Source organism: Labeo rohita, unplaced genomic scaffold, assembly GCF_022985175.1.
Source record: "Labeo rohita strain BAU-BD-2019 unplaced genomic scaffold, IGBB_LRoh.1.0 scaffold_71, whole genome shotgun sequence".
Classification (NCBI taxonomy): Eukaryota; Metazoa; Chordata; class Actinopteri; order Cypriniformes; family Cyprinidae; genus Labeo; species Labeo rohita.
In genome coordinates, this window is record NW_026129645.1 from 438,769 (window position 1) to 510,857 (window position 72,089).

General features: G+C 36.2%; 1 protein-coding gene and 2 long non-coding RNA genes across 4 annotated transcripts; 1 reads left to right on the forward strand and 2 right to left on the reverse strand.

Moving 5' to 3' along the window:
- Positions 1-6,467: 6,467 nt before the first annotated feature.
- LOC127161679 (uncharacterized) lies at positions 6,468-19,138 on the reverse strand. Its single transcript, XR_007827144.1, has 5 exons — positions 19,069-19,138; positions 18,743-18,936; positions 7,698-7,738; positions 7,292-7,615; positions 6,468-6,822 (listed from the first exon to the last, which is right to left on the reverse strand). It is a non-coding gene; the product is annotated as an uncharacterized LOC127161679 (long non-coding RNA).
- Positions 19,139-34,151: 15,013 nt separating this feature from the next.
- LOC127161678 (uncharacterized) lies at positions 34,152-47,407 on the reverse strand. 2 transcript variants are annotated; one of them, XR_007827143.1, is made up of 4 exons: positions 47,198-47,407; positions 35,200-35,240; positions 34,768-35,100; positions 34,152-34,673 (listed from the first exon to the last, which is right to left on the reverse strand). It is a non-coding gene; the product is annotated as an uncharacterized LOC127161678 (long non-coding RNA). The 2 variants fall into 2 exon arrangements; XR_007827142.1 differs by having other exon boundaries at positions 34,768-35,240.
- Positions 40,226-47,001, forward strand: LOC127161677 (CD276 antigen homolog). Its single transcript, XM_051104392.1, has 4 exons — positions 40,226-40,356; positions 41,159-41,199; positions 44,399-44,725; positions 45,304-47,001. Exons 1-4 carry the CDS (start codon positions 40,346-40,348, stop codon positions 45,489-45,491), a joined length of 567 nt encoding a protein of 188 aa, XP_050960349.1. The 5' UTR covers positions 40,226-40,345; the 3' UTR covers positions 45,492-47,001.
- Positions 47,408-72,089: the final 24,682 nt, after the last annotated feature.

Here is a 72,089-nt window from a genome sequence, read left to right on the forward strand (position 1 = left end):
CACAGTGAGAAAGCCAGAATTGTATTTAGCTCTTCCTTTACGTATCAAGGAACCACAACTGAAACAAACTGCTCCCGTCTGGCCCCAACTTGAGCTCTTCTCTATTAGGTGTTTGCTGCGATTCAGAGAACATGCCATAGCTGACAGCAGTGATGTAAAAGGTATGTAAAAGGCTTTGAGTTAAGGCAATGGGCAAGCAGTGTCCCAGAAGTCATAAAGCACCTTACCCCAGAAATACTGTATCAACAGGAAGCAAGCCCCGCAACCACACTGTAAAAAATAATTTCACCATTTAGTTGTTTCAATTATTTTTGTTGACACAACTTGCAGCTACTGAATTTGCTCATTCAACTTAATATCTTAAATTTTACTGTCTCAACTAATTCATAAGTTGACAAAACGGTTTTATTTGCCCCCTCAACTTAAAAAAACATGTGCTGAATCAATTTAATGAGGAAATCACGTTCTTAACGTCACATATTGGAGATCTCGTGAAGACCGTTGCAGAAAGAAGATGTTTGTCAGCCATCATAGTGAGCTTCTCCACAGAGTTGGAAAATGTTCTCAGTCAACAAATTTGGTAAGTAAATATTTGTATTTATTCGTTTAATATATATACATTTATGTATGTTGTCTAAGAAGAGTACAAGTATGGTTTAAGCGTGGTATTTAAACCATGTACTAGTTTCGCGGCACTCAAAATACACACGGTTCCACAGTATTTTCGATATAAATATTATATTCTCTGCTGCGGTACTGAGCTGAATTTATATGGAGAATGATAAATATACAGTTTGGTATGTATTATCTGAGGCCAGTGCTGCATTAGAGAGAAAACCGTTCACACAGAGCGCGAGACGGAGAGGAACGAACAGCTGTGTGGATTTAGAACGGCGGGAATTAAAAAAAAAAATGAATTTATGAGCGATTAAAATTAAGGGGAGAAAAACAATGTTACTACTCTAAGTGTCATTTTAATGGATGTTATAAGAGAAACAAACGAGCAGCTCCCTCAGAGTTCGTTTGAAGCGCGTATATTTGATATTTCTGACACAAACCGGGAACTCTCTCAGTTAACGTGCCTCACTGGAACCCACACCAAAGCTGCATTAATATACGGTCAGTCTTGTAAATATTTGTATTTATTGGTTTACTATATATGTACATTTACATATGTTGTCTAAGAAGAGTACAAAGTAACGCGTCGTATTTTCTCGTTAGTAATATGTATTATTGTCGCGGCACTCTGAAGCTTCAAAATACACGGGGTTCCATAGTATTTTCCATATAAATGTTATACCAAGTATACTCCCATGCGGTACTGGATTTATGTACAAGTTTGGTATGTATTATTAGAGAGAGACTGTTCATGCAGAGCGCGAGATGGAGAGGGACGAACAAATGTATAGATTTATTTTAAAAATAAATAAAAACTTAAAAAATAAAACTTATGAACGATTGAGATGAGAGTTCGTTTGAAGCGCACAAACCGGTACAAACTCTTCTCTCGGTTATTGAAGTGCCTCACCGGACACATACATTATAAAACTATGGGTTTTTGAATAACAATAAAGGCGTATATCTTGTATAAACAGCCCTGCGATAAGGACTGTCACAAATGTGTAAACTTTTGTTCTAATTTCCTGTGTTATGTAGTTTAAAAGCCTTTTCTGTATTGTAAAATGGGGTTTTGGTAATTGAAACGTAAACTTGCAATGACATTTGGCTTTCTCTGTCAAGATTCATTTATTTCTATTTTTAGTGTTGTTTTAACATGTTTATGTATTTTTCATGTTTGTGATGTTCTGGAATGACTGAAGATCAGCACAGAATTCAACGATCCTGTGGTTGGACTACAGCAAGTCCTTTTGCAGTTGTATCCATCAGTGCTATGCAGACAAGGGATGACTATCACATTGGACAGCTTGGACAAAGTTGTAAGTAAATGTATTTATTTAGTGCAAATATTTACTGGAGTTTGTGAATTAATATTATAAGGCATAGTTTAAGGCTTTCCTTTGTTTTTATTAAAGCACACAGGTTCTCGAGGTATTCATCCAGGACATGACTGTTGGCATTATAGTTGTGGGTGACCAAATTGAGCACCATCAATCTGCAGTGATGTGTTCCTGGTAATAGAAGAAGAATTCTTATTAGCGTATCAGCGGCTGTAACATGTACGTTTTCGATATGGTACACAGTAGTTACTGTATGTCATGATACATGGTACATTCACAATACTAAAAAAGCCAAAAAGTATTAAAAGGATTGTTCCAGCCCCAGCAACAAAACTGTACCTTTTTTTGAGAGTGTTGGAGTTTAGACTGGAGTGAGCAGTGCACATGCATGCCATTATGTAGATATTTGCAATGCACTTGGCAAAGGGAGCAACGTAATTTTCTCATTACCTTCAGCTGGCATGTTTCCGTGACAATGCAGCATGGTGTCCGTTTTAATGGCATAAATGTCTTTTTGTTGTTAGCATTACTGTTGCAAATAAACATACAGTTTATATTTTAAAAAGTTTTATATTAGTTTTTAGGGCCCGGTCACTGCAGCGCGAGGACCCTATTGGAATTGCTCCGTTTATTATTATATATTATATATTTAAAACATAAAATGCATGTTTATTTGCAACAGTAACGCTAACAACAATAAAAAGACATTTTCTATGCCATTAAAACAGCGACGTCTGTTGACAGACACGTCGCTCCCTTTGCCAAGTGCATTCCAAACATCTACATAATGGCACGCAGTTGCCCTGCTCACTCTTCAAAGGGCTGTGCATATGGATGACCACTTCCAATTAGAATTTCCCCCGTGAATCGTTCAGTTCTAATACACATACCGTAACACCCCTAGTTGCTATTGTAATTTTTAATGTCATTTTATATTAGATTTAAAAAATGTAAATTCGTTTTTTCAGTCCTCGATGCACGTTCACGAGAGTACCACGACAGGTGTGTGCATTCCTTTGCTCGTAAACAAGGCACAGCGCATGCATGTTCTACATCAGCACCACATACGTGTCGTGATACTCTTGTGAATGTGTGGGCAAGACTGATAATATAAGTAAATATTTATTTACTAAAAATATTTTGTATGTAAAATGTAACATTAAAGTGACAATGCTTTGAATATAGTCTTAAAAACTGTGAAAGCAAAATATGTCAGAATGTGCCAATAAAAAAACTGAATGACTTGTATTTTCAGCATCGACTAGCAGCAGTAGAATTTTGGCGACTAGTTTCATAAATCCCTAATGGCTACAATTTCAGATAAACAATGATAGAACTAAGAGTTCACACCATCCAAATGAACCAAACTCTAACATCAACCGAACCTGGTGCACACCAAAAGTGCTAGTGTTGAAACACCCTTATATTCTGGAAATTAAAGTACTTGTTGTAGTTGGTCTGATACTCCCAGCCATGCTCATGTAACTTACACCTTTTTTTTTTTTACTTTGCCTCTTAATTGCTGTTTGTTGAGGTTGTTGCTGTTATTATTATTTTTAAATATTTTTAACAGAATGTATTACTATAGTTAAAGTAATGTACAGTAGTATTCTATATTGATTAAATTGTTATATTTGCATGTAAAGAATTAATTATTTTTTTTTTTGTTTTTTCAGGCATCTCATAAAATTGAAGAATTAGTGGAGGGCACAAAAATGGACATCTTGATTGTGACTGAGGAGGAGCAATGGGAAATGCTTCCAAAAGAAACCATTGCCGTCATTTTGGAAGAGCGTCTTGACCTCACTGATATCTGTGATGTCCTGAAAGCATTTGTGCTTTGGATAGGTCTTCTTTACATCGTTAACATTGCTTACCCAAACCACATAAAGCACACTTCCGATGTTTTCCAAAAACCTTTCATGAACATTGGTGGGAACAGCTGTTCTTAGTGTGTTTACGGGGTATGCAACATGCTACTTCGCAAGAAATTTAGAATCCCTCATCTGTTCTTTTGATTAAATGTGAATTACTGAAAGGAATGTAAATATGTACTGCAGTTGTTACACAGAAATGAAATGTCAATGTTTATCTATGTTTTTTAAAGTTAGGGTGTTTTAATACTAAACACAGTAATACTAAGTAGGAGATTGTCTATTTTTAATTCAAATAAAATAGCCTTCTGCATGTTTTTCAGTGTCCATGAGGCTGTTTTCTGCAGTACTGTTAGAAAATATAAACTTGAGTTGTGTGGGCAAATTACATAGTTCAGCCAGCTGTCAGTCAGTTGAATGAACTTAACATTACAAGTAAGATGAACTATTCTAGAAAAAGTAACCTGGCTGCCTTAAAAATATAAGTTGATTCAACAAAATGCTTAGTTGAGCCGATTTTTATTCAGTTTGCACAACTTATAATTATGAATTTAAACTTGAGTTGTGTGGGCAAATTGCATAGTTCCATCAGTTGAATGAACTTAACATTACAGGTAAGATGAACTATTCTTGAAGAAGTAACCTGGCTGCCTTAAAAATATAAGTTGATTCAACAAAATGCTTCGTTTATCCAATTTTTATTCAGTCTGCAAAACTTATAATTATAAATGTATTTAACAAAATGGTTAGTTCAAACAACTAAACGTTTGTTGGTCTCACTAAGTTTATGTTGTTTCAACTTGGATTTAGGTTAGCACAACTTTCTTGTCATGTTGGTCTTACTAATTTTATGTTGTTTCAACTTGCATTTAGGTTAGCACAACTTTCTCATCTTGCTGGGCTAACTAAAAACCTAAAAGTTGACTCAGCTTCAACTTTGTTATCCCAACTATTAATTCTAGGTTTAAGGAACTCCAACATATGTTTAAACAACATAAGTTTTTTAGCTTATTTAACACAACATTTTAAGGCAGCCAGGTTACAAATTATTTTAAGTTGAATCAACTTATTTGTTTTTACAGTGCATCTGGAGACTTAGACCACCCCAGTTGTATCAGAGAAGTCCATATCTTCTGCGATGCATCAGAGCGGGCTTGTGGGTGTGTTGAGTACCTGCGTACTGAAGATCCACATGGCAAAGTTGAGGTAGCTTTCATAATGTCCAGTTCACGAGTAGCTCCCAAGAAGCACCTTTCAGTGCCCAGGCTGTTGCAGAGAGAACTGACTGTAAACATTGCCCAAGTTATCGTATGGATAGACTCAACCACAGTCCTCACCTGCATTCGCTCTGATTTCTGCCATTTTAAGGTGTTTGTTGGGACACGAGTCACCAAGATTCTGGAGCTAACTAACAGCACAGACTGGCGCTATGTTGACTCTTTAAATAACCCAGCTGATGACATCACAAAGGGGGAAGCGTCCCAGGTTACGTATGTAAACATGGTTCCCAGAGGGAACGAGACGCTGTGTCGAAATGCTTTGGGGAACGCCATAAGCGAACTGCGCTCTGAAAACAGGTGTGTAATCAGTCCAAATGAGCAATGAGCCATCATGATGGCCTTTATAGTTTTCATGGTAAACTATAAAAATAGTTCAATCCAAAATTGTTTAATGTAAAACATGCTGAAGATTAGCAGATAGGCTGTCAATTTATTAAATGATAAGCTGTTTCCTCTAAAAAGCTGTTTATTCAATTTAGTGAAGCCACAGCCTCTGGTCACCTTTCCCTTGTACTGCCAGACCGGAAGTGTTAGCTTTAGCTGTTACGCTTTTTCAGCTAATGGTTGCAGGCTTGCCATCTAGTGGCTTTGCCTCAAAACACCTGCTGAAAAGTTCCTAGTATATCTAGTAAGAGCTTGATTAGCTGGTTCAGGTGTGTTTAATTGGGGTTGGAGCTAAATTCTGCAAGACACCAGCCCTCCAGGACCAAGTTTGGGCACCACTGCTATAGACTCTCTTTGCCGTCCTAATAGCTCTCTGAAGATCGTATCTGGCCTTCCTATATGCCTCAGTATCATCAGAGTTGTAAGCTAAAGTATGTGCTTTAAGTTTAGGCTTAACATTAGCATTCATCCAGGGTTTCTGGTTTGGAAAAGTTTTAATGCAGATTTTGGGATGATGTGTATTCTTCAATGTCTGTGCCTGCTGCATCCTGAAAGATCTGCTAATCTGTTGTTTGAAAACAGTGTGAGGATGGAATCGGCTTGAATTTGTCTGCTATTCCAAAAACAACCATGTAGCACATCACTATAGATTGCTAGGTAACCTTATAGTGTGCACAGTGTAGCACAAAACACAGAAACACACACATTCACTTTTATGTTCTTTGAACAAATCCTTTGCTCATTCATTTGTTAAGACAGTTAAGACAAAGTATAAGTCAGGTTCATACCAAATTTTACAAATTAGAAGTCAGAGTACAGTATGACAAATCTTATGCTGATTAGCACTCAAATTAAGGTCAGCATCATTATTAAACAAACAAAGATTAGCATATCTAAAGATAACTCTCACATTATCCCAAAATTTACTAATGTGTTAATTATCAAAGAACATGTGCATATACGTCCTCACAATATTTTAATTAGGTGAATGAAAGTGAGAAGGCAGATACTTCATCCTCTGACTCTATATTTAATGCAAAAGCTAATGCAGTTGCTGCAGGAAAGCAAAGCTGTACAGGTCTGTCATTTACAACTGCTTTGTCATGATTATCAGCCTTTACTGGTTCACAACCTCATGAATGCCCGAACCAACGCAATTTACAGCTGCCCTGTGTCTGATTGGGCACCTTTCTCTCCAGAAAACTACAACTACGATGAAAATAATGACCGCTATAAATAATATAATGCAAACCAAAAGTACCAATGATAGCAGCAGACTCTCCTGTTCTGGTTCTCTTTGGTTTCCTTGTTCAGTGGATATTGATTCTAAAAAAAAACAAAGTTTGACAGAAAGCATTACCTCACTGTGATAAAGGCAACAGATCGATCTATAATTTATATAGGCTACAGCAGAATTCAGACTGGAACATTACTAGTAAACTTCAGAATCTCTTGCAGTTTTTGAAGAGTTCAGATGCAAAACCAGCTAAAAGCCATCTTGGTCAAAAATGAGATAATGATACTGAGTGAATGCTCTCAACACATATTAATAGTCCATCAAATACTTTTTCTTCAAACTCGCTAAAATACCAGCCTCAGCCCAATCAGAAGTACCAGTACTTACATAGAAACCTATATATAGATGTATACATCTGAGCCTGATAAAAATGCATTTTTTAAAGAAAGACGTCAGATGGATTTAGCTGGTTTTGCATCTGAACTCTTCATTTACAATTTAAAGCAAACAACTTTAAATTAAAAAAAGTTAATGCACTAACCAAATAGTTTCACATACCATTAATGATCAGCTTTACAGTCTTAAGCTCATTTGAGTTTTTGATGTAGCAGATGTATTGTCCTGAATCAGTGTGTTTAAGATTGTTGAGTTTGATGGAGAAATTTCCTCTCAGATACTCCTGAGGGAAAGTTTCAGCTCTGTTCTTGTACTCTGTGTCCTGTGTCACTGGTGAAGTGCTGTATGGAATTATGTCACATACAATCTTGCTGTCATTGTGTCTCCAGCTCACATCAATGTTTTGGAGTTTAAGAAGTTCAGTTGAAGAACACGGCAGAACAACAGAACTACCAATAACAGCCTCTACTGTGATCTGCAGACACACTGAAATGACAGAAACTTTAAACACAGTCTGCTGTTTAAACGTGGGATAAATTCAAATCTCAAATGTAGTTTTAGTTCTCACCATTTTTTATCAACACAGCAAATACACAGATGAAACAGCAACTGCGGAAACAGAAAAAGTTTCTTAAACTTCCTCAACTTGGATAGCATGATTCAAGCAACGAGACTGATAATACAAAATGCTATTTTTTTTTTTAAATCAACAGGTTTATAACCATTCATGATTTAATGTAAAAATGATGCTTTAAAGATTCTAATTTAAATAAAGCATTTGACAACCCAAACACAACAGACACAAAGATCATACGAGCATGAAAACAACATCAGACATTTCAGAGTTTCTTCAACTACTTGAACAGCATGCTTCAAGCAACACCAACATAATGTGTTTGATTCCCACACAACACACACACACACACACACACATAATAAAGGGAAGATAGTGTGGAGTGTCTCTTCCATGTCAGTAAACGCTATATACGCACGCTCAGCACCGCCGAGAGTTCCCGCGATCGTTAAAACGAAACCGAAAGTAAAACGCGCACACGCATTCAAAAGCAATTACGTTTAGAGAGCGACTACCCAAATGCGCGCAAATTAGGCTACATGACATATCTAGGCTGTTATTATGTAAGCTATAATAGATTGTGTAGTTGTCTATAGCTATCATGCTTTAAAAATGTGGTCTCTATCTGCACGTTGAATACTTGTTGTTTGCACTTAATACGACTAAGTAAGAACTGTGTCTATTTATTTATTTATTTATTACTAACCCCAGAAAACTTTAACAAACACAGTGATCAGAATGTGCATTTGTTTCGAGTGTGTGAGTGAAACCCTGCTTGACATTTGAATATAGAAAAAGCAGTTTACACCTGTTGCACCAGCTAAAACTACGACCAGGCGCAACTACGCCCGGCGTAGGCGATGCGCGTCCACGCAAACACGTTCTCCCGGAGTTTCTGAATGTATCCCAGCACGCAATGTGTGTGAAAAACATTCAAAAATGCACAATTTAGAATCCTCAATTTGTCAGATGTGCATGTCTTTGTATTATGGAAACAATATGAGGTGATAGGACTAACCATTTTGCCGCAAGCACAGTGTTGAAATGAATAGCAATACATGCATTATCAAAATGCTCAATTATTGTTAAATCAGTCGGACAACAATTTTCATTATGGAATGATGCTCACAGGGCCAACCAATACTTAACTAAAAAGCAGACTGTCACTTTGTGAGATGTTCAACATTTTCAGTTTACATCGTTTAAGATGGTCCTTAGCTGGTTTAAGCTGGTCCTTTGCTGGGTTATGCTGGTCATTTGCTGGTCATGTTGCTGGTCGAGGACCAGCACAAACCAGCTAAGGACCATCTTAAACCAGCATCAAAACATACCTAACCAGCATCCCAGCATCAAAACATAGCTACCAGCATATGCTGTTTTTTTTTCACTAGGGATATCTACAACGTTGTAAAAAAGCCCATGTTCCGTTGTGTTCCTTTATTATTAGGGCTGTAGAGCTATTATGTGTTGGAGGCGTGGTTTATTCAGCGATTCTTGAATGTGCGTCATTGGAAAACGTGAGTTTCATTTTAGTGTTTATCACATTGTTATTATTTTGTACACTGTTTATTCGATGTACTGCTACTGCATTGTATTTACGTGATTTCAGTGTGCAGCCACGCGATTAAGAGAGATATTAGCGGCGAGCATGATCGCCCATTATGTTGCTGTAATGACGCAGCAATTGCTGTTGTGTTGCTAGCATTTATCGCACATCTATGCGGATTCCGTTTACTGATTGCGTTTATTTTGTCTATTATTAGAACCATTTTCGAGAGTCGTACAGGATAAACAAGATAACCATTCAGTAACACACTCCATCGACTTATGCACCTGTATTCATCATTTCTACGGATTCATCGTGCATCACAGGACTTAAGACTGTGGCCTAAAGACCAGCTTCATATCGCTATCCTGATACCGGACGTTTGAAAGGGACTGTGGAGACCAACACGGACTATTACAGTAACTGTTTCTCTGCTAATTTTGCAGTAGCTGACATCTGAATCCTTAAAGCCTGCACCTGTTGAAATAATTTATTTTGTTTATTATTTTGCGCAGGCCTACGCCCTTTATATTGATGTTTTCTTTACAATGCGGTGATTTCCTTGTCGCTGAATATGTACAACGTGTATGTGATTTCTATTCAACAAGAGTAAATTAGTAAACTAGTACAACTGACTGTGCTTCTTTTGTCTTACAGCCATTGGACATCAGCTGCGGTAATCGACCTTCTGAGACGGTTGGCACCGTAATAGTAACCAGTGCAAAATCGGTTCCTTTCAGACAAACGTCCCGCAGTCATAGCTTGTAATATCTATGCTATTAAATATAGTCTATAGTCTATAGACAAATTTTGTAACGTGCGTGCAATTATGGCAGTATTTTTAAATAAGTATTACAGTGGACAAAGGATTAACCAGCTTTGTAACACTGAAGGGCCAAATACATAAAATGCCATGGTGCTTCTAAAGGAAAGATTTTATTTGTTAAAATACAAAAGGGTGCTTATTGGTCATGTCAATATAACTGCACAAGTATGCACAACAAACATGTATGCATACCAAGACCTGTTCTTTAAGTATATTTTATTGATATTGTCTGAAAACATAGTACTAACTAACCGTATGTCTTGCCCTAAACCTAATTTAACCTATAATAAGTGAAATTACCATTTGACAAATTAATTAAATGTACCAGCCTACAAATGCTTTAAGTTACTACTTAACGAAATAAAACAAATCAAAAACGCTTTCATTATGTAGCTAATCTGTAAAGATGCATTTATCTCTAAGCCTCGAACAATGAGATGGCGAGTAAGAATCGTTAACTTCATCCTTAAAACACTGACTCAGAAACACTAGTTTATTAATTAAATAATTCAAAATCTCCTTACTGTTTTCCCGACACATTCATGTTAATTACTTTTGCCGGTGCTTTGTGGCAAGTTTTAGCCTATTGCGAGCACTTGAACACGGATCTCTAACAGCTGCGCTGAAGGCACTTGCGCTCGCTGCTGCTGCTGACGGTGTTGTGCCCATTTTCGACCCCTGCCAAATTATTACCCCCTGTCGTTGAAATCGCTACCTGATTAGCCTAATCCTAACCCCACCCCTAATCCTAACCCCTCCCCACACCTAAGGCTAAACATTATATTTACTTAACCTGTCGCTTTTATTTTTAGTGTTAGTCTGAAGAAATATGTCACGGGAATGTGCAGGGAGACCTCACATACAAAAACGCGGACATTAGGAAATATTTCGTTAATGAAATTATTTAGCGGTGGCTTCACTTGTTATGATGTCTTGAGCAATTTAGTTAGTATATTAGTTAGAAAATAAGGCCCACCGGCCCTACAGGCATAAAAAAATGAAATGCTGAAATGCAGGGTTCTAATACCTCTTAAAAGTGGAACATGGAAATAGCATGGGTGTACTAAAAAAACGTTTTATATACGCAGTATACTTCATATACCCTCCAACCCTCCCGTACGTACAGCACCCCCCACCGCGCCCCTGACCGCTATTTGCTGTCTCTTAGTGTTGCTTTGAGCGTGATTGGTTAATCTGACCCTCATTCAGGAATCTGGCCAATGACTAGTGAGGGTGCCGTTTTCCCGGTCAAATTTGAACACATACTGCTGCAGTGTGTGCTGTTGATCGGGTTCTGCTGCAGTCTGCATCGATCCGTCCTATAGTAATGGCTTTTGGATTGTTTTAGTCTGTTTAATTTATATTTTAAGCGAGTTTAGGTTGTAGAATAAGATTGAGAAAGAACAAACGCGAATATGGATACATGCAAACTCCAAAAGGTAAGTAGATGCTGGTCTTACCTGTGTGTGTTATTGTGTTTTGTTAATATGAGCTAATACTGTTAGCTAGGGCGGTGGTGGCTAGAAGGGATACAGCTCCGACCGGTGTTGTGCCCATTTTCGACCCCTGCCAAATTATTACCCTCTCCTTAAAAAAATCGCAACCTGATTCCCTAATCCTAACCCCACCCCTAATCCTAACCCCTCCCCTGCACCTAACCCTACCAATACTGGAATTGGTATTCGACATAACACAGGAAACTAACAATGAAATGAATTGCTCTACCTATTGGATTGTGTTTTTTAATAACACATACCCCAACCGTAAACTTAGCCCTTTCTATAATACAAAAACAGTTTTATTGTTGTACAGTGTGACAAAAATAACATTAGATTGATGTTTGATGCCCAAAGCTGTATTCCTTCTAGCCTCAACCAGCTAGGGCTTGGCGATATGAGCATGTGGTACCAACTATATGAAGTGACTACCACAATATACGTCCTCGTAGCACAGTAACTTATTGCTTAAATTTATTTACACTTTGATAAATACGCGTGCATGAATGAGGAATAAATAGCAGGACAGGCATGGTGATGAAATTAGTGAAGAACTATAGACACAGAAAGCCGTACCTCATTTAAATACAGACAGTTCTCTCAAAATTCACTTGGCTTAAACACAGTCGATTATTTGAAGTCAAGATAAACATTTAGGTGGAAACCCGGTTACATGTCAGTAGACTGGATCAGTGCATTTTGTTCTTAAAGTGACAGCAGTATAATTTAGCCTAACGTTACCTGCAATCAGTCATAATTTTAATCAAACAACAAAATATTAAAGAGAAAACTACAAAATGTATTTAACTTACATTTCTTCTTAGTCTTATTTTTTGTAATTTGATACTTTGATCTTATGTTTAATTAAAAGGGTCCTATTATGCTCTTTTACAAAGTCCTGATTTTGTTTTCGGGGTGTACTAGAACATGCTTTCGTGCTTGGTCGTTCGAAACATGCTTTTTTTTTAAACATAATTTACATTATTACAAAAGCTTTCTCCCAGCCTGGCACAAATGGTTTGATTAGTTCCGGGTTTAATGAAGGCCCGCCTTTCGAAAAACGAAATGTGTTGTGATTGGTTAGCTGTCCCACTGCGTTGCGATTGGCGAACAGCTTAGACGGTGTTTCAGTACTGCCACGCCCCTTGTCAAAGAAGCAAGTTCCGTGTACAACTGTTAGTGCAAGCTAGATTAAAGGGATTCTTACGTTTTAAATATGGATATTTTTCTTACAAAAACGCATCGATTCGCTACAGGAGGCCTTTATTGACCCCCAGAGCTGTGTGAAGCACTTTTTATTATGGATGGATGCATATTATTGGACTTGCTTTGGACTGATGAGGGGAAACACCCATCTATGCCTTTCTAAAGCTTTGGAGTGCCAGGATAAATTTTAATATAACTCTAATTGCATTCGTCTGAAAGAAGGAAGGATGCTTGGAGGTTGAGTAAATAATATGCTTCAGTAGTGTTGGGTCCTATCGTCAACCTGTGAGATTGTGCTAATTTATTTAATTATTTGCATATTTAGTTTCATTGCCCGAAACCAGCTCCAGCATAAGGCTAAAAGCAGCCTAACATGAACATCATCACTGATACGCCTAGCCTATTCTAGTGCAAGTTTGTGCATTTTAAAAAACACTTGCATTATAAGTGAAGCTATCTACACTGTATGGTGAATAAATCTCTTACCACACACTGCACATTTCTGCGGTGCGTTACGGCTCTGAAGCATCCACTCTTGTCAATGCTTGTGTTTATACCTGCCGCACTGCGGCTCGTTGAAGCGGTTCTCCGCGCTGCATCGCTAAAGTTAATACCAATACAAACAATTCGAATTTCCGTAGGCATGATTTAATTTTATGACATTCTAATGGACCGCGTTATGACATCACTGCATGCGGAAAACAAATGCTGTAGTCCAAAGAAGCCATTCATTGTAGTTCTTGAAAAGGGATTTTTTAAAAAAAACAAAACAAAATATCTCCCTTTGGAGTGGACTGTGAGATTTGTAACTTTGTAGATCTTTTTTATGCCCAAAGATTCACACCACACATTGACTAAAATTCAAAAAGTGAAAAAGCATAATAGCACCCCTTTTAATTAAATAAAATAACTATATTGTGATTGTTATTGTGAAATACATTTCTTATAGTATAATAATAACGGTTATATCACCCACCCATACTGTCAGCTAGTTTTACGATCAAACTTATAAAAAGTGACAGAACTTTGAGTAATCTGAGAATGTTAACTCATTTGACAGAGAGGACATGAAAGTATGATCCTTGGAGAAGAATACTGTATGTAAAGCAGGATTTTGGATCAACTGTGTAGGTTTTGTATGGAGCTGGTGAGTACATTCTTGCAAGCCCATGTCTCTGTCAGTAAGTAGTTTTATTAAACAAAAATAATATTAAATTGTGTGTGTGTGTGCTTCCCCCCTTATGATCCAGAAGTTTGGGAAAGAAAATCTTCTACCACATGATCTTCAGAGGAAGTGAGTATTCATGTCTATAAGACATACTAACATTAATTTTTTTCACATTCACATTCACATTCACATTCCCCCCCAAAATATGCCCAAGCATTTATTTTGCCATTAATTGTAATAATCTGGTGAGATTTTTGTCAATGGCCAGTGCTCCATACAGAGATCTGATCTCATCATCTAAATCCAGACTAAATCCATAAGAACTGTGACAACATCTCCAAGGTGCTTCAAGAAACCTACCTGCAAAGCTATAGTACTGTTAATAGTTTTAGGCATTGTGTAAAAGTTCTGTAAAGTGAGGATGCTGTCAAAAATAATGTTGAAAATACATTTTCTCTATCAGTTAACTTATATTAACTAAATTAAATCAACATTTGGTGTGAGCATCCTTTGCATTTAAAGCATCTTTTGCCCTAGATGCATTTGCGCATAGTTTTTCAGGTAGCTTTGGTTTCTTCAACTGTCTTGGAGATGTTGCAACAGTTCTTCTGGATTTACTGTCTCAATTTGTTCTCTTTCTTCATGTCATTCCAGACAGACCAGATGATGGTGAGATCAGATCTCTGTGTGGAGCACTGGCTGTTGTCAGACTCCTTGTGCAAACAAAAATCTCACTGGATTATTACAATTAATGGCAAAATGAATGTTTGGAAATGTTTTTAGCTGGTGAAAATACTGGTGTTCTAATAATTTTGGACACCACTGTATATGGACCCCACAGGAGTCAGTAGAATATTGTAGATTAATGTAAAACATATGTGGAAAATACAAGATACAAAGCTATCAGCAAACAGCACATTGTTTCTTTCTCCACCCATCTCAAAGGTAAAATCATGACCTCATCATGAGAGTAACCCTTACTAATAAGACAGAAATACAATTTTTAGTTATTCAATTCCTCCTGGGGGCTCTGAAGAACTGTTCATGACAAGGTTCCCACGCTTTTTGAAAGTACTTGAATAACAGACACGCGGATTCAAGGCCTGGAAAGTACTTGAAAACAAAAAGGTACTTGAAAGTGCTTGAAATAAATTTGAAATAAATTTTGTTTAGTACAATGGTGCTATTTCAAAAATGTTCCTATATGCGCAGTCAAAGACTAAATGAAACAGAGTTAATGATTGGGGTAGCGCAAGAAAAAAATCTTAGCATGCGAGCTGATGCGCACTGATTGCGCAGCCCTGCATGAACCTATGGAAAAGCAGTGCATTTGTGATTCCTTAAAAACAACTATGTTTACATGCACAATTTGTGGTTCAATCTGTATGAATTAATTCCTACTGATGAATCTGCATGTAGATTACATGAACGCTAAATAAAGTGATAGGGTTGATATGCGTGTTTGTCACAAGCTTCAAATTGGAATAGATTTTTTTTTTTTCTGACATGCACACACTGTGCAAATATATCATTTCCCATTGTTTGCACATAACCACTTTCCTACACTGTTTATTTATTTTTAACAGCAGAATTAATATTTATCCATTTCTGGATAAATATTACATATAAACTGCAGTGTCGTGCTGCTTATATTAATCATGCAGTAAAAATTCCCTTCCCCACGCCTATAAACAGTCGTCTGTGGATGAGGTGCATTGATTATAATGGAAGATCGCGATGAATGAAGGAGAGAGACAGATTTATTGATTAAGATTATATATTCTGTATATAAATCATTACCTCAACCTCAACATGAAGTTATGAATTTATATATATATATATATATGTATATATATACATACATATATATATACATTTTTTTTTTTTTTTTAATTTGACGAAGATGACATACAGGTGCATCTCAATAAATTAGAATATTGTGGAAAAGTTCATTTATTTCAGTAATTCAACTCAAATTGTGAAACTCATGTATTAAATAAATTCAGTGCACACAGACTGAAGTAGTTTAAGTCTTTGGTTCTTTTAATTGTGATGATTTTGGCTCACATTTAACCAAAACCCACCAATTCACTATCTCAACAAATTAGAATATGGTGACATGCAATCAGCTAATCAACTCAAAACACCTACAAAGGTTTCCTGAGCCTTCAAAATGGTCTCTCAGTTTGGTTCACTAGGCTACACAATCATGGGGAAGACTGCTGATCTGACAGTTGTCCAGAAGACAATCATTGACACTCTTCACAAGGAGGGTAAGCCACAAACATTCATTGCCAAAGAAGCTGGCTGTTCACAGAGTGCTGTATCCAAGCATGTTAACAGAAAGTTGAGTGGAAGGAAAAAGTGAGGAAGAAAAAGATGCACAACCAACCGAGAGAACCGCAAAATTGATTCAAGAATTTGGGTGAACTTCACAAGGAATGGACTGAGGCTGGTGTCAAGACATCAAGAGCCACCACACACAGACCACAGAACCACAGACAACGTCAGAGGCGTCTTACCTGGGCTAAGGAGAAGAAGAAATGGACTGTTGCCCAGTGGTCCAAAGTCCTCTTTTCAGATGAGAGCAAGTTTTGTATTTCATTTGGAAACCAAGGTCCTAGAGTCTGGAGGAAGGGTGGAGAAGCTCATAGCCCAAGTTGCTTGAAGTCCAGTGTTTGGACTTCAAGATGATTTGGGGTGCAGTGTCATCTGCTGGTGTTGGTCTACTGTGTTTTTTGAAAACCAAAGTCACTGCACCCGTTTACCAAGAAATTTTAGAGCACTTCATGCTTCCTTCTTCTGACCAGTACTTAAAGATGCTGATTTCACCTGCCCACACTGCCAAAAGCACCAAAAGTTGGTTAAATGACCATGGTGTTGGTGTGCTTGACTGGCCAGCAAACTCACCAGACCTGAACCCCATAGATTCTCTATTGTCAAAAGGAAAATGAGAAACGAGACCAAAAAATGCAGATGAGCTGAAGGCCACTGTCAAAGAAACCTGGGCTTCCAACCACCTCAGCAGTGCCACAGACTGATCACCTCCATGCCACGCCGAATTGAGGCAGGAATTAAAGCAAAAGGAGCCCCTACCAAGTATTGACTACATATACAGTAAATGAACATACTTTCCAGAAGGCCAACAATTCACTAAAAATGAAGTATTCTAATTTGTTGAGATAGTGAATTGGTGGGTTTTGTTAAATGTGAGTCAAAATCATCACAATTAAAAGAACCAAAGACTTAAACTACTTCAGTCTGTGTGCACTGAATTTATTTAATACACGACACATTTTGAGTTGAATTACTGAAATAAATTAACTTTTCCCCAGCAATCTAATTTACTGAGATTCACCTGTACTTTTAATAAAGTTAGAAAAATGCCATTATAAAGGTAAAAACAAAATTTCCTGTAAATCACTTTAAGGAGTCAAATATCGTCTCGTAATGGAAAGGCTAATATTTGATCAGAATTTGATTATTGATTAAAAGGTGCTCCTGAAATTTTTGACTGTGCTCCTATATTTTTTTTCACAAGTGCTTTTTATTAATTTAAAAATTGAGAAATTCTTTCAAATTTACATATTTTACAAGAATTACAGCAAAAAAAAAAGTTTGATGCAAGAATATATATTTTCAAAATTCCTTTGAACACTGCTCAAAATGGTCTAAATTTATGAAACCTACACATTCAAAACCTCATTACTCTGAAATTTTTAATGTAAATGTTAAGTGTAAGTGAAATGTTAAGTACTGTAAGAGGTCTTTCATGAAGCTACATGTGTTAGCTTGTGAATTTGATAGGTGCTTGATATAAAATAAATGGTGCTTTAAAAAGTGCTGTAAAAGTTAAAAAAAAAATTTTTGTTGTTGTTGTTTTAACAATTAATGTTTAATGCATTAACAATATTTAAAAGTTTTAACCCAGCCCAAACACAGAAGGCTGAACCCAGATACAAGCACGTAAACTACATGAGATATTTACTGGGAAGCAAACGGCATTTGATTCAAAATTCATCAAACCTACCTGTTCATGGTGGTGGCCCAGTATTTTATTCATATAAATAAAATATTATACACAATATATAATTTTGCTATATTTTACATAAATATATCTGAAATGAAAGTGAAAAACAGTTTTTCAACTCTTCCGGTACAGTGGACCATGCGTCGTCCTACACATGACGTCAGACGCAATCGACGGCAACGCTAGGTGAAATGATCAGAAACACGTTCCTCTAAAATCCTCTAAAATACTTCAAATTTACCCATGTAATAAAATTTCATAAACACTGACAACAACAGCAGACAATTTTGGTCTGATGTTATTTTTTATGTGCCCCAAGAAATGTTAATTATAAACTGTCTCAGAAGAAATATTTGATTGATGTTAACTGTCTTTCTTGTTTACTTTTTGTAATTGTTCTTCTGTTTTATGTATTTGTTTATTTTTTTCTATATGCTACTTATATTAATGTGCCTCTTTTAAAGTAATGCATCTCTCTAAGTCTGTAGACTTCTACTAAATTTTCACCATTTGCATGCTTGTTTGCTTGCTTGCTAATGAACATGTTTCTGATCTCAGATGTTGTGTCTTAAATCTTTTGTCTGGTTTTTAGTTCATCAACAAAAGACATGACAAAAGCTTAATATTGTGCCAAGCTCACCGAACAATACTTAATTTGGATATATAATAATAATAAAAATGAGCTCTGAGTCCTTTCCTTATGTCTGATATGCCATTTGATCCTGTAAATTATTAAAGCAGCAAATTATTAAAGTAAATGTACTCACGTGAGTATATGATTAAAGCTTCCTTTTGAAAACTCTTCTGTGAAAATGTTGTATTCTGAATCAAGTAAAATATTTCTCTGAACAATGTCTTATATATTCCCACTGTCATTGTCATTGTGTCACACTGTCAGGTGTTGACTTCATTGTAAGGGCAGGCCGAAATACAGAATTTCCAGAAACATCCATATTCTAACCTACAGAGAAAAAAAGGAAAGGGAGAAAGAGCTGAAGACAGTCTGGATTTTCAGATGTTCAGATTTTGTTTTATCAACACCAACAGACAGAAAACAGTTACTCTCTACTGAAGAAAACAGAGAGACAGATACCTGCATTGAGAGTTTTGGTTGTCATATCTGAGCTCAGTCCATCTGCCTCATTCCTCTCTCTCATCTTCATCCTGACAGACTGAACAAGTACTGTGAAGAGACTGTAATATTATCTAAGTGGTCAGACTTGCTGAGCAAGTAAGTGTTTAATAAGTGGGCAGATCATGTGTTTAGTAAGAAGCAAAACACCCACCCACACACACACACACACACACACACACACACAAAAACAATAATATTTCGCAGAAAGTTTTCTAAATTATGTCTGACACATTCCTGCTGTCATTGTGACTTTATTATTGTCAAAAGAATGGGTAACACTTTATAATAACGTTCAGTTGTAAGTCATTTATAAGTGATTAGTTAATGATGAAATAATCATTTACAAAACATTGACAAATGATTAATAAGTGATATGCTAACAATTTGTGTATGTTTTGTTAATCCATTTACAAGTCAATTACAAGTTAATTTACAAGTGCTTAGTTAATGATGAACAAAACGTGACTATCTGTTTATAAATGATTAATAAGTGAAAGCACAAAAATGCAATTATTCTAAAACTATTTTATTTTTTTAAATAAATAATAAATTATTTGCTGTCAAGTGAATAACCGTGTAAACCCTTTCTCTCATCAGCACAGACGTGTGTTCTGTGTGGAGTGTGTGGGATCTAGTGATAATGTGAACCAGTTTTACCCTCCACTGAAGATCACATTAGGTGCACAGCGCTAAAATACTCCATGTGTTTACCATCTTTACCCCCACCAGTCAGCCCTTACATTGCAGTACACACAACACATATTCAAAACCTGTTGTATAAACACATGAATAAATCATTTACAAATATTTCTGCATCCCCTAATCTAAAGTGTAAACTATTCATCAGTTGTAAATGTTTTACAAACCTGCTAGTTACAGGTTGTGTGTGTATACACACTGGTGGAGAAAGATCTATGAATGATGAGTAAAACATTTACAACTGATGAATTGTTTACACTTTAGAATAGGAGAGGCAGAAAGATTTGTAAATGATTTATTCATTATGTGATCTTTAATGAAGGATAAACATTTCAATGATTGACATTTTAATTATTTATAATTGATTAATAACATATTAACTAGTAACTTATTAACCAGTGACTAAGGATCTGTTTGATTATTTCATGATATTCTGTTTTTTTAAAGATAGCTTACGACAGATTCGTAAATTGTTAGCATATTACTTCATTTGTAAACGTATAGTGATGTTTTGTAAATTATTAGTTCATCATTATCTAATCACTTGTAAATGATTTATAACTTAATCTACAAAGCATAGATAAAAATAGTAACATATTACTTATTAATCGTTTATGAATGCATAATCATTTTTTTTGTAAATTATTAGTTAATTATTAACTAATTACTTGTAAATTACTTGTAAATGAATTAACAAAATATACAGAAATTATTAGCATATCACTTACTAATCTTTTATAAATGTTTTGTAAATGTTTATTTCATCATTAACTAATTGCTTATAAATTACTTACAACTGAACGTTATTATAAAGTGTTACCAAAGAATGACATGAATGCAGCATTTCCAGTGTCACCTTCATTCATGAACCACAGAGAAACTGAAACACACAGAAGAAGAACATATTTCAGCATACTGGTTTGGGAGTCACGTGTTTGTTTTAATTTGCACTCTATGACACAAATAATAATTGTATTTAGTTATTAATAATAGTTATTATTCCAGGAAATATTTTGCTTGCTAAAACAGAGCATTTTGTATGAATTAGGCTACAGCATTGTTGTATTTTATTATCGCATTATATGGATCAAATGTCTACGACGTCTATTCTGATATTCTGTGGACAGCGATATACAGACACATTTACTTTGCTTTTTCTTAATTAGACTGCACATGTGTTTAATCTGATGCAATGCCATGTTATTTAAATTGTACTTGCCCTCTGCTGCCCTCAAGAGGCTTTATTGAGCATTTAATTATTTGTACCATAACCCTAACTCTAACTGTCCATGTGACCAAAGCGCTGTTGACAAACTCTTGGTGGTACACAGACAAAAGCATTAAATGAGAGAGAGAGAGAGAGAGAGAGAGAGAGAGAGAGAGAGAGAGAGTTTCTAAAAAGGGGAAACGTGCGTGATACCAGGCCTCCTTTAAGACCAAGCTGCAATCTCTGCAAAGTTTCTTAAACATTCAGTTTCAAGTAATCTCACATATTATTCATACTCATGCATTTTTTAATTGTTGTATTGTGTTTGTTTATTTTTACAGCCATTATTTTTTTTTTTTTTCCTTTTTTCATGTTGGTAAATTTTCACCTCACCTCTTACAGTAGCAAAATGGTGGCGTTACCACGTCTACCAACAAAGGCACATAAAAGTCACTTAGCAGAAACTGTTAACTCTTATTTGTGTATATATACGTAAGATCATGAGGTGTGTAAGCGGCGAATTACAAATTCGAACCTAAAACGGACCATAATTGTAACAGGAAAAAAAAAAAAGCTGTAAGTGTTTGTACAGTCATATAAAATAAAATAATATATAATATAATATAATATAATATAATATAATATAATATAATATATATATGATTTAGCATCCTGTACAGATTGTTATGAGAGTTGTCATCAGAGGATTTTATATGACAGATAGGTTTCTGTTACTGCAAATATCTGGGAATTTACTGTCATTTTTAGTTAATGAAATGATTATGATGGTGGGTGTTAGATGTTGAAAAAAAAAAAAAAAAACTGTCTACAATGTGGTCAGAGCAAACTTGACTTCCTCTGGTTTCTGCTTGAGAGCTGCAGTAGACTACATTATAAATGTTGTGGGGAGGGAACCAGGTTTCATTAGACTCAACAGTTTTACTCAAGCAAGAAAATGAAGATCATTCAGCTTCAGCTCTGTAAGTCCATTATATGTTATGAATGTATTTACATATGCTTTGTCATAATTGTTTTATGTTAAAGATTTGCAGTGATTTTAAGTGGCTATTGTATTAATTATGATGTTTGTTTGTTTGTTTGTTTGTTTAAATAGATGTATTAATCTGTTGTCAAGTTGCAGTGTCAGATCTACTAACTGATTTGGGATCAAATGTGATCATAAACTGTGATCTTGATGAAAATGAGGTTCATTGGATTTTACTAAAAACAGCAGATCCTCCAACACTGATTCTACGGTCATTCCCAGCACCAAGATCACCTTTTTACTATAATAAAACATTCAAAAAGAAATATTCAGTGCAGTTTAAACATCGTCTGGTTATAAATAATGTGACTGTTGATGAATTAGGAGTTTATTACTGTATGAACACAGGAACACCTCCAAAACTCAGCAACAGCACCAGAATATACATCACTGGTGAGTTCATTTGATTAATTATATTGATGCTCACTATCAATATTTTCTCTTATTTATTTATAAGTATTTTACTTCTTTAGTTTTTGGAACCACATAATAACATAGAACACTTACTGGTTACTCTACACAGAGTTACATTTGTTATAGATATTTATTTTACTTCAACAAAAGTGCAGTCATTGTGCTCCAGATGTCAGCAGCTGTTACAATATCAGATGGACACTTTTTTTTTTACAGAACCAGTTCAACAAAATAAATGTCACAATAATACAGTGGGGAATAATACTGTGCAGCATCAGACACAATGGCAGATTATTATTATCATCATATCTGGTCTGATGAACGGGCTGCTGATCATTGTGGTGATCGGTAAGTTATCAATATGATGCTGGTCTTTTGGCTATAATTTTGGTATTTTAGTTGACTTTTCTAAATAATTTAAAAATAATATTACATCTTATAGTATATACTGAATCTAAATTTACTGTTCCAATTTTAGGACTAGTAAAGTTTTTCGTTGTTGGAAATAAAAGAACTTCAGAAAGAGCACAGCAACTCACCACTGATCTACAGCAGACACAAGTTACAGAACAGCACCAGGACCAATTACAGGTAAAAAAAATCAAAATAAATAAATAAAAATAAAAATAAATAAATGAAATAAAATAATTACTGTGGGTCTTAATAATAATTTAGGATTCCTGCTGACCTTTTACTTAAACAGTATCCTATAGTTTAATTAATTGATACATTAATTTTGATCCAGCTACAGTTTATATTGTTTTCTTCATTTTTCTTTCAGTACGCTGAAGTGGATTTTTCCAAGGTGCGTAGAAATATTCGGCCGAGCCAAGCTAACAGCACCTATGCTGCACTAAAGCCACCAAGACATAACACATGAATATAACTGCTTGTTTTGTTGCTTGTAGTTCATGCAACTCTCAAACCACTTGACCACAAACTGTTTGGCAGTTTTGCTAATAGATTTAACTCACATTAACCAAATTAACATTGTTTAGATCAGGGGGGTTTTAAACGACAAAAGGCCTGCCGGGGGATCCATGGGAAAGGAAAAAAAGAGTAAAAATAAAAGTGTCAGTAAGTGTCATTAGATATCTTTTAATCGGTCGTGTATAAATCAATCTGTGCAAATAGCAAACAGTATCAGCTTAAAAGTTTATGCGCTTGCATTTTTAAAGTGCTTGTATTGAGAAAAAAATTGCATAAATACTTTCTGAGTGGAAAACATTTTATTTTGTATTTTGAATGTACATTGTTTTAAACTCATGTTTAAGAAAATAATATTTAACATTCAAGTCTACAGTAGTTTTTAATATACTGTAAATAGTATATGATTTGTGTAAATTGACATTTGAGTTGAGTTGACTTTTTAACAATTTAACCTTTTAGTTTCAATCTGTATTCTTACTAAGTTGATACTGCATATTGAATAAATATACATTTTTGGTTTGTTTGTTTGTGCTTTTTTGTGAATAATGAATAGCCTGAAAAATCAGCAATGATATTACTACCTGTTTCTCCATAATGGTATTATACTTTTTCATGTAAAGCATGTATTTTCATGTATTGTTTAAGCAATAAAAAAAGTCAATGCAGTTTCAACATTTATGACTGTATGAACACAGACACACATTAAGCATTATTGTCAGATTAATTCATAAATGAATGATAAATAAAAACAGAAAAGAAAATCAAATCCTAAGTTTTGTTAGAAACTTGTGTCGGTCACACCTCAAATGTTTACTTCCATCGCAACATTACTGATGTCATATTTTTATTTTATATATAATATATTAAACAGCTGGCTTTATTTTCAACTGAAGTCAACCAAAGTGCTCAACCAAAACCATAAATATGTTCTGCTGCATTCAGTACGTGACAGCTAGTGAAAAACAGGGTCGCTCACCTTTGTCTAGACTGGAGGTTTAACCATGAACTGAGTGCAGTATTTTTTTTTTTTTCAGTACGTTTATACATTTATCTCAGTTCTCACAGTTGTCTTAACCTCAAATGGAAAAAAAAACAGCATTGCTTTATGACTGCTTTGTTTGTATACTAGGCCTACGGTCTATATTTAGTGCTTGCCAAGTGTTTAATGCATGCAAAGCACCTTCACACTTGATGCTGAAGTTTATTTTGCTGTGAATGTCCAACGGTTAATAATCTGCAAGTGTCAAAGCAGCTTCGTATAAGTCTAGAGTCAATCTCAGAGGCTTCGACAAAATAAATGCTTTTACAAAGTCGTATTTATGCTTAAACTAGGCCTTATGAGAAAAAGCATGCATACCAATTATTATTGTTATTAGTGTTCTCTTTAATTTAGTAAATCTCCTCTGTATATGCTGCTGTAGGTATGTGATTTTAATTTGTATTAGTAAATTCATCTGCTCCTAAAGTCAAGTGCATGTTTGTTAGATTTTCTGTGGCTTGATAGTACATGAAATAATAAATAAAACATGTTTGTTAAGGCATGAAATCAGAAGAAAACTCAACCAATGACTGAACAAATCGAATCTTTTCAATTCTGTTGTGAGAAACTGGCATCACACTGTATGGCTCTTCATTCTGTAACCCAGATTTGTTTCCTCTATGCAGTTACCCAGCAAACATCTCTTTCTGACTGGAAACACCACAGAGCTTTAGATGACACCTTAACCACACAGAAAAGAGTTGAACGCACACTTGCAGCACTCTTATATATTCATTCTATTGTTGATTTAAATCAACCTTGTACGTGTTTATGCAAATGTAGAGTAGAAAAACAATTAAGTCATTCTTCTTTCATTACACGACAGATCGTAATGCTTCTGTTATGACAGTTAACGTTATATTTTGGACATTTGGTGGTAGTCTTTTCTTTTTAATTATCTGTATCAGAGCTCTTCTGCTGCCCTCTGCAGGTCATTCGTGATAGTTCAGAGTATATCACAAACAGTGAAAAATGTGATTTATGTGATGTGCATTAAAAAATGTAAAGACATGTTTAAGCAGTTTTTTTTTAATGTAAGGTTTTAAGTGAAGGAATGTGGATGTTTTTGTGACTGAAATTACACTTTTTCTGACAAAATGAGTAACTCAAGAAAATGCAGAGGAAATACAGTACATATTCTTTTATATTTTGTTCGTGTGTTTGATTTCATAACGTAGATGGTGTATCTGAGATGCACGGCAGATATTAACAGGTCAAATAATCACAATGGACAAGGTCGGGTGGGGGCACAATAATAAAATAAAACTTATTTGATTAGGGAAAATTATCAACCGATCTCCTTTCGTTAATCATTGGGTAGTTTGCAGAGTCATGATGCCATTGTTCAATATTTTATATGTGTGATCCTGGACCACAAAACCTGTCTTAAGTCGCATGGTTATATTTGTAGCAATATCCAACAATACATCAAAACTTAATTTTTGATTAGTAATATGTATTGCTAAGAATTTGGACAACTTTAATGGCGAAATTCTTAATATTTTTTATTGCTTGCTTACTTACTTACTTACTTACTTACTTATTTATTTTCAGATTTTCAAATAGTTGTATGTCGGCCAAATATTTGCATATCCTTGTAAAGCATACATCAGTGGAAAGCTTATTTATTTAACTTTCAGATGTATATCTCAATTTCGAAAAAAAAAATACCCTTATGACTGGTTTTGTGGTACTTACCACATCCTCCACTAATTTTCTACATGAGGTCTTCCCTGAATATTACTCGCCCTGGAGTACACGCCCCCTTGACTCCACCCCCATGTCAAAACAATGCCAGAAAGTGAGATGCGCAGAATAAATTAGTAGATATGGCCAAGGAAAATATGTGCAAAATCATGCTTTTACTCTGTTTCATTTATATTTTGCGATTCTTTATTTTTGTTTGCAAAACTTATTTTCTTCTTGCAATATTTATTTATTTATTTATTTATTTATTTATTGCAGTTCTTTATTTTTGTTTGCAAATTTATTTTGCACATTTATGTTTTCTCAATACTTTCATTTTAGTTTTCAAAATCAAATTTCCTTTTGCAATACTTCACCGTGGATCGTTTGCCCCATTTTGAGGGGGCCATCTTTAACTTACACTGTAAAATCTAATTAGTTGGGCTTACTTAAAAAAAGCATGCAAACCGATTGCCTTAAAAAAACTAAGTAAAGTGAAATAGGAATAGTATGTTGTAGTGACAAATGCTTAGTTATAGTTTACTTACACGAGAGTTCTAGTAACTAAAAAAGAACTGTAGGGGTGCTTAATCATTTACTTTAGGCTTACACTTGACTTAGTATAGCTACTCACTGACTCCCAGAGTGCATTGCGGCATGAATAAATTATGCAATTGGTTTGTTTTACTGTTGTTGTTTTTATTTGCTAATTTTATTTACTGACTTGTGTCAGTAGTAACACAACAAAAAGAGAAAATAAAATAATATAATGGTTATTGTCACAATTAATAAAAATAAATAAAATTGAATTGTTACCATTGTTGTGATTCACGTGCTGAATGTTGAAGTCTGTGACTTGAGCACGTTACCACACCTATTAAAGGACTGTCTCAACCCAGTAAAGTTTTGCAAGGTGTTTATGAAGAACAATAAAATTGTGAAAGATCATTAATAAATATAAAATATACATTCGTTAAAGAATTAAAAGATTTAGCTAATCAAAATATCAGAATTAGAGGGTTACCTTCTAAAAGCAACCAACTTATTACCTTTCTTCCCTTGAAATCAAAAAATGATGACTTCATGTTGCATTGCTGCATCAATAGGAAAAAAATTATAATAAGAAAAGCAAAGTTCCAAATCCCCAACCAAACGGAACATTAATCACTATAATGGTAAGTAAAAAATAAATAAATAAAATAAGATACACAAACAACATTTTACGAAAATCAACATCAATTTATGAAGTCAGCTTGTGATGTTCTCTCAAATATATAGTTGTATTGAAACAACATTCAAGATGACTTTGGGAAATGAGTGAAGGTAACTAGTGAAAAATAACCGCAGATTAACAATTGCCACCTCAAAAAAAAATTATTTTCTTCTTCTGTTGTTATTTTGCAAATTAGCAACATATTAGTGCACTGCTGCCTCTCACTGGTTTATTAATGTCATTGGTTCCTTTGTGGCTACTTGAATATTTTAAGTAAGCGTCACTCAAAGTAGTAAGTAAACTGTTTTACTCGCTTGAAAGTAGCTGTAACTTAATAAAACCTAGTAAGTATAGCAACTAAGTAGCAACTAAGTAAAGATAACTAATTATATCTAAGTAAGGTAAACTATTGGATTTTACAGTGTAACAGTTCATAAAAAAATTAAATAAAATACCTTCCCCCATCTTACCCTACATATGAGATTCAGTTGATTGGACATGATTTGGAAAGACACACACCTGTCTGTATAAGGTCCCACATTTAACAGTGCACGTCAAAGCACAAACAAAGCCATAAAGTCTAAGAAATTGTCTGTAGACCTCTGAAACAGGATTGTAGTTAAAGGCACATGACAGCCCACCTGGAGTTTGCCAAAAGGCACCTGAAAGACTCCCAGACAATGAGAAACAAAATTCTCTAGTCTGATGAACCAAAGATTTAACTCTTTGGCCTGAATACCAAGTGTCATATCTGGAAGAAAACAGGCACTGCTCATCACCTGTCCAATACCATCCCTACAGTGAAGCGTGGTGGTGACAGCATGATGATTCAGGGATGTTTTTCAATGGCATGAACTGGAAGATTATAGTCAGGATCGAGGGAAAGATGAATGCAGCAATGTACAGAGACATCCTTGATGAAAACCTGTTTAATAATCAGTGTTGGGCAGTAACACATTACTTTGTAATGCGTTACTGTAATTTGATTATTTTTTTAGTAACAGAGTAATTTAACACGTTAAAATTTCCAAATTAGTAATTAGAGTATAGTTACACGCATGTGTTACCGCTGCGTTACATAATTGCTGACAGAATGTGATTTATCATGTAGATTATAAAAAGGGTGTTGGCTAGCACACACAACGTCCTTTACCTGAGAACTACTTTGACTGGAAAGCACCTGTGAGGCGGATTCTACCAATGAAAACATAGTCAGCATGGAGAGAGGAAAGCACGCGTTCTGTAGCTGGAAATACAATCATTATTTTTAGTTTATTTCTGTCAAAGGCAAAAACATTATTGTGCACTAAAAATAAAAATGCAATTACAATTCCCAACTGCTAGACTGCAATTGTAGCCCTATGGAGACATGACTACTAGCAACGTGAGACTTAAAAGTTAGTAGAGATCACTCAAAGCCACTATCCACCTTATTTTTCCCATAAGAGTGGGTGCAGCCATTTTTAAATTTTTTGTGTCTGGCTTCCGGTCTCATCCACTTCCAGCTATTTTTAAATGCACAAAAAGCTTGTTTTGCTGCTTGATATTGCAAACTGGTGTGTCTCACCATATTATTTTAATGTATTCTCTTATGAACACACTATTTTGTAGTGCAAACTGTTTTACTGTTTACTGCACTTCGATATTGTTCTCGTTATTTCCCTATGGCGGATTATGAACCGGACGTCTAACACATTACCAGAAAACAGCTTACTTCCACATTGAAAAGATAAGGTAGATATGGCAGGCCTGCAACCATTAGCCAAAAAGCGCAATGGCTAAAGCTAACGCTTCCGATCTGGCAGTATGTGGGAAAGGAGACCAGAGGCCGTTTTTTGTTTTGAATGGATGTCAGTGGAGGAGAGGCTGTACTACGCTGAAACAAACAACTTTTTAGAGGAAACTGAAATCATTTAATGAATCGACCGCCTATCTGCTGATCTTCAACATGTTTTACACTAAACAACACTTTCAGATTGAACTATTTTTAGAGTTTAACACAAAAAAAATGTTGTTTTATAAGAGAAGCCGCTGACTTTTTGCGACAGGTGGGATTCAGCTTATGGCACTTCTCATTCATTCCTATGATATCCATAAACGGCGATTGGGTGTCACACAACTCTGAATGAAATTCAATGACGTTAAGGATGTAATGTGATTGGTTATTAAGGGACATGTGATCCAAGTTGACCGTTATCAAAAGAATGTGATAATGCAATTAAATCTCGAAATAAAGCTTTTGAAGTGTTAAAAAAGAATCATAGTTTTTATAACTTTATTGAATATAAAAGGAAGCAAGTCAATGTTATGAGAATCATTAAAAATACAAAAAAAAGAAAAAAAAAAAAAAAGAAAAGTTTTGTAACACAGTGGAAAGGGAAACAGAAATCAGTCAAGTATGGGGAATGATAAAAAGAATGAATGGGATAAAAAGAGAATTTGGGTATCCAAAATTAAGGGATGGCGTTAGAACAGCTGTAAAAGATGAAGAGAAAGCAGAAATGCTGATGAAAATTTTTGTGCATATTAGTGAAGAGGGAAAAAGAGGAAGGGAAAGGATGTCGGAGCAGGATAAAGAGCTAATACAGAATGAGGAATATAATGATGACCAACTAAATATGACATTTACGAAGGCAGAGTTAAATCGATCTCTTAGGAAAACCAAGAAATCAGCTCCAGGTATGGATCAGAATTGCTATTTAATGATAAGTCATCTCAGTGAATTATCCAAGGATGTTTTGTTAAAAATGTACAATAAAATTTGGGAGGAAGGAAAATTACCACAAAGTTGGAAGGAGGCGCTGATAGTACCAATATGTATACCAAGATTGTACAAATCCAGGCAATTATAGACCTTTTGCTTTGACGTCTAACATTCATAAAATAATGGAAAAAATGGTGAATGAAAGGTTAATGTATTATGTGGAAAGTTTTTTTTTTTTTTTTTTTTTTTCAAATATCAGAGTAGTTTTAGGAGAGGGTGGAATACTATGGATCCGGCTGTGTGTTTAGAACACGAAATGAAAAGCTCAAATAAATAGAGAAAGTGTAGAGAGCGTCTCCTTTGATATAGAGAAAGTGTTCGATATGATGTGGAGAGAAGGGCTGTTAATCAAATTATGTAAATTAGGTATCAAAGGTCAAATGTATAGATGGATCATGAATTTTTTTTTTCTTTATCAGGGAGAGCAACAGAAGTGAGAGTAGGAAACAGTTATTCATAAAAGTTTGTGATTGAAAATGGTACTCCACAAGGAAGTATAGTGAGTCCTTTATTATTTTCCATTATGATAAATGATGTATTTTAGGATTTGGATAATGGGCTGGGATTCTCGCTCTTTGCTGATGATGGTGCAGTTTGAAGTTGAAGTTGAAGAATGGTCTTATAAATGGGGTTTTAAATTTTCAGTAGAAAAAACAAACATATATATATATTTTTTTTTTACAAGGAAAAAAATTGCAAATAAGGTAAAACTAAAATTATATAATCAAGAACTGGAAAGAGTGAAACATTTTAAGTTTTTAGGGATATGGTTTGATGAAAGAGTTACTTGGGCAGTACATATTCAGAATATAGTGAACAAATATAAGAAAATAATAAATACAATGAGATGTTTAGTTGGTAGTGAATGGGGGGCAGATAGGATGGCATTAAAGCTCATGTACTGTGGATTGGTTAGGTGTGTTAGATTATGGTTGCGTGGTGTATGGATCAGCATAAGAGATATGGAGACATCTCTTAGAAAGCTAGATCATATACAGTATCAGGTATTGAGATTATGCTCAGGAGCTATAAAAACTACACCAATTACAGCATTACAGGTTGAAATGGGGGAAATGTCATTAGAAATGAGAAGGGTACAGTTATCAGTAAATTACTGTGTCCCAGAGTCAAGAGCATCCAACACTAGAAACTTTACAGCCCTGTTGGGAAAAGAGAGGAGGAAAAAAAAGTTTTGGTTGGACAGTAATACAGAGAGCAACAGAACTTAAAGTTAATCAATTGAATGTTAGTCCAACTGTTCCACTACCAGTATATGAGTATAAACTGCTGTATCAGTGGACTTGCATGTATCCACACACATGAGGATGAACAGACAAGGAAACAAGACACCCCCCACAAACAGATCTATCACCGAGACATATGTACTGCTGCTGCTTCAAAGAGCCATGTGAACCACATGCATTACTATCTATGTGTGCCTGGGCTACCACGCAGACCGGCTTAACGCTAGTGGGCTATGGCTATGTGTGCCTGGGCTACCACACTAGTGGCCTTTGACCAGTGTTGGGGAAAGTTACTTTTAAAAGTAATGCGTTACAATTTTACTCCCTGAAAAAGTAACTAATTATGTTACTTAGTTACTTTTTATGGAAAGTAATGTGTTACAAGACTTGGATATTTTCTTAGAAATTCAAAAGTAATGTGTTACTTTACAAGTTACTTGAAAAAAGTAATATTATTATGTAACTCGCATTACTTGTAATGTGCTACCCCCAACACTACATACCACGTAATTTCAAAATAGGTGCCCTTGGTTATGAAATACTTACAGTATAAATGCCTTATAATTTTGCAGGTTATTACCTCCTTATTCCCCAAAATGTTGCATATTGTTCCCTTATACCTACGAGTAGATACTGTGGAGGTACTCTAATTACAAACAGGTACACTGTAAATTCTGTTTAATTACGTGGTACATTGCGGGCTGTAATCTAAAGTGTTACCAAATAATTAAATGAACAAATAAATAAATAAATAAATAAAGGTTTAATTTCAAGGCTTCAGTCATTTTTGACCATGAAAAAGCCAGATGTGGCCCCTAAACTAGGCCAGAGGGCTATATACATACACACACATTATATTACAAGGAGTGGTGTTGCTGTGGTGAAATTCAGCAATTCAGCATTTATGTATTTAAACAATTTGACAGTCCTGAAGTTTTTTGTTGTTGTTGTTGTTGTTTTTGTTTGTTTGTTTGTTTTTGTTTTGTGTGTGTATTTGAAAAAAAGTATAAGAAGCCCAAAGTAGTGTGGAAACTTGGAGGATTGAGAGTAAAAAATATTTAAAAGAGATGCCAAACAGTAAAGAGGGATATCTTGCAAATCCAAGTTCTTGTTTTAACTCATGCTTGCAAAGAAAATATTAAACGAAATGAAAACAGAATAGGTTGCTAAACTGTCAAGTCAGTGACAGTCACAAAAATTGCAAGCTAAACTGAACAGAAATGTCCAGGTCAGTGGATTTATTTATATCGTTAATTGAAAGGTCAACTAGACAGCTGGTATCTCACTCTGAATTGGACAGAAACATCTGCAAGACTCTTTTCAGAGGCTTAAATTTTATATTTTTTATACAACTCTGGTGGTTTCCAGTAGCACCAGTCTGAACAAGACAGACTAAAATGAACTTGAAGAAACTGTGAAACAAAAGGGCAAGTTCACTTAAGTGAAATTACAGAAACTCTTTCTTTAAGACTAATGTTATTTTGTTTGATCATTTGTTATATAATGTGTATTATACATCTCAAAGTTTTGATTTAGGTTTTTATCCAGTAGAGGGCACAACATTACAGAGAGACAAACAAAATGGGCTCCTTAGTAAAGAAGTAGTAGACCAAAGTTTTTTTCTCTCTCTCTTCCTTATTTATAATTCTCACAATAAATAAAACAAAATGTATTTAACATTCTCTGAAAACAAGGCTTAATATCTTAAACAAAGTTATTTCTTAATGAAATGTATATTGTTTTAGATATATTTAGACACTTTCAATGACAAAATGGGTAAAAAAAAAAAATAATAATAATAATAATAATAAATTGTTTTACATACAAGTTGGGAAAAAGCACATGTGTGACTTTCCCTGAGGAATGTGTACATTTGTACATTGAGGCAAATGTTCCAACAAGTAAGACAAGTTTTCTATAGATCAGCATCCTTCTTGGTCCTGGATCAACATCCGTATCAACCAATCAGATTTCAGGGTTGGGTTTTATGCTAATATTAGCTTAGTGTTAACATTAAAGTCTAGTACACCATTCTTATAAACCAATAACTGTCTTCTGATCTCAGGGTTGGGTTATGGTTTGAGTTAGTTGTAGGGACTGTTTCTTTGACTGAAATGTCAGAAAACATGTTGATCCAGGAACATGTTTTACAAAAGCTGTTTTATTTGTTTTCCTTAAACCTGGGGGAAATGTCCTGCACATTGGTTCCCTCAGCAACTACCTGTGTGATTTTAATATTTGTGAATAATGAAAAGGTCTGTGGTTAGCATTACCCTATATCTGATGAAACAGTAATGTTTTGATCTATAGTAATACACACAGTCATGCCAAATTTTGAAGTGAATTAGTAATGTAAGTTTACAATTTCTTGTGCTCACACTATAAAAAACTATTTGTTGAGCCATCTTAAAATAATTTGTTTCCTGGCTGCCTTAAAATTTCAACTTGAAATGTTAAGTTGTACTAAGTGACAACTTAGATATTTGAGTTGATTCAACTTAAAATTTTAAGGCAGCTGGGTAACAAGGCCAGCTTTTAAGTTTAACAAGCCAATTTTTTTAGTCAATTCAATTTTTTTAGTCAATTCAAATATCTAAGTTGTCACTTAGCACAACTTAACATTTCAAGTTGACTAAACTTATTTGAGTTGACTGAACCTAAAGTTTTAAGGCAACAGTGTAACAAATTATTTTAAGTTGACTCAACAAATTGTATGTGTAGTGCAGATGACGCAAATTTGTTAAAGGTACAGTATAAAATAAAGACACAATCTACTCATTTTGTGGAGTGTGGTTAGTGTTATAACATCAACTTGTGCTTTTCCAGCATAAGTCTCTAGAGCTGTGCAGTGGATCTCAACCCTGAGCACCATGTTTCAAAAAATAGATGAGTGATGTGTAATGAACGTGAATAACGAATAAAAAAATACATTTATTACTGGCAAACACAACACCTGCGGTACAGAACAGTTATAAAGGCAGCAACATACTGATTAGCTCATTTGGCACTTAGCAAACAATTTTACTGTTTCAAGATCTCATTCTGTTATACAATTATGCAGTGCAAATGAATATAACTGCACAAAAGTATCTTCTGCACTAAACATAAATAATAAATAACAATGAAATTTATTTCATTTCTATCACTGTTACTGGTTCTTTTTTTTTTCTCCAGTAAAATATTACACTGGCTCCTAGCATTAACAATAATAGAGGTACTGCACTGTAAACCCAGAACAGTGATTTCCCTAAATTGTCTCTTCCAGTTTCTTCTCTTTGGTTTTCTTGTTCAGTAGATTTGCCTCCTTGTTCGGCTGTTGATTCTAGAACAAAACAGTAAAAAAACAACAACATCACTCTACTGTGAAGTAGACAACAAGCTTGTTTCTTATTTAAATATTCAGCAGTTTTACATACCACTGATGATCAGCTCTATGGTATTCTGTTTAGAATCAGACTGGTTTGTGAAGTAGCAGGTGTATTTTCCTGCATCAGCGTGTTGAAGATTGTTGAGTTTGATGGAAAAGTTTCCTCTTTTATACACTTCAGGGAAAGTTTCAGCTCTGTTCTTGTACCATGGGTCCTGTGTCTCTAGTGAATCTTTACCTTTAACTGTATCATAAACATATATGCTGCCATTGTGTCTCCAGTGCACATTAATGTTTTGAGGTTTAAGATCCTGCTGAGTTAAAGAACACGGCAGGACAACAGAACCACCAATAACACCCTCTACTGTGACCTGCAGACACACTGAAATCACACAACTTTAGTTGTAAACAAACAGGTTTTTCATATATATACTGCATGAATTTAACTCTCAAATGTAGTTTAGTTTTTTTTTTTTTTCACCTTTATTTATCAGTACTGCAAATACACAGATGAAGCAGCATCTGCAAAACAGAACAGAAAAAAGACTACAGTAAACAGCCAATAATACATAAACAAATGGGCAATAGCACAAATACCACAGAACAATGACAGACTACAAATTAACAGACACTGCTTGTGAAAATAGTATTAAGTAAACATATACAGGTGCATCTAAAAAAATTTTAATATCGTGAAATAGTTCATTTTTTGTTTGTAACTTATTTCAAAAACTAAAGCTTTCATATATTCTAGACTCATGCTGCCTACCCAATTTCTTCCTTCCAGACAACTTTGCATTTAATATGCTTTGATACAGCACTCTGTAAACAGCCACCCCTTTAAGCAGTGACCTTCTGTGAATTATCCTCTTTGTGGAGGGTGTCAATGATTGTCTTCTGGACCACTGCAATGTCAGCAGTCTTCCTTATTATTGTGGTTTCAAAGAACAAGAAATCCCCGCAATGTATACTGAAGGGATGGACATTTAATGAAACTCAAATGTAAATATTCTAATATTTTGAGATACTGGATTTTTGACTTTCATGAGCTGTAAGCTGTAAACATCAAAATTAAAACAACAAAAACTTTAGAAATGTTTTACTTTACATGTAATCAATCTAGAATATATGAACATTTCACTTTTTTGAAATAAGTTACAAACAAAAAATTAACTTTTTAATGATATTCTATTATTTGTTTTTAGATGCACCTGTACAGATACCTATTAAACTAGAATAGTTATTTAGTTTAGATCAGTGAGTGATTTGTTTATCTTGTTGTTTCACATTATAAATATAAGAAACATATAGCATATGAGGCTGCTGTCACTTTATGACTTAAAGGATCTGTTGACACATAATATTGACACTTTTTCTTTGCTGTTTACTACACACAAGACATGACTGACTGACAGACATCATTTGTTTGTGTTTGCTCAAAACGATGCAAATGGAAACTCAATTCAGTACTGCCGTGTTGTCAGAGCTGGCCTTTGTGTGCGCGCTTCAGGTTTATCACAGCATGCGAGTACCACACTTCTTTTTCACAGTCTCACTCTTGATTGGCTTAATGTCAGTCAAACAATTAAAATACCAAGGCTTTAAAATGTGAAAATGATAACCTTTTTTCTGAGGAAGCAGCACTGGTTCGATCATTAGCTTTTGATGTATACATGTACTCAATTATACATGCATAAATTAATACATGTATTTATTTTTTGCCTTTATTGGATGCATCATCATCATCATTGTCATCTGGTACGCTAAACTCATCACTAAATGTTAGGTTTGTTCCCATTCACTCCTAAAAATAAAGGAGCTTTACTGGCATCAATGAAGAACCCTTGAACATCCATGGAAGCTTTCATATGAAGAAAAGTTTCATTATAGTGGAAAAAGGTTCTTTGGATTTTTTAAATGTTCTTCAAAAAGGTTCTTTTAGGAACTGTTCACGGTAAAGTACCTTCTTTACGAAACCAAAAATGGCTCTTCTATGACTCACTGCAAAAACACCCCTTTGGAGCCTTAATTTTAAAGAGTGTTTTTCTGTTGTTTGGTTTCCTTTGTTTAGTTCCTGTTTTTTGTTTCATTTCCTGCATTATCAGATACTACAGTTAATCTCCTTAGCAGTCAATCACTTACACCTGTTTCTTGTTTAGGCTCTTATTACATTATGTATTTAGACTGTAGTGGTTTTGGATGTTATGAGCTTTTATCACAGTTCTGTTTGTTATTCCTAGTATTTTGTTTTCTTCTAGATTCCTGGTGAAGGATCTGACGATCCTCAAATGCAAATTGTGTGTGTTTTGCCTTGAGAGCAACCATACATTTGTGTTGTGTTTTGCTTTCTTTTTAAATATTCTTCATTCATTTATTAATTTATAATCATCGATAATTTAATCATTTTATTATTCCATTTAATCATATAATCATTTATAATAATCATTATAGTCATTTATATATTCATTTTATTGATTCATTAATTGATTAGTCATTTATATTATATTATAGTTGTTTTTTATATTTTTTCTCCATTGTTGTTTAGTCTTATGACTGTGTGGCTTCAAGGGCTGTTTGTCTTCATGAATAAGAGATACAAGGGAATGTTTATAGAAACTCAGGCTTTATGGGATGTTGTAGTGAATCAGTTAGGTACAACAATACTTGTTGGATTTGTGTTCTCCAGACAAAGTCTGAGCATTGAGACATACGCAACTAAGACTATTCAATAAACTCTGCTCCTTTTTACCATCATTACTTCGTCTCCTGCTTCTGCTCTTCACTTTCATTGGCTTTTTCCTCAGTCAACTTCTTGGCTGATAGAAGACTGTTAATAGTGTTTTGGGTATTTTGGGTACCAGACAAGACCTCCTGTTAACATGGTTTGGGTATTAGACTGCTCTGCTGACGAGTTGTTCTGATACTGGACAAACTGATATTTTCTAATGGGATCTGGCGTCCAGGGCTGGATCTTAATTGTCTAGGCATGGAGACAGCGATCTAACAGTGGTATTTTGGATTATGTTTGTATTAAAATCATCTGTATTTGAATCCTCTCACCATTGTCTTTGAGTTCACCAACGTAACACCTTGTATTGCCTTTTAAACTTGTTTTATGAGTGTGAGAATTACAGTATATAATATAATTACAGTATATAATTGCGGGAGCAAAAGTGATATGGAACCAACATCACTTTGCAACATTAATTCAAAAGTAGTAAGCGTTGACACATCAATTTACTTAACTTTGTTTTAATGGTAGCTTGCTATCTGCATGGGTATACTTCATTTTCACATATCTGTCATGTTTTTTTGTTTTTTTTTGAACACATACTGTATACATGTGCGTGTTGTGACTGTTCTTACAAATTCACAATTTCAGAGAAGATCATAATATATATATATATAGTTATCATTTATATATATATTTATAAAAAAATATAAAAAAAAAACTTGCACTTTGAAACCTGTTTGAAATCTCAACTTGCACTTTGAAACCTGTTTGAAATCTCAAGTTTGTTTTCAGGCCCCCAAAATGCTGTTGTCATGTAAGTGTACAGGGTGAGTGCAATGTAAGTTCAAAAATGCTTTACTTTACATGTAGTCAAAAATCCAGTATCTCAAAATATTAGAATATTTACTTTTGAGTTTCATTAAATGACCATCCCTACAGTAAAAATTCTGGGTATCTCTTGTTCTTTGAAACCACAATAATGGGGAAAATTCCAGTGTGAAGTTTCTACAGTCTGTGATGATTTGGGGTGCCGTGACGTCTGCTGGTGTTGGTCCATTGTGTTTTATCAAGTCCAAAGTCAATGCAGCCATCTACCAGGACATTTTGGAGCATCTGCTGACAAGCTTTATGGAGATGCTGATTTCCTTTTCCAGCAAAACTTTACCACCTGCCCACAGTGTAAAAACCACTTCCAAGTGCTAGGAGCAAGTCATTTGCTGTAATTTGTGCTGCTGACCAAATATTGACTGCATAAATGAACATACTTTAAAGAACTTGAACTTTCCTGTTTTGCAAATCGTTTTTTGATTGATCTTAGGAAATATTCTAATATTTTGAGATACTGAATTTTTGACTTTCATGAGCTGTAAGCTCTAATCATCAAAATTAAAGGAAAAAAAAAAAAAACTTTTTAAATGTTTTACTTTACATGTAATGAATCTAGAATATTTGAAAGTTTCACTTTTTGAAATAAGTTACAAATAATAATAATAATAATAATAATAATAGTATAACTTTTTCATGATATTCGAATTTTTTTGAGATGCACCTGTACACATAGAGTGGCATAGAGTCTATGAGAGGTGGCAACATCAAAGCAAGCCTCCGTGCATAGTTTTAGGGGATTTATTGTCTGACATACACAGTTGTATTACTACATATATATTCACAAATATTGCATGACCAGTAAGTTATCATCTATACTGTTAAAATAAAAAAAATAAATAAATAAAAAATTACATTCCAATATCCATCATGGCACAAAGTCAATACACAACATAAAAAATGTCAACAAGTTATAAATGTTTCTGAGCTTGCATCACTAAAGAAGACATGCAGTTCTATTAACATTAAATAAGCTACTTAGATGGTATAAATCACATTTTAGTGCAGGTTTAGGAGCAACAAAACTTTTGAATTTCCTAACATTAAAAAAAAAAAAAAAATACAATATCAAAGCACTTGAGTTTGATTTGATCAGTGTTTGATTTTCTGTTATTGACAGAGGCGGGAATGTCTGTAATCACCCACAACACACTATTAACCATGTACTCTAGCAACACCCCAGCAACTGCATAGCAAGTGCCTAGCAACCACCCAGAATATCTAGCAACACTTTAGCAAACATCTAGAACATCTAACTGACCAAACTGTTTTTTTTTTTTTTTTTTTTTTTTTTTTTTTAATAAAACTTTAAGACAAGCCGGCATTTTTTTTTCAAACTTTTCAGTCTATTCATTACAGGTGCTCTTAAATGCTTACACACAATTCAAATACACATATGACTTTCCTGCGAGTGAACACTCATGAGATCAATAACACCATAACAAAAAACTGCAATACGACTAGATTCTCTTACCTAACTCTGCTATTAGTTTCCGTGATCGGCATCTTCTTATGATTTCATGCTATTGTTTCTTCGGATATATGACAAAAATGCCTATATCTGTGAACAATCTCAAAGGACCTCTGAGTTAGCCGAGAAGCAGTAATTATCTGATGCGTGAACAAATGTAAAAAGTGAATTGGCCGCATTGGTGTTTTTGACTCAAAAAAGAATCAGTTCATAAGAGTCATTTGTTAATGAAGCCTACTACACTGGGCGTGCTGCGCGTGCGTGCAACCATCTTGCACACTTCATTGAAAGACGTGTTTGCCATTATTTTGCGATACGCACATGAAACACTGCTTACATTTATTTTATTCTGTCATAATTCTGGGGTGGCACTGCTTTTTTTTTCAGATCCGCCCCTGCTCTGCTTTGATGGTACACAGCCGACGCCGCGCATGCGCCATACAGAAGATATACTTTCTGTTTGGGAAAATATATATATTTTGGACGTAGTATGTGTTATATTTTAGTACAATATATATTAACACTATTTATATCACCATGGTTATCGGGTAAGTTTAATTATTTTTAATGAAATGCTTCGCGAACAAAAACATGTTGTAGTTTCAGTTTGGCCTTTATTCAGTGCTATTTGCATTTAGCGTGGTGTATTTAAATACTATAAACATTATTTAAACCAGTATTAGCATCGATACATTTTAGACATTCTGGATTGAAATATCAGTCATTAACAGGTTCGCGTGCAGGGAAATAACTCTTGTTTTGATTTGATTAGCATTAGCATTTTGTATCCTTTCTTTTTTCGGTGCATGTACAGCTTTTTCGTTTTCTTTTTTATAGTAATTTGGTTATCTTAGTTTTACTGTTAATTCAGGGCAGTTAATGTTTCAGCCCTTTAAGTACATTTACTGCTAAACTGTAGCAATTATGCTATTATCTAGGGAAATAAACGTACTCCTACTTTTTTGACATTTTAATTAAACAATAACTGGTAAAAGTCAATGAGACTGGATTTTTATATTTTATTGTTCAAAATTATTGTTTTTGTTCTTCAGTTATGTTTGCGCAAAATTAGGTAGTGTGGATGTTATTTCAGCAAATTGCATCTAATTGTCCATCCCTACACATGTATCTCCAGCTAGTGTTAAAACTCACCCCAGTAGTGGGGTGGATTGTAAGACAACAAAACACTTTGTATTTGACATTCAACTCATACAATCTGTAATTATGCAGTACACATCAAAGTGAGTTATAATTCAAGTTCTAATTTGAATCATCTAGCAATAACAGCTATCGAGATATCACAGTAAGTCAAGATTTGTTGTCATAAAGTGTTTTTTTCTTTTTCTCTAGATGCTGCTTCGTCTGTGTTTTTGCAGTGCTGATAAACAAAGGTGAGCTTGAAACAAACTACAGTGGGGATCAAAATTAGAGAACAATTTATAAATTTGTTATATTTTCTAAATTATTGTTAATCTTCTTTGCTCAAAATTTTTGAGCAAAGCTTAGCTGTGAGTACACCTAATGTTCCCTCGAAAGCCCAGTGACGGTCTGCGCACTGTCCCCCTGATGCAATTTTCGTCATCAGAACTGTCTACGAATGTCCACACACACCGTCTGTGTGCAGCCCAATTTTTGTGACTGCACGGATGGTCCACGTACAACAGCGCAGATGTGAAGTGAATTTGAGCATGTGCACTGCGCATGTGTCAAAAAGTCCTTAAAAAAGGTGTCAAAAAGTCAAGAGGTCTTAAATTTGAGGAGGGCAAGAAGAATCACAATATGGCTTAATGTGACAAGCGCTGCACGTTCCAAAGTCAAAACATGGTGTGTTTTTTTTTTTACTGTAAATAATTGTGTCTCTGAAGAGAATGCCATTTTCATTTTATCTTGCCTAATGTCAGATAAACAATGTTGGGTATCGAGAACCAGAACCTCACACACATCTGAATCAGTTTGTTTTCATATTATAATATGATATGTGACCCTGGACCACAAAACTAGGCTTAAGTCGCTGGGGTATATTTGTAGCAATAGCCAAAAATACATTGTATGGGTCAAAATTATTGATTTTTCTTTTATGGCAAAAATTATTAGGATATTAAGTAAATATCATGTTCCATGAAGATATTTAGTAAAATACTTACTGTAAATATATGAGAACTTAATTTTTGATTAGTAATATACATTGTTAAGAACTTTATTTGGACAACTTTAAAGGTGATTTGCTCACTATTTTGATTTGTTTACACCCTCAGATTCCAGGTTTTCAAATAGTTGTATATCGACCAAATATTATCCTATCCTAACAAACCACTCATCAATGGAAAGTTTATTTATTCAGCTTTCAGATGATGTATAAATCTCAATTTTGAAAAATTGACCCTTATGACTGATTTTGTGATCCATGGTCACATATATGAAAACAAATTGAAGCGTCTAAACTGAAATGATATTATTAACATAATAAATTATTTGAAGAGTTTGGTTGCAAAACGCGATAAATGCCATTTTTTGACATTTGGATTTTATTATTGGAAATCACTGTTCAAATGTACCTTAATCTATGTGTGAATTGCTGCCATTAATAAAATTTAAGAATGTACATTTTACACCTACTATAAAATGTATTTTTTCACAAAACGCGATATCCGCCAGACCAGTTTCTTTACAAAGTGCGATATAACCAGGGTTCGAAATTAACACCCGCAGATACTGTACGCTTCGGTTTGCGGGTCCAATCAACGACGACAAGAGCGCGAAAATACAAACAAGAAATAGGAAATATCGGATGAGCAAAGAGGACTGAGCTGGACAGCGAAATAAGCTAAAATCAAAATGCTGCGGTGGTTAGGACAGACATCAGGATCAGGAAGAGGTGAGAAGAGGAAGGAGGCAGAAGATGAAAATGCTGACAGAGCGTGCAAAACAAAGAGAAGGAAGTTTAATTGTAAATGGCAGACAGGTCGTCATTGGCTAGTGTTTGATAGTAAAAATGCGGTCATGTTTTGTCAGATTTGCCGTGAGTACACGAAAGAAAATTTAATTGTTTATACTGTAGGCGAGCTGTCAGTCACGTAGGCTACGTTTATAGCGTTTTGCAAAAAAAAAAAAAAGTTATGTTATGTTGTGTATGTTCTGGCCAAAACTAACTCAGAATCTTCTTATTATTAATCAATCTTTGTATATACTATTCCATATATTTATCATGTATTGTTTTTTTTAACTAATTTAAGATGTTTGACAATGCTAAGATAAATATGTTGCATTTTGGCATGGTTTTTGACTTATTTATGAACTATTTATGGACATAAAATTAAATAAAAAATATCCTGGATTTGAAAAATATTGTGTCCCTGGCCTTCACTGAGCTCAAGTAATAGTTTAATGTACAAAAATTGTGAATGAACTTGACTGTTGATGTCTTAAATAATAATGTCAAATAACCAACATTTCTCAAAATGGATATATCTCGTTTTGCAACGAAACTCTTCATTTATAATTATAAAGAATTGAACAGTTCTGTGTGAGATTTTTTTTTTATTATTAAAGGTATAGGCTGGTACTGTTAACATCTGTTAGCACACATACTTCATTTTGTAACTTATAAAATTATCTGCTTGTTTTCAAAAATATGTTTTACTATCACAAGGGTCAAATCAAATAGAAATAGCACAAAGCTAAAAGTTACAAATGCATTCAGTAACCACGTTTTTGTATGTTTGCTATACAGGTCTGGTATAAAGAATGTTTTCTCACAGGTGGCCAAAATGTCTGCCCAATAGAGAAAAGTTTTGCTTAGTAAGAAAAAAAAATAGAAGGAACATTGGTTACGGCACTCTTCTACTATTGTGTTTTATATATATATAACCAAGGCATTTCAATGAAAACCTTTATTTTGTGGAAAACACAAACAGAATCAGAACAGTAACCACTGCCGAGGCAGATCCCTAACCTGTATAACACTGAACTGGCAAGCAATTCCAGCTGCAGTGTTGAACCAATTCCCCATTGAGAGTATCTGCATTACCCTGTCTTCTCATGCATTTGTCTTAAGCAGACGCCCAATTAGCAATTAGTGACATTGTAAAGCTGCAATATTTGAGAAATCACAGATTTGGAATGACTAACTTCTTTTGCAGTGGCTGAAAGGGTCATCCCTTTAGCCTTCATCTGGACCACCTCCTGTCGCAGCGTTTCCCCTTAGAGTGGCCCGACATCTTACTGTCTCAGTAAAATTAGAGGAATGTCGCCAGTTAAACAGGGTTTGTTGTATAATTAAGAAAATTTGCACTATGTGCCAGACTAATACCATGAACGTGTAGGTATCTGTAGGTGTTCTCTAATTTATCTCTAAGAAGTTATTTTTCAAATATCTAGTTTGAGTTTTTTATACTGTGCTTCAGAATACAGTTAATTCATGAAATATGCTTAAAAAACTGCCCTTCTGCTCCTGTTAGGATAACTTTAAACAGGACTAAGCAGTGAAATTTTTGGAAATTGTAGGTTGTTCTCTAATTCGGATCTCCAGTGTTCATTTGAAGTGTACATTCATGCCATAGATTATGTAATTAAACTTTTCTCTCATTTCAGTGTGTCTGCAGGTCACAGTAGAGGGTGTTATTGGTGGTTCTGTTGTCCTGCCATGTTTTTCCAGGAAAAATGATCTTAAACCTCAAGACATTAATGTGCATTGGAGACACAATTATACTCAGATTGTGTGTGATATAATCCAGGGTAAAGATTCAGTAGAGGGACAAAACCAATGGTACAAAAACAGAACTGAAACTTTCCCTGATGAGTATCTGAAAGGAAATTTTTCCATCAAACTCAACAATCTTCAACATGCTGATGCAGGAGAGTTCAGCTGCTTCATCACATCTGATTCGAAAGAGGAGACTGTACAGCTCTTCATCAGTGGTGTGTAAAACTGCTTGATTAATATATGAAGTTTTTAATTAAAAAAAAAAAAAATGTTAACATAAATAGTTTCAATTGGAATCTGGCATCTGGCTGTTTATACAAGTTTTTGTGTGAGTCTTAAAAGTGTTTTTTTTTTTTTTTTTTTTTTTTTTCTGCCTTTCCACAAATTAAGGCCTGAAAGTCTTTAAAACATGGGTATCTTCCTTAGTTTTTTTTTTTTTTTTTAATACAAATCAAGATATATTTACCTAAGGTTTAAAATGAACATATGCCTTCTTGTTTTGTAAGACCCAGTAGTTTATGCTTAGGACAATAACAAACATCTGTCAATGGGAAGTGAAAACATGTTTTCTCTGCCCATTGGTAGATATTTGTTCTTGTTTTAGCTATGCAAGACATTTACATGTAGAGAACATTTTGATGTATTGTGTTCCATTCAAATTGTTCATTTATTAATTAATTTTCATTACCTCATCTTGATTTACCTTTATAAAGCATGCAGAAATCGTGTGCAAATTAAACATGGACCTGTTGTCTTTATCACAGTGTATTAATGTATTTTTTCCCCACTACAGCTTTTGTTGTAGATTCAACAGCAGACAAAGGAAACAAATCAACTGATCTAGAAACCCCAGGAGAAACAGCACCAGACAATGTGGGGATACCATGGCACTGGGTCATCATAGCAGTTGTATTAGTTATTATCATTATAGTTGTTTTAATCTTAATTTTCAGAAAAAAGAGAGGTCAGTCTCCCTTATAGAAGAAACAGCAACACTTAAACTCTTAATTTTATGCATATTGATAGTAAGTAAAATGCATGTCATTTTTGTTGGTGTTTCATTTTTGGTACTGGGTAGGGTTAATGGATCAAAAATGTGGACATCCATTAATAGGTTCTTTATTATTGCTAGTACTTATGACTCATATTACTGATTATTTTCCTGCCTTATTTTATTACTCCTAAAACTAAAAATGATGTTCTTTCCCTTGACAGCTGGCACCCAATGACAAGTCCAAAAATGTAACACTAGATTTGGCAAAGGATCTTAAATATGTTAAAGGCACTGTTATAAAGGGATACCAGTTTTTATTTATTTATTTTATTATTATTATTTTTATTTTTGGTCAGCGTGGGTACATTTTAATTTAATTTTCTTATGCTGATGTTTATTGATTTATTTAAAAGTAAGAATCATTACAAAATCTGTAATTATGAATCCATTAATTTACTTCTTTTAATTATACCTTTTAAATGAATTTGATTAAACAGCACTCAAGGAATCCCACCACTTTGTAGAATTACTTTCTAAATGATATTTTCTCTAAGATTAGTTTTTACAAGAAAAGTTTTTCACAAGTTTTTTTTATGTTGACTTTGTAAATATGATTTTGGAAGGCATGATTACTGATATGTAAATATTGGTGTTAAACATAAAAGAACATTTTGATTTATTTTTTTATTATTTTTTTTTTTTTAATGGGAATTGGGTAGTGTTAAATGCCTTATTACTAATAAATAGCCGATATGCTAGTAATATCCATGCTAATAAGCAACTAGTTAATCACTGATTCAATGAAATTGCTGATTATATTACTGCTTTATTTTATGACTCCTAAAGCCAAAGAAAAGGTTTTCTGATGACTGATAAAAATTATTTATGTGTTCTCCAAACTGAAGACTTGTTTATTTTGGTTTGTATTGTTTTGTATTTTGAACCTTCTAAAAACCCAAATGTGATTTTCAAAGGCATGGTTACTGTTATAAATCTTGGTGTCAAACATTATTTGCTAAATATTATATGTATCTGTGTGTGTGTGTGTGTGTGTGTGTGTGTGTGTGTGCATGTGCGTGTGCGTGTTTGGTTTATATATCCTGGTGGGGACTTAAACCTGAATACACACAGACTCATGGTGACTCGTGTCACGGTGGGGACCTAAATTGAGGTCCCCATGGGTACAAAAGCGTATAAATCACACAGAATGAGTTTTTTTGAGAAAGTAAAAATGCAGAACGTTTCCTTTGATGTGTTAGTTTATGTGTAGGGTTGGTGTAGGGCGACAGAAAATATGGTTTGTACGGTATAAAAACCATTAGGCCCTTGGAGAGTCCCTACAAGGATAGCTAACTAGACGTGTGTTTGAGGCAGATTTTAAATTGTTCTTGTACTCTGGCTCATGATTTACATCTTTACTATTATTGCTAATTAATTCATACACATTCCTGTTGTCACTGCTCTGTCTGTCATTTCTGGTTTATTAATAAAAGGTATGAAGCAAATGATTCGCTTCAGTTACACCCTAATTCAAGAATCATTTCACAATGGCTGACTTCACAATGACTATTTTTGCACACCTAATTTTCAGCAAATTATAATTTAAAAAAAGAAAGCTAGCTTTTCAACAAGTTTCATGAAATTAGACCCTCAGTAATTAATGAAATTAGTATGAAAATGTATTGAAACTTACGTGAGTATGAGAGGGAGCTTCCTTTAGACTCCTAGGAAACGCAATATTCTGGATCCTGATCTTCAAGTGAGACATTCCTTCAAATGATGTCTGGCATATATCCGCTTACTTTTGTAGAATCACCAGTGACTAACTTTCGTAAGATAATAAATAAAGTAACTAATGCACAGATGACTTTTTTTTTCTCATCATCTGGGCTCAGTCCGGAAAGATCTGCCTTTGTTCCTCTTTCTCACGATCGTGGTGACTGTTCAATTGCTGATTGGAGGAGAAGAGAAGGCACACAAATTTATTCAAAGTAGTCACTCTTGTTAACACATACAGAGGTATTACTTCTGCTTTTTCTTTCAGTTGCCAACAAGCCCCATGTGTTTTAATAGAACCCAAGGACACAGCTGTGATAACAGAATAATAACTGCATAAAATTTTAAATGATAATTATATAATTATTAAAATGTTCTACAGAAAAAGGATTAACAGTGGTATTTTGGGGGCCAAACCAAACTAAAACGTTTGTTCTTTAAATTGCCCTTTACTGCCCTCAAAAGGCTATAAATGAAAATGTTTTATTTTTAAGCACTGCATTATGTGTACACTTAAGCTCAGAAGCATTGATTCACCCTAGTAACAAATTAAATGGTACATCAATGTATAAATAAATATATTATCACAATGCTTTTTTGCAAGTTGTTTAGATTGGTGTAATACAGTGGAACCCAATCCTGCGTCTCAAAATCTACCTTCCTGCAAAGTTCAGCTCCAACCCTGATCAAACACACATGAACCAGCTAATTAAGATCTTGATGATCACATGATAATTACAGACAGGTGTGTTTGATCAGGGTTAGACTTGATATTAGAGTCAAAATTTTGGGTCTCATTTTGTCGTTCATAATTCAGGAAATAAACAACATTTTTTTTTTTTTTTTACTGTTTTTTGGGGAATAATACGTTGTATAAAATCAAGCAAATTACACATGAGCAAATCCCTCTATAAAAACGTTCAGGATATAGACAGGAATAAATATGTAAAGTTTGGTGTGTGTAAGTCCTAAGTGGAGATTTATGGCTCAGTGTAGGAGAAAAAAATCAATGCAATACAATGTATTGTAATTGAAATCTATTGACATAAATAGATAAAGTGCTGTAAAAAAAAAAAAAAAAAAAAAAAAAAAAAAACTTAAAGAAGAAGTCCACTTCCAGAAGAGCAATTTACAGATAATTTACAGATAATTGTCATCCTTTTTTCAGGATTTTTCTCCATATAATGGACTTCAATTGTGCCCCAAGTTTGAACTTCCAAAACACAGTTTAAATGCGTCTTCAAACGATCGTTTACAATCACATTCGTTTGAAGCCGCATTTAAACTGCATTTTGGAAGTTCAAGCTCGGGGCACCATATCAGTCCATTATATGAAGAAAAATCCTGAAATGTTTTTCTCAAAAAACTATTTTTTGCCTGCAGTGTCACCCCTTAATGAAATGTGAACTGCTTTGGATAAAAGTGTCTACCACATCCAAACCAAATGGTTCCAAATAGTTTGGCGATTTTATGTTCTGAAGGCCCATTCACACCAAGAATGATAACTATAACAGTAACTATACTTTCAAACAAATATCTAGCATGCTAAATATCTGGACTGGTCTGCTGACTCCTGTCAGGTGCAATGATAGCCTCAGGGGCAGTGTGCCAACATACACTGCCGTTGCAACCAGATTGGATGTCATTGGATGACAGAGTTGTTAGCTCGTGTATTGTGTGACCCCCTGTTACAGATCATTTAGATAGTGTCATGTAGTGTGAACACCACAGCGACTTGACAGACGGGAAGTTATGTAGTCTGAAAAGCACAGTGATCTGCCGACATGTAAAGTCAATGGTTTTATTGTTCATTAGCTGAAAAAGATCATTCTGAAAGTGATTCCAACAATATCATTTATCTGTGCCTTTATTGTGATAGCTGTGCTGTTGGTGTGGATTCTGCTATTCTTTAATATAGAGAACGAGTTTTAGAATTATATCTTTTGCATTATCCTTATTATGGTGTGAACAGGCCTTAAAGGAGAAGTCCACTCCGTTCAAAACAACAATTTACAAATAATGTACTCACCCCCTTGTCATCCAAGATGTTCATGTCTTTCTGTCTTCAGTCATAAAGAAATTCTGGTTTTTGAGGAAAACATTTCAGGATTTTTCGTCATATAATGGACTTTAATTGTGCCCCGATTTTGAACTTCCGAAATGTAGTTTAAATGCAGCTTCAAAGGGCTCTAAAAATGTAGATACTTTTTAAGCACAAAAGCTCGCGTAGCACAGGCTCTCGGATGCGCGCCCACGGGTCGTTCTTGAATGATTCGTTCATTTTGAACAAATCTTTAAAGTGACTTGCGAAGAACGAGTCGTCTCGGGGAGTGATTCGTTCAGTCGCGCATGCACAACATCCAATTAGGTTCTGTACTGGAATTAGTTCACCTGTTTCGAGTCTTCGGGTTTTTCGAGTCGTTCGTTCATCTTATGGGGCTGTCACGTGATGCTGATTTTGCTAAAATTAACGAAATGACTCAAAAAAAGATTTGTTCATTTTGCTGAACCAGACTCAAAAGTCCGAGTCAGTAAAATGATCCGTACTTCCCATCACTACTACGAATCACGTCTAAGTTTATTGTCTGTGCAGAGTATAGCGAAAAACTCCATCTTATTCTTTCCTACAACTTCAGAATCGACACTTTGTACCTTTCTGTTTGTAAACAGCGTTTGACTTACTTGCACTTTCTTAGTCTTTGCGCGTTCGCTTTGTAAACACTGGGTCTGTAGATCCGCCTACGTTCCGCATGACCTTTCGACATGATTCAGTAGTAGCACATCCCAGAACCTGTGCATGTATACACATTTTAATTTTTCGAAAAAAATGACTGATCGCTTTGCTAGATAAGACCCTTCTTCCTCGGCTGGGATGGTTTAGAGCCCTTTGAAGCTGCATTTAAACTACATTTCGGAAGTTCAAAATCGGGGCACAATTGAAGTCATTTATATGAAGAAAAATCCTGAAATGTTTTCCTCAAAAACCATAATTTCTGAAGACAGAAAGACAGAAAGACATGAACATCTTGGATGACAAGGGGGTGAGTAAATTATTTGTGAATTGTTGTTTTGGAAGTGAAGTTCTTCTTTATGACTCTTATTTTGATGTTTGTTTGTTCCATTGTTCCTGTGTATAGTCCCTGTTTTCCTAAATTTCTAAGTATGCCCTTATTTGTTTCCATGGTTAATGAATTTGCTCATCAGTAGATCTTCAGTTCAGGGTAGGTTATTGTTTTAGTGTTACCAAAGGTATTTTGGTTGTGGGGGTTTTCTTGGACCAGTACTCTTTTGGATTATCTTCTTGCCCCTGTGCCTGTTGTTACCTACTGTTTGGACTGTGTTCGCCACTCCCCTCCTCACCATCTCTCTTGTTCTGTCAGTCATTCCGTTAATAAACCATTAACACTCATTATGCATTTGAGTCCTCCTTCAGATATCGTGACACCCACTTTTGATGCAAGGCCTCATAGGGCATAGGAAACTTGTGAATTAAAAGCTGCTGATATAGACTGCTATATCTTCTCATACAAGCACAGAACACGCATTAGTTTGCAGTGGGCTGTAGTCTGTGCAGTATGTTCAAGTGCAGCTTTTTGTCCAGGCGCTGCCGATGCGAGGCGACAACATTAAACAAGCTTTAAAGTTGGCTTGGTGTGTCCTGGCCTTAAATTACTAGTTTCAAGGTACAAGAAGGTACAAAGGTGTCCCTTTGGGTACTGCCCCAAGCTGTTGTGCTTTTTGTGATAGGGCATCTAACCAGATACATTTTCTTTATCCAGGATCCTAGGCCAGGGGTGTCCAAACACAGTCCTGAAGGACCACTGTTCTGCAGAGTTTAGCTCCAAACCCAAATAAACACACCTGACCCAGCTAATTAAGGTTTTACTAGGCATACTAGAAACTTCCAGGCAAGTGTGTTGAAGCAAGTTGGAGCTGAACTATGCAGGACAGTGGCCCTCCAGGACAGAGTTTGGACACCCCTGATTTAGGCCACCCTCCTATGATGATCCCATTTAGCATGAATGATTGTTTGGCTTTGTGCAGTTCCCAAAGCATAATTCTTTCTCAACTCTCTTGCTCCTCCGGCATGACCACAGTCATCAGGCCAGCCAGTTCAGGATTTGCGTTCTATGTCATTGTGGCTCAACTGTGGTTTGTTAATCCCCTGGCTTCACTGTGGATTTCCGGACCTTTGGCTGTGCCTCTGATTATTTTCCTGTTTTGAATAAAAATGTTGCAATAAAGATCCACATCCACTACGTCTCCTTCATTTCCATCACAGTGTTAAAGAATGTCCCACAAAAAATAGATCTTGCAGCTGTTAAGCTCATGCTCTTCATCCAGGACAATCACTCCCTCAAGTATCACATCAGCATGTTCCTCAGTCTACCTAATTAACCAGGTACATTTTCTTCTGGTTCCACCTGGGTCCTCCATCCCACCAGCTCCACCTTGGTCTTCAACACTGTCAGCTATGCTTCAGGCTTCCAGTTCCTCAGCTCTGCTGTAATATTTTGCCCTGAGACTCCCTGGGTTCACCACTAGATGGTGTAATTTCAGTCCCAGATCACTCTTCCTTTGTTAGAGGCTTGTAGTACTCATACCTGTATTAAATCAATCCTAATGACCAGCCGTACTTAAATGTCACGCACTGCCTGTTGTTCTTGTGCAGTCTTGATATCTGCTTGAGTGTGATGTTGCCAAGGATTTTCCTTGTGGCATATTCCTGTAAAATGCTGCCTAAGGCTGTTGTAATGTTTTGGTTTTGTTTTGCTTTTCTACAGCTTAAGTAATGATCTCTAAGTGTATTAATTAATTTGGATTTAGCTTCTTTCAATAGTGGATTGCTCAGCACCAATGACATACACACGTAGAATGGACGTAGAATTAGGGGGCAAGGGACGCTAGAGACATGTCCCTACCAATAATTAGTGACTGCCAAACAGTCCCTAGAAATAATTGTGATCCTTTAAATATATGTTTTATATATATATATATATATATATATATATATGTGTGTGTTTTTTTGTTTGTTTTTTGTGTGTGTGTGTGTGTGTGTGTGATTTTGGATGCATCTGAAATAGGGTTTATGTCCCCACCAATGTCAAAAGCAAACCTACGACCTTGTTTTTTTTTTTTTTTTTGTGGCCATGGGGGTTCATTGTTTAGTTTAATTAGTTTATTGGTTAGGTTTTATGAAGGGTCTCTTAAAAATTGTGGTTATAAAAACATAAAATAAACATTACGTTTAATAATGAAGTGATAATGATGGTGGGGCAACAAGCACTGAAAAAAATATGTACAGTGTGCTCTGAGCAAACCCGACTTCCTCTGCTTTATGTGGGATTTTTTTTTTTAGAGCTCTGCAGTAGACTTCATCTTCACTGCTGAGTGGGTGGACACATTATATTTGACTGTTTTAATCAAGTCAACATGAAGATCATTCGGCTTCAGCTCTGTGAGTTTATAACATGAATGAATGAATATTCTTACATACGCTTCATAAAACCTTTGGGTGTTATTTATGATGCATGTTTATTTTTTATCTCACAGATTTTTTTGTCTGTTGTCAAGCTGCAGTTGCAAATCAGCTAATTGAGTTGGGGCAAAATGTGAGCATAAACTGTGATCTGGATGAAAATGATGTTTATTGGATTTTACAGAAAACACCCGATCCTCCAACAGTAATTCTACGATCAATGTCAGCTACACCATCACCTTTTTACTTCAATAACACATTCAGAAACAAATATTTACTGCAATTTAAACACCGTCTGGTTATAAATAATGCCACTGTTGATGAATTAGGAGTTTATTACTGTATGAACACAGCAAAACAACCAAAATTCAGCCACAGCACTAGACTAGGTAAGTACATTTGCTTAACCATATTGATGATCCATCATTATTTCTCCTATTATTTAATTTATCATTCACTTCTTAATTTTTTTTAAACATTTATAAAATCTTAAAATCTCACACAGAGATGAGTTTACGATAGATATTAGGTTCTGATGTTTGAAACTGCAGTGATTATGCTTCAGTGGAGACTGACTGTTTTTACTGTAACTTTGTACATTTTCATTACAGTATCAACTCAACTAACTGAGTGTCAAAATCATACAGTTGTGGAGTTTATTGATCAAAATAAGACACAATGGCAGATTGTTAGCATAATATTTGGTCTGCTGTTTGTGGTTTTGTTCCTTGTGCTGATCGGTAAGTTGTTGTTCTGACTTTTGACACTTTGACTTTTTTTTTTTTCTTTTTTTGCCATTAATGTAACTTAACTGTATAGTTACAAAAAAAGTATGACTTTTAGTAAATATTTAATCTGATTGAATCATTATTCCATTTTTAGGACTATTAAAAGCATTTGCTCTTAGAAATAGAAGATCTCCAGAAAGTCCACGGCAACTTCAGATGCAAGTTATAGAACCGCATCAGGAACCAGACCAGTTACAGGTAAATTATGTGAAACCAACAGCATAACAAAATTTTTTTTATTGAGGATTCTGTCTGACCTGTTATTCCAGTATTAACATTGAATAACATTTATTTTGGTTCAGGAACAGCTCAGGCTGAAATGTTCATACTGTTTTCTTCATTGCTCTTTCAGTACGCGGAGGTGGAATTTTCCAAACTGCGAAAAAAAATTCGGTCTAGCCAAGTCAACAGCACCTATGCTGCTCTAAACCTCCCGAAGTCAAGAACGCATGAGTATGACTGATTTTTTACTTGTTTATTGAAGTTTATGCAACCATGGGACTTCTAAAGACAGTACGTTTGGAAACTCGCACAGAGAGATTTAACTAGCAACTCTGAAGAGCTTAAACAAACAAAAAAAAAAAAATGTACTTAATTTGATAATATAATTGTGATTTGTTTTTATTATTGTATTGTTTTGTATTTCTCTTTAGAAAAAGGAACAGCTTTTTTTCTGACAATATGTCAGAAATATTATATACTCAAATATATACTCAACTCATATACTCAATATGTCAGAAAATAAATATGTCCGAAAGTAATATTTTCCTTGCATTCAAAATATTTCGATTTTTCATTAATAAAAATGAAAATCTTGTATGTATATTTCAAAAAATATTATACAATATACAATATTGTACATACATACAGATATATAGCTGCCTTTATATTTGTAGGATAGAAAAATCTTTGTTTTGTCAAGATGCTTTAATTCATGTCTGTATCAATCAGTATGTATAAAAAAGTAAACAGTATGGGTTAAAAAGTCTGTTCATAAAATCTGTTATTGTTAGTCAACAAACTGAAATTCCGTGGCTTGTCAACCTACTTTCACTTAAGGTTTTTTTTTTCTTTGTGTTTTAACATGAACGTGTAAAGAGTCTGTCTGCGGTGTCTGTTCAGGTGTTTAAAATGTGTTTTGTATTAAGAAAGTCTCCATGTATATTCAGGAATCAGAAATAAAATGTGAAAACAAATTAATGGCATTACTATTTTCTGGATGTAAAAATATATAAAACAAATGTAAAAAAACAAAAAACAAAACAAATGTATGCTATTAATGATACTTGCTCATGAAAACAACATTTTGTTATATATAACCTAGAAAAAACACATATATATATAATAATTATTATTTATTTTTATTTATTTATTTTATTTATTTATTCATTTTTATGAGGAAACGGGTAGGTTTTCTTTTCTTTTCTTTTTGTTCAGTGGTGTCAGTGGTGTTGTAAAAAACAAAATAATAATTAAATTTTTAAAAATTTAGAAATTAACTTGTAAGATCTTTGTTATTTTCTGTTACGTTATACCAGAGATGTAACAATTACCAGTCATTGTATAAATTATATAATACTTCCTTGAGTAACAGTACATTTTGCTGTAGTAAAAATAACAATTAGTCTATGAAATTTCAACACATTTTAAAAACACTACTGATAATAGATAGATAGATAGATAGATAGATAGATAGATAGATAGATAGATAGATAGATAGATAGATAGATAGATTTTGTGTTTATATATCTAAAATATTTCAAGCTGCAAAATGTCGGTAAACTTATGTGAAGTGCTAAACTGAAACCAGACACGTTTCGCTGGTTGGCCAATTAACAGCCAATGATAAACAGCGTCTGTCACCTTTGCCTCCAGTAGAGGTTTTCTAAAACCTTTATACTTGTATGTATCTCAGTTCTCATAGTTTTCTTAACCTCAAATGGAAACAGCAGAACACTCCTGTACTTCATGACATTATGCTCTTTGTCTGTATATCTAAACAGGAGATGTGTGTCACTGACTGACTGTTTTTTTTTGTGCTCCAGCCTGGTGCTGCTTCATTGGTAACTTCCTGTTTGGTGGCAATATAAGGAGGCCATTTTCAAACAGGAAGTTGCGAAGTATTGTTTTGCTCATGTGGACTCTACCAAGCGGTTTTCCCTGTTTTTGTCTTTTCACGGTTTTGTTTCATGATCATAGTTTTGTCTTTGTTTTTGCCACAGTTTTGCCATAGTTCTGTCTGGTTTCATTTCCTTGTTTATTTGTTACTTTTCGGACTGCTCTCTTTGGTTTTGGACTCTACCTGTTTATTGGATTTACGCTCTCACCTTGCCCTGGATATTACTGTTTGTTTGGTTATCGACCCTGCCTGTCTTGACTTCGATCTGTTAATAAAAGCTTGCAATTGGATCTTACACGCTTCTTACGAGTCCTCATTACAGAATACTTCGCCTACCAAAGATCCAGCTGCTTTCTCAGACACAGATCAAACCATGGGTCCAGCATCATGCCTCATCAGTCTCCGCCAAGGTAACCTGTCTATAGAAGATTATGTTGTGGTCTTTTGCGAACTGTGTCATAAGGTGGATTTCAATGATGTGGCACTCAAGGACATTTTTCGTAACTGATTAAACAATCCGATTCGTTCTGGCCTACCTGGAGGGAAAATTCACTGGTCGTTAGAACAGTACATTGACTTTGCCCTCTGGTTGGCTGGATCGCCATTTACTGTGGGGGTAGCTGATGAGGAACTGCTATTCCCCAGTATCAGCCAAACCTGTGAATTTTTCAATCATGTCTGGAATTATTCAAGTCACGTCAGAGGCCTATCATGCCAAGCCACAGCCTGTTCACGTCACGTCTGCCAAGCCAAAACCTGCTCACGCCATGCCTGCCGCTCCAGGGCCTGCTCACGCCAACCTGTCATGGCCGCCCATCCAGGGCCTGCACCTGTCATGGCCGCCCGTCCAGGGCCTGCACCTGTCATGGCCGCCCGTCCAGGGCCTGCACCTGTCATGGCCACCCGTCCAGGGCCTGCACCTGTCATGGCCGCCCGTCCAGAGTCTGCACCCGTCATGGCCGCCATCCCTGAGCCAGTCCACAAGATGGCCACCATCCCAGAGCCAGTCCACAAGATGGCCACCATCCCCAAGCCTGTTCACAAGATGGCTGCCCCCGTCTGAGTCCCCGGCCAAGATGGCTGCCACGCCTGAGCTTCATCAAATCAAAATCATCTCACCCAAATCTCATCTCGCCATGTCTGCTGCACCCAAAACAAATCAAGTGATGCCTGATCCTCCAGTGTCAAGTCAGGGCTACACTTTCTGTGCCAAGTCAAGATACAGCTGTTCTCCATGAGCCAAGCCAAGATACAGCTGTTGTTCTCCATGAGTCAAACCAAGATACAGCTGTTCCCCACGTGTCAAGCCAAGACACAGCTGCTGTTCTCCATGAGTCAAGCCAAGACACAGCTGCTGTTCTCCATGAGTCAAGCCAAGATACAGCTGTTGTTCTCCATGAGTCAAGCCAAGATACAGCTGTTGTTCTCCATGAGTCAAGCCAAGTCACAGCTGTTTCCCACGAGTCAAGCCAATTCACAGCTGTTCCCCATGAGTCAAGTCACGTTACAGCTGTTGTCTTTGAGTCAAGCCATGTTGTTCCTGAGTCAAGTCACATTACAGATGTTGTTCCTCAGTCAAGCCATGCTGTTTCTGAGTCAAGTTGCAGCTGTGTTTCCCGAGTCAAGTCAAGTTTCCAAGTCAAGTTACAGCTGCGTTACCTGAGTCAAGTTTCCGAGTCCATTCAGGTCGCGGCTGTTGTTCCAGAGTCAAGTCAAGCTGCAGCTGTTGTTCCAGTGTCAAATCAAGATAAAACTGTTTCCTGTGTCAAGTCCGGTCAGAGCTGCTCTTCTGAAGTCCAATCAAGTTACAGCTATTGCTCCTGTGTCAAATAAAGCTAGAGCTGTAGCCCTCAAGTCAAGCAAAGTCACAGCCATGATTCCTGAGTCAAGTAAAGTCACTACTGAACTTCATGAGCCAAGCCAAGTTACAGCAGATCTTAATGAGCCGAATCAAGTTGCTGCTGTTATTCCCGAGCCAAGTCAAGCCACCACTGACCTTCATGAACCAAGTCAAGCCACAGCTGATCTCCCTGAGTCAAGTCACGGCAGGCCTCCCTGAGTCAAGTCAAGAAACTGCTGTCCTGCCAGAACCTAACCAGGTCCCCTCTGACTTTCCAAAATCACATCACATCTCAGCTGATCCCCTAGAGCCTCTTCATATATCCACACTCCCAAGCCATAAGTCCACAGCATCCACACCCTCAAGGCCAACAGACATCCCACTATCTACAGTGCTGCCGGTAATGGCTGTTGCCATTTTCAGTGTGTGGGCTGCACACTGTGCTCCAGAGGTCTCGTCCGCCCAGAGTCTGCTCCAGAAGCCTCGTCTGCCCACAAGTCTGCTCCAGAGGCCTTGTCTGTCCACGAATCTGCTCCAGAGGCCTCGTCTGACTGCGAGTCTGCTCCTGAGGCTTCCTCTGTCCACGAGTCTGCTCCAGAGGCCTCGTCTGTCCACGAGTCTGCTCCAGAGGCCTCGCCTGACTGCGAGTCTGCTCCTGAGGCTTCATCTGTCCACGAGTTCGCGCCTATACCTCCTGAGGTGTCAGCTCACACTGTAGATCCTCCTAAGGAGGTGGCGTCCATTTCTGAACTCACTGCCACGTCTGCCCAAGAATCTGCGCCCATGCCTCCAGAGGTGTCAGCATATGCTGTGGATCCTCCAATGGAGGCGGCGTCCTCCCATGAACTCTCTGCCTGTCATGTCACAGCCAAGGAAATCGTCCGTGAACACACCACTCTGCTATGGCTGTCACTGATTCCACTGTGGATATCTCTGCTCCTGTCTGCTCTACCTGCTCTGCCTGCCTCGCCATGGCTTCCTGTTCTGCCTGCTCTGCCTGCCTCGCCATGGCTTCCTGTCCTGCCTGCTCTGCCTGCCTCGCCATGGCTCCCTGCTCTACCTGCTCTGCCTGCCCCACCATGGCTTCCTACTCTGCCATTGCTCCACGGCCCAGGTCCTCCAAGGTTACATTGTCTGCCACAGTTCCACGGTCCAGGTCCTCCAGTGCTTCACTGTCTGCCACTGCTCCATGGCCCAGGTCCCCCAGTGCTTCACTGTCTGCCACTGTTCCATGGCCCAGGTCCTCCAGTGCTTCACTGTCTGTCCCTGCTCCACGACCCAGGCCCACCTCCTCTGCACGGACCTGGCCCCCCATCCCACCCCCTGTTTCTGTTTCCCCACCCTCCTGGACTGTTGTTTGAGCGCCAGGGGTCGCTCCTGGGGGGGGGACACCAGCAGAAGGAGCCCTCACCCACTGACTGACTGTTGTTGCTCCCTCTGCTGCTTTATTGGTAACTTCCTGTTTGGTGGCAATATAAGGAGGCCATTTTCAAACAGGAAGTTGTGAAGAATTGTTTTGCTCATGCGGACTCTACCAAGCATTTTTCCCTGTTTCCTTTGCCCTGTTTTTGTCTTTTCACGGTTTTGTTTCATGATCATAGTTTTGTCTTTGTTTTTGCCACAGTTTTGCCATAGTTCTGTCTGGTTTCATTTCCATGTTTATTTGTTACTGTTCGGACTGCTCTCTCTGGTTTTGGACTCTACCTGTTGGTTGGTTGGTTACCTATTGGATTTACGCTCTCGCCTTGCCCTGGATATTACTGTTTGTTTGGTTATCGACCCTGCCTGTCTTGACTACGATCTGTTAATAAAACCTCGCAATTGGATCTTACACGCTTCTTACGAGTCCTCATTACACTGCCAACAGTGGCACAAGCCTTGTGGACTTACAATGGCTACTGCATGTCAATTAGGTCCACAAAACTGTCCCATTTGTCAGTTTAGCTTTCAGTAGTGTGCTCCTAAGCCCCCCTTTTGCGGCTGCTGTGTGTGCCCTCAATGTACTGTTTCATGAGCCCACACTGAGGCAAGCCCTGCAGCATACATCTACCCGATAGTCAAAGCAGCATAACATCACAAAAGTGTAGACTCTGCTGCAAAGGCTTGGGTGCTATTTGGGACAGGGCCAGTATCAAGATCTGGTAATGTGAGACTAGTAAAAGACAGTTGAACACTGAAACCTCCCTTAAATCTAAGCTTTGAAAATTAAAATGAAATATGTATATGTTCCCCAAAATGTTTCCCATGAAAATAAAGTCTTCATGCCTTAAAATGGCTTGAATTTAACTTTACACCCTTACCTCATTCAGTATATGTAGATGTATGAAAATGCAAATCAGCCCCTACCTTCATTTAATCATGCCAGTTCGGATCTGCTCCACTTTCACACAGTTAGCGGAAGTAAACTCTAGCAAACGCTATACACACGGCATTTGGACAAATGCTTATTGCTATGTCATTCATTGCTGTTTTAAGAATGAATCCGTAAGTGAGTTTAAATTCTGAATGGATTATATATAGCCTAGAAAGCATGCTCCATTTATAATCAGTGAAAAGCTTGCACTCATATTAGTTCATTGCAATCTCATTTCATTTTAATCAACGAATATCTACACTGCACAGTTAAGTAATCTCTGATTTACATTGCGTCTACACCTTGTTTGTCCTAAAGAGAGGATTTATAAGCTTGAATATACAGTAACCTTCATGCTATGTCGTAATTACCTAATTCCAAGATGAAGACACGTGACATTCTACTCTGAATTATGTGTTTTTATGGCAACACTATCAATGCCAAAGCCTTCACGTGCTCCAGAATTTGCAGCTTGTAAGCTTGGAATGTTCTGAGAGCTATGACCTGGACCATGTTCAAGTACCTCCCGACAGCCGCCAGATTCATTTAGGTGTACTTTGGTGCTACCTCTGATTCCAAGAATATGGGCTGCTTCTGATCTTGGAATTATGGTAATTGACCCTTCGCAAACAGCTTGACTGACAGGCAATCTGACCAGTCATAACACCAAATTCACCATTCTGTCCGACAAGCAAATCAGACAGTAGATTGACTTCGGTGGACTTAAACTTGAAACTTGAAACTTGTGTGTATTGATGTCTTTCAGCGGTTGAAATAAAATACGTTCTGATATTCATTCATGTGTTTTTCTTTTTTTTTTTTTCTTTTTTTTTCTTTAACCCTTAAATGCATACCTTGGGTCTTTAGCGACCCGGGACGTCATTCACTACCCTCTCCCACCTCCATTTTTTAAAATTAGACATCAGCTTTCTTAGTATTCCTCAATCTATTCATTATTAACAATATAACAAGATAAAAAAATAACAAAATTGAAAAGAATGTCTGTTTTCGGATTTATTTTTTATATATTTTTCTGCGCAAAAAAACCTCGTCTGTCCACGAGTCTGCTCCAGAGGCCTCGTCTGTCCACAAGTCTGCTCCAGAAGTCTTGTTTGACCTCAAGTCTGCTCCAGAGGCCTCACCTGACCATGAGTCTGCACCAGTGCCCCCGGAGGTGGCAGCTCCAGCTGCAGAACCTCCTAAAGGGGCGGCATTTCCTTATGAACTCTCAACCTGTCCCGTCACGACTCAGGAGGCCATCTGCAAACTCCCGCCTGGTTCTGAACGGCCACGGAGGCAGTTTATGAACTTTCGGCCCTGCTTGCCACAGCCAAGGACCTCTGCCTATCCTGTCATGGCCATGAAGGCCATCAACAAACTCTCTGTCTGTCCTGTTCCGGCAATGGAGGCCATGAATGAACTCTCTGCCCATCCTGTCACAGCTATTGAGGCCGTCATAGAACTCTCTGCCCCGTCTGTCTCAGCTAAGGACATCGACTACAAATTGTCTGCCTCTTCAGACCCCACTGAGACTGCTATTAAGCCTACTGCCTTCCCTGCATTTCCTGCCTCTCTCTTTGTTGCTCTCTCTGCCTCTTCTGTCCCCATTTTCCCTAGGTACCAGTCCATGCCGTGGGTGTCTGCTCAGCCCTGGAGAGCATCTGCTCCACCCTGCTGGGCTCCTGCTCTGCCCTGGTGGTCTTCTGCTCCATCTGCTCTGCCCTGGTGGGCTCCTGCTCCGTCTGCTCTGCCCTGGTGGGCTCCTGCTCCGTCTGCTCCACCCTAGTGGACTCCTGCTCCATCTGCTCAGCCTGGTGGCCCTCAGCCTCACCTGTTCTGCCGGCTCTGCTGTGGTACCCTGCCTCAGTCCCCAGGTCCTCCACATGGACCTGGCCCTCCAACCCTCGCCCTGTCTTGCCCCCGCCCCACCGCTCCCCTGGATTGTTGGTCGTTTGGAGCATCTGGAAGCTTCTCTTTGGGGGGGGGGGGGATGTCATGAATCTGGTCCTGTACGCCAGTCTGCTCGCCACCAGAGGTCGCCTTGCCATTTCACATTACATAGACTGTTGCACCACACCCTGGACTACGTTCCCCATCATCCATTGCATTGACTATGCGTTCACAGGTGCAGACAATCATGAGCATACAAGGAGCCTCCGTATGTTTGGGGCCTCCTTGTTAATTCCTAGTCTTGTTCAGTCGTGTTTCTTGTTAGTTTTTCCGACTCTTGTTTTCTAGCCTGGTATATCGTCTTTTCTCCCTTCAGCTTGCCCTGGACCTTTCGCTCGTTGCGGATATTACCCTTTGCCTTGTCGTTCAGACTCTGTTCACCCCTCCTATGAACTTTATCCTGCCTATTTGGATTACCCGTTTGCCTCGGGCCTTGGATAACGTTCGCCCCTGATTGACCCTCGCCTGGCTTACGGTTTACTCTTGTATCTTGCTCTTATATACCTGTTTGCCAGTGTTTGACCCTGCCTGTTTTTACTATGTCTCTGTCTCGTTATAATAAAATTGATCCACATTTGGATCCACCCGCTTCACATCTCTCTCACTACGTTACAAATTACTGTATGACAGAAAATATAAATGAAACTGTCCTTTGATGGTGGATGTGATGAATAAGCTGCCAGTGATCAAACTATTGATTCTGAAGTCAATGAAAATAGTAGTTTTGCGAATATGTTTGAGATCGCAAATATGAACCAGATGCTGAATGTACTGTGGAAGTAGGCTCTAAGGACGACAGCAATGGTAAAATAATCTGCTCAAACTGAACTCTTCTAAGTTTCAAAAGGTAACAAAATATGCTTTATTTTATTCTTCTGTAATTATTCTTAAAATATCAAGAGAGTTTTTTGTTATTGCAGCAGGTAGAGATCCATCCGTGCTGGATATATAGGCCCGTGTTGCTAAAGACCCAAATGTAATAGTGATTGGTGAAGCATTCATGCATTTAAGGGTTAAGTACAGAAGAAAAGACAATCAGTTAATGTGTCGTTGATCTAATTAGGCAATATAGTGATCTTTTCACAACAAAGAGGCCCAAAACAGTATTTATTGTTTGAATTTCTTAAAAAATGACAACATTTTAAAACTAGGACCTTGTTTCATACCAGAAGTAACCTGAAGTAACTGATTGGCTACATTACTCAACACTGCAAAAACTCATTTTAAATAGAAACCGTTGACCAGATATGAAAGTCCCGCCCCACAAGTTGGCCGGATTGGTTGCGTATTTGTGAAATAGGAAGAGGGGCACTTCAAACTGCCTTTTGGTACACAGCAGTTGTAAGGAGATAATATGATGACTGATGAATTTAAACATGGTTTGTCTTTAAGCATATTACACCACAGGGGGTCTTTAACACTATTGGAATGTTACTCAGCTAATCAAAGTCAAGGACTTCTTTAATTGAATTGCTTTTAAATTCTGTTAAATTTAAAACACAAACAAATTTTAGTCAAGTGGAAGAGAAGAAAAAAACCCAAATGATGGTCAATGCAAAACAGTGCAGTGGTTTCACATTGTTACCTCAAGTAACTGACATAGCTGAAAAATTAGCAAACTGAAGACAGATGATGAGAGACAGACATTAGACATGAAGGACAATGTATGTCACATATGTAATGTTATGGATGTATATATGTTAACTATATTAATCTGTTAAAAGTCAGATATTATTTATAACAGTACAAAAATGTTATAGCACAGCATAGCTGCAATTCTGGTTAATTTTTACATAATTTGAAGTACTAACTATTATTAAAAAAGGTTGTGAGGTGATGTTAAAAACAGTGTTTATATGTATTAAATGACCAATTCTCATCTTGACTGGTATTTTGTAAAAAATAACTAAATTGTTTGTGGTTCTTTAGTATTCACACATTAATACACTCTTAAATCATCAAAGGTGGTATATTTGATAAACATACAACAGTTTTCAGTCAGTACATACAGTATATGCAACTTTAAGACTGTAAGATCAACAGTATCTGGTCATTTCAGTTAGTACAGTTCAAAAATTAGTCACTTCAGCTCCTAAAATTACTAATATGTTTGTCTTGATACCACATAAATAGGTCTATGAGAGAAATAAAAACACATATATTAGAGAATAAAAGGAAGAACAACTGATGACTAAATTTAAATAAAGTCTGAAGTGAGAAAATTCTGTAACAGATTCACACCTTCTTTGCTGTGATCAAGCAAACATCACTTGCTCTGAGTGGAAACACCACAGCATTTTAAAAGAAACCTCAACCACACATAGAAGAGGGGAAGTCAGAGCTTAACTCCCTCCCACAGATTTTTAAAATTAATTTGTTTTAGATAAACATTGTAGGTGTCTGTGTTAGAAGTATCCAGTAATCAGTACTATTATGTCCAAATGCTTTAGATGCTTTAGAACTGAATATCAGAATGGCTGTGATTTGGCTGCAGCCACAAGAAGATATTCAGCAAAAAGACTGTTTTCACTTTTGTAATATCGATTAATAAACTCTGCACATAGATGCATGGATGCTTTTTTGTTATATAGACAAAGTGTATGGCTACTGTAACAACAGCTGAACTCATATTTTGGACACTTGCTGGTAAAGTGTTGAGCTCCTCTGCTGCCTTCTGCAGGTCATATTTAAATGCTATTTAATTGTTATGTATTTAAAATGATTTTATTTTATTTTATTTTTTTTAAGTGAAGGTTTGTGGGTGTTATTATGAAAGCCTTTTTTTAATTGAACTTACACAACCTTTTTTTTTTTTCTTTTTTTTACTAGTAAAGGTTGTAGAAGTATAGACAAGAGATTAAAAGAACTAATACAAATAAATGTATGATGTTTTTATTTAGCAGGTGTGATTTGGTCCTCTTTCTGCTCCTTTTGTTTAATATTTTTGGAAAACATTTCATTATATTTTATATCATGTTATAGTTTTTATTTAAATATGGCCCGTGGCATGAATTTTGAATTAAGTGCATCCCAGCAATTGCTTTTAATTCTGCTAGTCCGCACGAGCCCCTCCCCCTTTTTTCCTCACCAGTTACTATACTATACTGTCAACAAGCACCGTCTTTCGGATGACACATTAAACCGAGGTCCTGACTCTCTGTGGTCACTAAAAATCCCATCGCACTTCTCTTAAAGAGTAGGGGTGTATCACTGGTGTCCTGGCCAAATTCCCTCCACTGGCCTTTGTCAATCATGGCCTTCTAATAATCCCCAATCATTGAACTGGTTCTGTCACTCTCTCTCCTTTCTACATGTAGCTGGTGTGTGGTGAGCGCACTGGTGCTGGTGTGCTTTGGCTGCTGTCGCATCATCCAGTTGGATGCTGCACACTGATGAGACCCCGTCATGATTGTAAAGTGCTTTGGGTGTACAGTAATACACAATAAAGGGCTATATACATGCCTCATTAATTAATGTGTTCATTTATTCATTCTGTGCATAACCCTGCTACAAAACAATCCTGCACCCTGTTCAAGCCCTGCTGCATTTTACATACAAATGAAAGTGAAAGTGATGTGCTGTGTAGCACATGCGGTAGACCTCACTGGCCTTTTCAATAGGCCGTGGTAAACATTATCACTCAGGCTAGAGCCCCCTCTATGAGGCTGGCCTACACTCTGAGGGTGAGGTGAGGTTTTTTCCATTGTATGGTTCGCCTCTCACTGCTTGTGATAAAGGCGTGAACAAGTTTCTCCAAGTCTTGACTGGAAACAAAACATCTAATTCTTGCAATGTTTTTTGAGATGATAGTATGCTGATTTAGTTACTGCTTTGACATGACTACTGAAACTTAGGTCTGACTCCAGAATCACACCAAGATTCCTGACTTGGTTTTTAGTTGTTTGACCCCTAGAGTCAAGGTATGCATTCTCCTATTTGCTTCTAAATGCAATGACTTCAGTTTTCTCCTAGTTTAACTGAAGGAAGTTCTGGCACATCCAACTGTTAATTTCATCAATGCATTGGCAGAAGGAGTCAATAGGGCTGTAGTCATTTGGCGATAAGGCTCAGGAAATCTGGGTGTCATCAGTCATCAATAGCTGTGATAGGCAATTTGGTTCTTTCTCATTATTTGACTTAGTGGGAGCATATACAGGCTAAACAAGAGCGGCGCAAGAATTGAGGCTTGAGGGACTCCACATATCATGGACGTCCACTTAGACTTATGCTCACCTATACTCACATAATAACCTCTCCCTTCTAAGTATGATCTGAACCAACTGAGAGCCATCCCAGAAAGCCCGACCCAGTTTTCCAGTCTCTATAGAAGAATGTTATGATCGACAGTGTCAAACGCAGCACTAAGATCTAATAGTACCAGCACTGATATTTTGCCAGAATCAGAATTTAAGCAAATATCATTTATTATCTTAACAAGCGCTGTCTCTGTGATGCGGTCGGAAACCAGATTGAAAATTGTCCAGGTATCCATTTGAGTTTAAGTAGTTGTTCAACTGATTGAAAACTACCTTTTCAATAATCTTGCCTATGAACGGAAGATTTGATATGGTCTGTAGTTGCTCAAAATGGTGTTATCAAGCTCTTTTTCAGAAGGGGCTTAACAACTGCAGTTTTCAGGGAGTTTGGAAAAGTCCCAGAAAGAAGTGAGGTGTTCACCACTTCTAAGAGATCTGCTTCTAAACAGTTAAACACACTTTTGAAAAAAGATGTGGGAAGTGTGTCAAGGTTGCAGGTTGAGGATTTAATGTGCTGTACTATTTCTTCCAAAGTTTTGCTATCAATTGCTTCAAGGGACTTCTTTTTGAAACTGCAGTCGAATCTGTCTGACCTCTGCATAACTTGAGGATGAGCTAATCACCTTTCTGATTATAATGATCTTCTCGGAAAAGAAGGAAGCAAAGTCATTGCATTTGCTGTCTGAGAACATTTCACTGGAAATCTGACTTGGGGGGTTTGTTGGTCTCTCAACAGTAGCAAAAAGAGTGAGAGTGTTGTTTAGGTTACTGTTTAGAAGGTTTGAGAAGAACTTCTGTCTTGCTGTGGCTAGTTCCACATTGAAAGCATGAAGGCTGTCTTTATAGATGCTATAGTGAATTTCAAGTTTCGTCTTCCGCTTGCCTGTCAGCATCTGTTTGTCAACTACGTAACGCGGTTCAGGATTGTGGCATTTTCCAGAGGAGACCCCAAATATGTCAGTATTGACATAACGTCGTAGTGTATGACTGAAGGGGAACGTTTAGGTTACGTCTGTAACCCTCGTTCCCTGAAGGAGGGAACAGAGACGTTGCATCCTCCTGCCACAATCCTGAACTGCGCTGAATGCTGGGATGCGTCTCGGCTCCTCAGCATAAAATCTGAATGAGTGGATGCACGCCACCATCTTATATACCCGTATGTACAGGGGAGTGGCTTAGCATGCGAATTCCACTCGCCAATGTTCATTGGCCTGTTTTCTTAAGCTCAGAGGTGATTGGGCTCCCAAGTGAGACCCCAAATACGTCAGTATTGACGTAATGTCTCTTTTCCCTCCTTCAGTGAACGAGGGTTACAGACGTAACATAGACATTACTTTGTTTTACCATTGACTGACTAACAGCTCTCCTGTCACCATTTTGAGGGAAATCGGGAGTAAGTGCAGAGGCAAACTCAGAATATGCTGCAAACCTGCAATAATATGTTAAATAACACATATATAATTTATGTGTTAAATCCCATTAAATCCAAACTGTTTTTGCTGCTGACCTTCGATGATCCAATTCATCCATACTAAAAAGCAAAAATTACTTTAGACTAACATTCTAAACTAACATTTGTGCGTCAGAGTTTTGAACTTCTACTGTGTTCATCTGTACAGACGTGAATTTGCATTTCCTTCAGCCTAAGGCTTGTTGATTTCAGTTTTGGTGTAAAAGGGCTTTTCCATTCGCCAAAAAATAGAACTTTTTATATTAAAAACAAACAAGTAAGCCAGACCAGATTTAAACAGTAATGCAAAAGTAATGTAACATATTACTTTACATAAAAAGTAACTATGTAGCATAATTAGTTACTCTTTTAGGGAGTAACGCAAAATTGTAATGCATTAGTTTTAAACTTTCCCCAACATTGATCAAAGCACTAAAAAAAAATCTTATAACACTAAAATAAACTGATGAAACAGTGCAGTTACTAGAGAAAAAAAAAAAAAAAAAAAAAAACACTTAGAATGAATAGTGGCCATTTTATTTATTTATTTATTTTAAATAAGGCTGTCATGATGCAAACATTTGTCATGACGAGTCAAGACAGTTTCCACAGTATCCTGAATAAAGTTAAATGAACTTTAATTTAAATAAAATCTTTTAAAAATGCTAACATACTGTAAACAATGTTACATGCAAGCAATGACCATAACCACCATTAGGGTTGCAACAAACAATCAATGATGGCAAATTTAAAGGATTACTCCACTTTCAGAATAAACATTTCCTGATAATTTACTCAATCCCATGTCATTCAAGATATTCATGTCTGTCTTTCTTCAGCTGCAAAGAAATTAAGTTTTTTGAAGAAAACATTCCAGGTTTTTTCTCCATATAGTGAACTTCAGTGGTTCCCAACAGAATGAAGGTTAAAAAAATACGGTTTCAATGCAGCTTCAAAGGGCTCTAAACGATCCCAGCCGAAGAATAAGGGTCTTATCTAGACAAATGATCGGCCATTTTCTTATAAATAAATAAATAAATAAATAAATATATATATATATATATATATATTTTTTTTTTTTTTTTTTTTTTTTTTTTTTTTTTGCTGTTTTACCTTTTTTGTAAAGGGTGTTTGGCCCTCCTTGCACATTAACTTTGTAAACACTGGGTCGGTACTTCTGCAGCAATGTTGGATGATTTTGAAGTTGGAGGAGAAAATGAAATGGGACTTTTACAACATACCCTAACTGTATTGAACACATGCACATCACAGAGCTAAGACGAGCATTTGAGGTTATAAAATATATAAAGTGTATTTTTTTTTTTTTTTTTTTTAGAAAATAACTGATCATTCTGCTAGATAGGATTCTTCGGCTTGGATCGTGTAGAACCCTTTCAAGCTGCATTTGAACTGCATTTTTAACCTTAAATCCATTAAGCACCATTAAAGTCCACTATGTGGAGAAAAAACCTGGAATGTTTTCTTCAAAAAAACTTATATTCTTTGCAAATAAAAAAGAAAGACATGAACATCTTGGATGACATAGGGGTGAGTACATGATGAGGATTTTTTTGGTTTGGAACAATAAATGAATCATTTTGAGGCCAAAAGGCCTGTGAAGTGCCAATTTCTCACATTTCTTGCTACATGTTGTTTTTATGGCTGGGATGGTGTCCTGACTGTTTGTTTTGAAGTGAAGATCTGAGAATGGTGTAACATCCAGAAGTTCTTGAGAGGTTGGGTCATCATAGATCTCCCTGAGGTACAGAAAGCCTGTTGACTGCCCTTGTGAGATCTGTGTCCTTCTGATCTTCAGCGAGTCTCTTTGTCCTCAAAAGGTGAAGTAGCAGCTTAAGATAGAAGACACTGACAAATTCCTCTCCAAGTACATCTGTAAACTCCTGGAGTGAATGCAGAACTTTGTGGATGGATTCTACACCTCTATTGCAATGTCAAGGTTATTTAAAACTTTACATTGCTCAAGCACCGTTGCGATCATTTTACCTTCGGTTCCCCATTTGTAGCGCACTCTGTAACTAATGATTGCTTAGGCAAATTCAACTTTTTTTGGGCTGCAGTCAGTGCCATTCTTTTCTTCTAGCTGTAGTATAATCGACAGACCAACTTCTTGTAAATGCCTTGTTCGCGGCACCATCATCTTTCAGTGCATTTTTATTAATTAATCTATATTATTATTATTTTTTAAAATAAATTAACCTTTAAAAAAGCTTAGCAAGCAATTAAAATTCAAGTATCACTGTTAGCATTAGTCAGTACCTAAGATGGGGAGGAACCTACAGTGAACAAATATTTGACAGCATTTATTATTTTATTTTAAGCAACTTGAAATGTTAAACATGTAGTATATGCAGTAAATTGCATTATAATCAAAGCACAAATCTCACAACTTAGGAAGCAAATTAAAGAACTTTTCTGAAAGAGTTTCAGTTTAGAAACATTGAACATTTCAACACAACAGACGCATTATTACATTCACATGAAGCTCTAACTGAATTCATGGACAGACATTATAACTGGATGATGTGTAAATGGTGTGCAATTCTAATATTAAAATCAAAAAAAAAAAATAAAAAATAAAAAAAAATGGGTAAACACTTAGAACAAAACCTTGTGGTGCAGAAATGTTAAGGCATCAACATACTCACATGCTCATTCATTACTTATAATGTTACAAAACAGAAACGTTAGAGAAAGTGTAAAGTTAAACTACTAGATCTGTTTGTCATTAATACCTCAGTTGTTTGTTCTTAATTTGAGACAGAAGAGAATGAGGCACCTTCATTTTTTTTTTTTTTTTTTTTACCCCCCAAGCAAAATCAAATGAAATGGGCAATAAGCCCTATAGTATGATATAAACACAGATCAAAAGCCATGATGTCCAAACGCTACCTGGTCTGATTTTTTCTCCTTGGCTTTCAGTTGATTTGTTTCCTTTTCCTGCTGTTGGTTCTGCAACAAAACAGTAAAGGAAATAGAAAATAAGAAAATAACATTACTGCACAGTCATAATGGTGACATATCTGTCCATAATTTATATACAGCAGCATTCAGACTGAATCGTTACTAGTTGATTAAACATTTAATAAATGAAGAGTTCAGATGCAAAAGCCTCTAAATCCATCTGATGTTTTTCTTTAAAATGATCATTTCTTTCTGGCTACTTTGTATAGGTTTCTATGTAAGTACTGGTACTTCTGATTGGGCTGAGGCTGGAATTTAGCGAGTTTGAAGTAAAAATATTTGATGGACGTATAATATGTGTCAGGAGCATTCACTCAGTATCATCTCATTTTTGACCGAGATGGCTTTTTTTGGCATCTGAACTCTTTATATTCATTGATTCATTGATTTTTTTTTTTTTTTTTAATTAAAATTACCATACATTAATCAAGCAGTTTTACTTAACCTTGATGATCAGCTCTACAGTCAAAAAATTCAGATGAGTGTGTGATGTAGCAGTTGTATTTTCCTGCATCAGTGTGAGTGAGATTGTTGAGTTTGATGGAGAAGTTTCCTTTCTCATACTGCTCAGGGAAACTTTCAGTTCTGTTTTTGTACAGGGGGTCTTGTTTGTCTGCATGACTGCCTTTAATTATATCATGGACAATTTTGCCATTATGGTCTCTCCAGTGCACATTTATGTCTTGAGATTCAAGATCATGTTTAGCTGAACACGGCAGGACAACCGAACCACAGATAAAACCTGTGACCTGCAGACACACTGAAATGAGAGAAACTTGAACTACTGTATAAACACAATCTGTCCCATGATTTCTTTTAAATGTAGTTTTTGTTGTCGCCTTTATCTATCAGCACTGCAAACATACAGATGAAGCACCAACTGCTGAAATAGAAAAAAATGTGGACACAGTAATTAATTCAGATTTGGTAACAAATGATGTTTTTCTTTTGATGTCATTTGTTTAAGACCCATGGGGTAAGATTTAGAACTAGGGCAGGAGGTCTTTCTCATTTAATAAATAATTACTATATATGAAGATTTCAGAAGCAAAACCAGCTAAAAGTCATCTCGGTCAAAAATGAGATAATGATAGGGAGTGAATGCTCCTGACACATAGTATAAGTCCATCAAATACTTTTACTTCAAACTTGCTAAATTCCAGCCTCAGCCCAATCAGAAATACCAGTACTTACATAGAAACATTACAAAGTAGCCAGAAAGAAATGCAAATTTTAAGGAAATACGTCAGATGGATTTAGAGGCAACTGTGCCCGACTGCTCAATTCGCCGTCGCAAGAGTTTTTTGGCACACGTCAGCATGGCATCAGAGCAAGGCGGACGTAACTCGGACACATTTCTAACCGGCATGCATCTTGCGGTGATCACCAGTGATCGATTCTGCACAGAATTTGCTCATCTCAAACAAGCCTAATGAGTTTTAAGCTGTGTCGTCATCCAGGCATTTCCCTTCGTGCTTTTGGTCAGCGCAGTCGGTGGAAACTGCTCAATCTCACCATCGCGAGAGTTTTTTGGTACACGTCAGCATGATATCAGAGCATGGCGGACGTAACTCAAACACGTCTGCTAAACT

Excerpts from the sequence above, each read along its gene's own strand:
- LOC127161677 (XM_051104392.1), top strand. Across the intron at positions 41,200-44,398 it reads TGCAGTGCTGATAAACAAAG|TGTGTCTGCAGGTCACAGTA; the intron begins GTGAGCTTGAAA and ends CTCTCATTTCAG. Across the intron at positions 44,726-45,303 it reads TGTACAGCTCTTCATCAGTG|CTTTTGTTGTAGATTCAACA; the intron begins GTGTGTAAAACT and ends TCCCCACTACAG.